At 57.0% G+C, this 70,917-nt stretch overlaps 1 long non-coding RNA gene across 1 annotated transcript; it reads left to right on the plus strand.

The window, feature by feature from the left end:
- Positions 1-24,858: 24,858 nt before the first annotated feature.
- On the plus strand, positions 24,859-37,724 carry LOC106005937. The gene is made up of 3 exons (XR_001179672.2): positions 24,859-25,787; positions 34,661-34,884; positions 35,179-37,724. It is a non-coding gene; the product is annotated as an uncharacterized LOC106005937 (long non-coding RNA).
- Positions 37,725-70,917: the final 33,193 nt, after the last annotated feature.

Here is a 70,917-nt window from a genome sequence, read left to right on the forward strand (position 1 = left end):
TCACCGCCATCAGCGACACTTGGGTGGGCATCTCGGTCCTTGTCCCGCGTAGACCTGTGTGAGGTCCAGGCTGGGTATGGCTGGCTCCTGGCGCACACACTTGGTTTGTCTCGTTAGGACTAATGAGAGCTTCACTCCCTTCCCTGCGCTCCCGCTGTAGGGGAGAAATGAGAAACGCACGTGCTGTCAGGTCCCAGCCTGTGGGAAGGTCCGTTGTTCCAGGCTGGGCACAGCACGATGTCGAGGTCCTCTGAGCGCGTCTAGGAAACCCCTGGTACCACCTCTGTTCAGCACGCTGTCGGCTTTCTTCACAAGCGCCGAAAACCAAACACGAAGACCCCCTCCGTGTGAGCAAATGCAGGAGAAGAGCCAGGAACTCCCAAAGGGTGGTCCAGGAACACGACCCCAGAGCTCGCTGGAGAGGCAGCACTCAGACCCCTCCCGGACCCAGAATCAGAGACTTCGAGGCGGGATATCTGTTTGAGAGACGTCCCCAGGGGATTCTCAGCAGCTTCAGGCTCAGGAACAAATGAAGATAAACCCGAGAGAACTCGAGGAAGCCAGAAAGGAGGGACAGATGTGTGCATGAGGGAGAAAGAGACAGAGAAAGCGGACAGTCAGACAAGCAGACAGAAAGACAGGCAGATAGACAGGCTGCCCCTGGCTTTGGCGAGTCCGAGCACAGAATCCTATAGGGCGTGAAGCTCCCTGCACAGAGCCTTTCGTGATGTTTATTAACTGGTGAGAGGACCCCAGAGCCCCAGAGGAGGGAGCAGGGGTGCTGAGCAGACAGGGCCAGGCTATTGCAGGTCTGCCCCAAACAGAGCCCAGTTTCCGGCCAATTGACGCGTGTCCCATCTTGGGAAGGTCTCCCTACAAAATAAGACCCAGGGATGAGACAAACCCGGAAAGTGCTGGCCGGTCCAGCCGTCCCTTACTTCACAGATGTGGAAGCTCAGAGATGTGGGGCACCTCCCCCAAAGCCACCCAGTGAGGCAGCGGCAGAGCCAGGCTTAGTTCCTCTTCATCTGGGACTTCCTGTGTGACACGCTGAGCCCCAAGCCTGGAAAAGAGAGTTCTGGAAGCATTCACGTAGCCGTCGGGGCACTTCCACGAGGGCCGGCCACGATTCTTAGCGGCACGACGTGGCCGATGGAGAGGTAGGTGAGCGGCCTCTCCCCAGGGTGTGGAGGGAGCCCACGGGGCCCTCTCAGAAACGCAAAAAGCCAAACCCGCACACAGCTGGCAACGGCAGCTTCCCGGCCAAGTTCGTTTTGACATTACAAGACAAAAAGCACAAACGTGTTCCAGTGGGACAGGCTGTTACCGCGGTGCCATTCATCGGGGTTTACGATTTTCCTGGAGCCTCTCGGCCGGGCGATGCCAGAGAACGAGCCAGAAAAAGAAAATTCTTAGGTGACGTAAATGCAGTCAAGACACTTGCGAGCGAGCGGCATGCACTTTTCCTGCCCCGGGAAGGGGTGGGGTGTGGGGAATGGAGCCATCTTAGAGCCAAATACAGAAAGAGAAACGAAAAAAGCCCGGCGCCTGTGAACTCCCTTCACTGCACGGCGTTGCTATACATCCGCGCCTTTGTGTTTGAACAGAGTGCCACCGGCTTGATAAACACTCGTGTGATTAACAAAGGACACCTAGTAAGTCATTAGAGTGGAGGTCCCCCAAGACGGCCCTGGACGGGCAAGACACAGACTGCATTATTTTATTTCCAGCTACAAGTTACTGGGTGGAACCAGACCTGCCAGAGAAGAAGATGACATCAGGTGTCCCCCCCTCCCCCCGCCCCACCGTGAACTGCCAGATAGCCAGTTAGGGGTTCGCGCCGCCGGGGCTCGGATCACAGTCCAGACACGGCCGGGCGCTGGGATTTGTTCTTGAGCCAGAGGAAAGCTTGAGACACCCAAAGCCCAGCCTGGGGGCTTGGGTACCCAGCTCATGCCCGTGGGCCCGGGACTGTGCAGGTTTTAGCACCCCAGGCCCCACATCTCAGGAGCCTCCTTAGAACCTGGAGAAGCCAGTTGGCCTTTGCACACTCTTGGGGGCATTAGGTAAAGTGGGTGCATTCGGATGAGAGAAAGAACCTGGTGCCCTTTCTCCCGCAGCACCAGCTGACGTGGTGCCCAGCCGTGGTCTCTCTCCCGGCAGCCACGCCAAACAGTCTTCCAGGCCACAGGAGAGGGAGGAAGAACGAGACGGCGTGAACAAGAGCCGCTCCCTGGGGACGCGCGTCTTGGTCGGGGGGTGGGGGTCAGTGAGTCCCTGCAGGAGGTGTCTGTAGCAGCTTCTCGCAGCAACCATGACCCCAGCGCTATTCGGGGGACGGACATCTAGAGAGCAACGTCATTCTCCCTCTGCTCCCCGTGCTTGTGCAACACCCGCCGGCATCGGAGGCCCTTTATTCCAAACACCTGGCCGTTAAGAGGCTGTGCCCCACGGCAACGTAGAAACCCAGATGGCCGGTGGTTTCTCCTTCGGGACCAGGGTGTTCCAGATGGGGACAGCCCCGGCGAGCCTCTGCCCCTCAACCATAAACGGTTCCTGTCTCGTCCCTCAAGGCGTCATGGGGAGGGTGGAACCCCCACGGTGTTTGGAAGACAGTCTAGCTCGTTGGGAACATTAAGAGGTGACACATGGGGAGGCCCCGTGTCCTGGGCTTTAATGGGCAACACACGGCCCCGTGGGCCACGACCTGGGGCTGCAGAGAGCGCGCCCACCAAGGCTCCAGGAGCTGTGACGACTGGATCGGGGCCGGGTGCACGTCAGGGGCCTGGTTCTAAGGCCTCGTGCTGTATAGGTCATCATGGGGCCATCTTTCTACTCAGAACCACTCTGGACATGGCCTGTTCTAGATAAATTACAGAAGGTAAGCCCCCCTTCCCCCTCATAAAGCAACCCGCAAGAATTTACGGGGAGCTGGTAATCATGATGGTAAGGGGCGTGCAAATACACAAGCGCTTGCTATTTGCCCACGGAACCCGCGTCGTCTGCGAGCACTGCGGCCTCTCGCCTTCACACCTAGTTCATGCCATTTTTCTTGTATTGTCACAAAGCATACATAACCTAAAATTTGCCATTTTAGCCATTTGTAAGTGTCAGTTCCGGGGCATGAAGTACATTCAAGCATCATCACCATCCACTTCCAGAACGTTCCTATCTGCCCTAACGGGATCCCCATCCCAGGACACACCAGCCCCCCCGCGCCCCCCCCCCCCCATGTACTTCCTGTCTCTGTGGATCTGACTCCTCCGGGGCCTCGTGTGAGCGGAACCGCAGTCAGTCCTGTCGCGACGGGCTTACCTCACTCCGCAGTGTCCTCAAGGTTCGTCCGAGCTATGGCAGCTGTCACAATGTCCTTCCTGTTTAGGGCTGAGTAATATTCCACTGTCTGTCTATGCCACATTCTGTCCGTCTGTCCATCTTCTTCTTACTTCTCGCTGCTCCTTACTCCCCGTTCTGTGAGGCTGAACTACAGAAAACCGTTCTCCACGGTTTTTGCTGCCACTGCTGTTCTCCACGCCAGTCCACCGCTCCTGGAAGCCAGGCCGATTTCTGACACCTCTGCATCTCGTTTGTACAGAAGACCTGCCATTTCTGGGGTTTAAGGCAGGAGGAACCTTCTGAGGCCACGGTGGGAGGTAGACCCCCAACCTGACCCCACTGTCCCCAGCCAACTGGAAGCTGAGAAGCGCACCACCGTCCCCACGCCAGCGCACCCCAGCAGCCGTGAAAAATGCTGGAATCAGCCCTTGTGGGCCCCAGCTGGATTCTTCTTGCAGGAATTCAACAGACCCCAAATCCTCTGGACCCAAGAAGGACCTGTCTGTCCCGCAGACCCTGTCTTGTCAACCCTCTTCTCTCCCTGTTCCGTGCTGGGAAGGCTTTGATGGGCTTTGCTCTCTTGACCATTCCCAGACTTTCGGCGTTCAGAAGTTTCTTCAAGATTTTTCATTCATAAACAATCAGCAGAAGCCCATCAAAAGCCAGGAACAATTTCTCCCTCGGCCCCCGCTCCTGTGCGCCGACATTACAACCCTCCTCCTCAGCATAAACAGAGCTGATCACTTTATACCCTTTGTATATTGTTTCTTAATATGAGGGAGGTGAGACAGCGGGCCGGTAGTCGTGCGAACGATTGCTTAACGTAAACTGACAGCTGGAGCGGCGGTGTTTAGCTTCAGGAACTGTGAAAATGGTCACAGTCTAGTAATTAACTCACATTTACTTAACCCTGACATGCGCTCTGTTATTATTGGTACTTTTAATCAAGGAAACAAGACTCACTCTGCAGGAGGACGGTTTGATCTGATCTGTGCCCATGGATTTTCAGCTGACCCAGCTCATGTCTCGGCCCCTGACGCCCCCCGACCGGCCCCCACCCCCTCGGCTGGGCTCTGGGGCCGTGGCGGACAGGGTTTGGGTTCGGTGGGGGGCGGGGGCACGCTTTCAGAAGAAACAGCGAGTTTTTACCTTTTTGCCAACAGTTCTGTAGGCAACATTTGTTTTTTATTTTCTTTCTTTTTTTTTTCATTAAATCACTTTTATAAACTCCTCAAAAGTTTCAGTTTATTCAGTGACAATTAGTTTATGGCATTTCTGAAGTGGATTTAGTTCGAGTGATAAAATTACAAGCCAAAATTGCAACCATAATGGAAAATCCTGGTTCATGTTTGGCCTTCGAGACCACAACTGAAAGATCGCTAGCTGATGCCAACGAGCAGGAAGAAGTAGCAATCACAGAACATTCCTGTCCGCATGCGGCGGGGTCCCGGGCTCTGCCGTCAGGACGCGCTGCACCCTGGGCTGGAGGCCGCCGCTTCCGGCCCTTAATGGTGGGGTGGGGGGAAGCGGATCTGCCCTTGCCTGACAGGTGGAAGGAGCAGGGGGTTGGGCGGGCAGATCTGCCTCCTTTTGCCCTGAAACATGTTCTCGCTTTCCTAAACTTCAGAGCCAGCACTTTCCTGAATTCCAGCCCGGCCGATTGCATCTCAGTTTCTTGGTGTTTAACGGAGACCTTCCTGAGCTATTTCCTGATAGCAGCTGGGAGCCTTTTGAACAGTCAGCAGCGGGATTCTGGAACAATCTAAACCCGTAATGGCAGTTCCAGGGGCAGGCCCGACTTTGAACTGGAGCAGGAAGCGCAACGTGCGGCCACTCACCCGCTTTCAAGCTTTTTCCTCTGCTCAGTTCAGACCCCAACAACCCCAGCCCGCCCCCACCTGCCCCTCCCCCCACCGGCCCTGTTGTCCACAGGGGCAGAGACCTCTGCTGGGAGCCAGGCTTTATTGAGCATCTACTGCGTCCCAGCACGGGGGGTGCCGCTGTGGAACTAGACAGGCCAGGTCTTCACCCTCCCTGGTGGACAGTGAGCACAGATAACACAGATAATAAAACAACCCAGAGACCAGAGGTTTCAGAGAGTGATTAGAGCTCTGAGGAAAATGAACAGGGTGTGTGACAGGGAGAGTAATTGCGGAAGACAGGGTGGCGAGGATGCGGCAGCCAGGGCAGGCAACTGAGAGAAAGTGGCAACTGAGCTCAGACTGAAGGGTGAGGGGGAGCCAGCCGAGTGAGAGCTGAGAGAGAGCATCCCATACAGAGGACCCAGCACGTGCAAAGGCCCTGAGGTAGTGTGGTCCTTAGAGGTCTTGAAGGCATGGAAAGGATCCTCAACCAGATGCGCTCTGAGTGAGGGAAGCACGTGACACTGTCCAGTGGCACGGCTGCAGCAGGCTGTCCCTGTCCTTCCAGCCCTTGTCCAGCCCGCTCAGTGCTCCGGACCCTGCTCCCCGACTCTCTTGCCCCAGTGCTCTGGCAGGCTCCTGGCCATCAACCCTCTCCTCGCTTCTCCTTTCCCACATCCTGCTGGATGACGCCGCTTCTCTCCTCCCTCAGCTACTGCTGGGGGGCGGGAAGGAACACCAGAAACGTACTTTCTGACCGACGGATCCCCGGCCTGAATCCACACTGGGGACAAGCCCTCTACCCGGGTGAACTGCTTGCTGAGAAGAGACAAGCAGTCCTGAGGGACAGACGGATACTGAGAGTACCACAGACGGATGATGCAGATGGATGGACAGACTGACAGAGACGGACAGGTAGGCAGGCACACATAGGCGTATACACACGTCGCATAATCCATGCACGTACAAGATGATGCAGAAGTGTCCTCACCCTCTACAGGCTGTTCTGGAACCGACCCCGCTACCTTCACTCAAGGCTAGCTGCGCGCTGCCAGCCCGTGCGTCTCCCTGCGGCATCGTGTGTGTGCGTGTGCGTGTGCGGACTCGCACCTGCCCCGGGCACCGCGCACGGACAGCAACAACGCAAACACGAGCGACGCTGAGGCGAGCGCCTCCGCCGCCGCCCCATCCCCGCTGCTGCCGGCTCGGCCGCGTGTGTGAGCGCCCGCGCACTCTTCCTGTTCAGGTAGAAACGTACCACATGCTACTGATTTGGACAGAAACAGCATCACACAGGCATGTTTCCCCCACAGCTTCCTTTTTCTCTTGCTGAATCCGGTGTGGACGCCTTTCCTGTCTGCCCTATGCATCCTCCCACCGGGACCCACCACACCCCCACACCCCCACACCCAAGGCTGTCTTTCTGGGGACAAGCTTGCCTATGCACAGGGCAAATCCAAGTGCTGCCGGGACCCCTCCCCTCCCCCCAGCAGCCCTCCACGGTGAGGGAGGGGGATCTCACGCATGAGCCGGTGGCAGAGCTCTGCAGCGGGGCTAACACTGCCTCCCAGGGTCCCAGGAGCACTGAGCCCCAGGAGTCACAGTGGCGACATTCTGGATAATGTCCCTTCCTTGTCCTACTGCCCCGGTTCCCACTTCTGCTCCTCGTGGTACCTCCCAAATAGACTCCCTATACTCGAATCCTTATATCAAGGTGTACTTCTGGGGGATCCTAAACCTAGACAGCCTCAAAACTTGGACTGGGGGACTCCCCCAGGGGGATAGTGGGTTGCTCTTATTCTATTACTTTTGGTGGTTTGCTAACAGCCTGTCATAACTTGCGCCAGCATGCTATGGCCTGTGGGACAAATGTGGCCCACCATCTGTTTTTGTAAATAAAGTTTTATTGGCACGCACCTGTTTGTTTACATACAGTCTATGGCTGGTTTTGCACAGCAACCAAGGAGTAGAATAGTCGCAATGGAAATTGTAGGCCCAAAAAGACTAGAGTATTTAGGATCTTATCCTTTACAGAAAATGTTTCCCAGCCTTTGGTCTAAATGATAAGCCAAACCCATATTTAACCACTCCTCTGTTTCAGGCATTCCTCGCTTACCTTAAAAATTGTTTTGTTGTTGTGACCTGTTCACGTCATTTGAGGGTGCCCAAACAAGGCCGTGCTCAGGGCCCCGCATGGAATGTCTGCACATGCATCTAATCCTCATCTTTGTACAAGCGTCTCCGACATGAGGATCAGAGCAAACAGGAGCCCGTATTTTTAGGTGTCGGATGCTCACAATCACATTTCTACCATGTGACCCTTGCACCAGAGGGTTTGAAAATACCCACCCAAGGGTCAGACATCTGTCATTTCCAAGGACCAGATCATTGGAGAGATCAAGCCGAGTCCAAAGGCCACACAGAAGCCGTGATGGTAAGGAGGGCAGGATTTTTGGACAGCTTCTATGAGACAGGAGTGGCGTTTGGTCTTTGCCTCCTGCAGCTCTGAGCCTCACCCCAGTCCTGCGAGGTGAGCACTGAGAGCACGAACCGATGGGGAAGGCGACTCAGTGTGCTTAAGTACCTTGCCCAGGAACACATAGCTTAGCGCCCGTGTTGGTCTCTTGGGGCTGCTGTCACATATGACCATGAACCAGATGGAGGAGAAGAGCGGAAACTCACGGTCTCACAGTCCTGCATGCCACAGGTCTGACACCAAGTGTCGGCCAGGTTGCACTCGCTCGGAAGGCTCTGGAAGACAGCACGGACTCATCTCTTCTTGGCTTCTGGTGTTGCTGCTGGTCCGCGGTATTCCTTGGCTAATAGACACATGACTCCCGTCTCTGCCCCTGTTGTCGCGTGGAGTCTCCCTGTGTGTCTGCCCCTCCTCTTCTCAGGAGGACACCAGACCTTGCATCCACCGTGACCTTATTTAACTTGGTCACGTCTGTAAAGACCCTATTTCCAAACAAGGTCACTGTCACAGGAACATGGGGTTGAGACGTCAACATGTCTTTTCGGGGAACAAATTCAACCCACAACAGTGTCTTCATCTGAGTGCTTCCAGAAGCTGGCAGGAATCCAAGTCCAAGTAGCTGACTTCAGGGAGGGGCGGGGCGTGAGACAGGGAAGTAGAGGCAGCGCCTCATGGGTGTCTCTTTTCAGCTGCCCCCACGGATGACTGCGACTCCCCGCCGTGGGGAGAAGCACCGACCCGAAGGCAGGGAGCTGGGGGTTGACGCCAACCCCTGGAGCCCCACACTGAGGGCTGCTCCTGGGCTGTCCGTCCCCGGCCCAGCTCACCTGCTGCACACAGCAGCCTCGCGTGGTCTGGGGGAAAGCCCCCCAGGACAGATACACAGACAGTAGAGACAGTGGTGGCTGGGAGTTACCCAGAGCCTGGGACTCACAGATACCTGGGGTAGAAATGCAGAGTATAAATGTGCATTTTAATAAGCTTTCCAGGAGGGAGGCACGCATGTGACAGTCTGAGCCCGCTGCAAAGGCTGAGGGGTGAGGACAGGGCCACCAGCACCTGCCACACTCGGGATGCAGGAGCTGGAAAAGCCTTCCGACAGGGCAACGTCGGAATGGCCTCTGCCCTCCAGGAAGGAAAACTCCATGATTTAAGGGTTCCCAGCTAAAGAGCAAAGAGCAGTCAGACCAGAGCACGTGAGGTGCCTCATCCAAACCAAGGCGGATTCAGGGGCTGCAGGAGGGCAGGCCAGTGCAGGCCCAAGGCGCCAGTGCACGGTGGTCGGGTTCGTGGGAACACAGTGGGACCACGGGCACAGAGGCAGCTGGCAGAGGTCAGGAGCCTTTAAGAGGCAGCGAGTCACTTAGGCAGTCACTACGTCTCCGCAGAGAGCTCCCGGCGCTGGTGAGACAGAAAGGCCTCGTCCCTGTTCTCAGGAAGCTCAGCGCCACACCAGACTGGGGCTAGCAAGCCAGCGGAGCCACGGAGAGCCCTCCTCATCTCTTCTCCTTCCGGGCACCCCCTCGGCCAGGCCTGCCTTTGTACATTCTGTGCACACGATCAGCCTGGCTACAGACACACGCCGCCAGGGAGCTGGGGAGCCATGGGAGGCTATTGAGTGGGAGAAGCGCCATGGGGAAAGTGCTCTAGGTTGCAAGAGTGGGCAGCCAGGATGTCTGGGAGAGGGAGAGGACAGCGTGGACACGAGCGGATTGTCTGGGGAAGAGCACTCCCCGAGCCCTAGCTCCAGAACGCGGGCAGGAGCGTTCCTTCCCAGCCATGTAAAATGCCAAACATCTCTTAGAGCTTCGTCAACCTTCTGCTGAGAAGCAAGCTGGCCTTTGATGACAGGGGAGCCCTGCCCACAGCCGAATGTCACAGCATCAGCTCAGAGTCTCACGTTACGATGCCATTTTACAAATATTAACGGTGTGCAGGTGCTGCCCTGGGGACACCAGACGAGACAGACACAGTCCCGCCCTACTGTCCAGTAGAGCTCCCGAGGGGAGGGGCCAGACGTGACCCAGCCACACCCCAGACAGGTAATGAATGAGGACAGGGAGCTGTGGGCACACACTGCTCGGGGGCCAGGGAGGCCATCTCCAGGCCGGGGAAGACCTGAGACATGGGCAGGAGTTGGCTCGGCCAAAGTAGAGGGGAGGAGTGTTGCAGCAAGAAGGGACAGCACATGCCAAGTCCCAGGATGCACAGAAGACAAGATGCGCCTTCTGGAGTGAGCGCAGACAGAAAAGCGTGGGGGCAGGATGCGGAGTTTTAAGGGGTAACGGGCGCCCGTAAGATGTGCGCGCAGTGTGGCCTCGCAGGCACGTTTGTGTGTACCCAGGGCGAAAGAGTGTTAGAAAAGATCCCTAAATGTTCCCAGAGACTATCTCTGGGTGGCAAAACTGCCAAGGACTTTGTCTTACTGACACTTCCCTGTATCTGTCATATTTTTCACAGGAAACACTGCAGGAGTTACCTGTGGCTCACAGGATGCTGTGTGACAAAGCATACAGCCTTAGCAGCTATAACCAGCGTCTGTTCAGCTCTCAAGGTCAGGGCCGGGCGAGAGCCAGCTGAGCAGGCAGCTGGTGTGGCTGCGCTGTATGTGGCCCTCATCCTCCTTCCGGGACAAGTGCGCCCGTGGCATGTGGGTGCTCACGGCCACAGCACAGGAGCAGGAGCCCAGCAAGGCTTGGGTTCAGAAGGGGCAGGTGGTCCCGTCTACCTCAGTCCATGTCCCAAGCACGACCTGTGGGATGAGCTCAAGGTCCAGAGGAGGGGAAACACACCCTTTTCCTTCCGTCGCTCGGGGAACTATAATGTCATGGGATGAAAACCGTGGGCGCGGGGAATGACGAGGCACTGGAGCCCAGGATGTGCTACCCAGGCTCACTGCAGGACTGTTATCTGAAGGGGAGGGAGCTGGGAGGGGGGGGGAGGAGGAGGACCGGGATGAGGAGCAGAACAAGAGGATGGGGGGGGATGGGGGGCGGGAGGGAGAAGCAGGCTGAAGGGCAAGGCAGTGTGTTGATTCAGATGCTCTCCCCAGCCAGGACTAAGAAGGCGGCCCCCCACCCAAACTGGAAGAGCTCGAGAGTGGTGGGAGGCGGAGGCAGCGAGCAAACCCAAATCCACTGTCTACTGGGGGACATGGACGCCCGCCCTCCGGCACCTCAATGTACTCATCTCTGAACGGGGTGGGAGAGTCCCCTGGGGACTGCTCCTGGGGGTCTCAGGGCAGCGCCTGGCCGTGTGGGTAGTTTGGAGGCTGACCACGAACTGCCCAGCTCCTCGGTTCTGGGCTGGTCCCGGCCGCAGAGGCGCGGCAACCCCCCGGCCGGCCGCTGGCTCCCCTCACGGCTCTTTACCTAGCATCCTGCACACAGCTCTGCTTCTTCCGCCGAGTAAATATATCACTTCCCTCCGGCGAGAGAGAAATAAAAGCAGTTCCTTAATGCACAAGGGGGAAGTATGGAAGAAATTCCAGCCTGATGGTCCACAGGTATGTCTGTCTGGACGGCGCACATAAATCAGTGCCTGGCTTACATCAGACGATCGCAGCAGAGCGGCTCTGGGCTGATTGCGTCTTTACAATCTGTTTACGAGGAGTGCTGCAGCGAGACATTCTGGAAGGGCTGCCGCATAAGCCTTTAAAAGTTTTCGTAATTGCTCAGCCCAGACCGTTCCGCACTGGGAAATGCATCCTCATGGGAGCGACGTGGTCTCGGGAACCAGACCTAGCTTCCCAGCAACCCCTGAGCCCTCAGTGCTGGCCCAGCACCACCCAGGGATGGCCCTGGGAACATTCTGACATCTTTCCTTCTGCCCTGGGTATACACAAACGTGCCTGTGAATTTACGGACGAGACCACACTGCAAGCACAACTTCTGTACGCTGATTACCCCTCCAGACTCAGCAGCCCCCGCCCAAGCATTTCCGACCCTGCTCCTTCCAAAAGGCATGGCCTTCCCCGCATCCTCAGGACCTTTGCATATGCTCTCTCTTCAGCCTAAGGCACTCTTCGCCTCTCCGCAACCCCCCCCCTTTTAAAAAAAAGATCTATGTGTTTATTTTAGAGGGAGAGTGGGAGCGGGGGAAGCAGGAATGGGAGACAGACGATCTCAAGCAGGCTCCACACCCAGCACAGAGTCTGGTGTGGGATGACCACGACCCTGAGATCACGGCATGAGCCGAAATCAAGAGTCCAATGCTCACTTGAGCCGGCCGGGCGCCCCGTTCCTCCCTCTCCTTTAGCCGAGCCGTCTCAGCCCACTTCGCAGGTCGAATGTTGCCTCCTTGAGTCTCCAATCTGGCCAGAGTGCTCGTGTGGGTTGGATTACGTCCACCCCCCATTCATATATTAATGATGCAAGCTTAAAGATTGTTGCACATGTAATCAGTTAGGTTAAGATGAGGTCATACTAGAATAAGTGGGTCCCTAATCCAAACACATCAGTGTCCTTATTAAGGGTGGAAATTTGGACACTGACACACACACACAGGGAGATCACCGTGTGGAGATGAAGGCAGATACCAGGCAATGCGTCCACAAGCCAACAGACACCAAGGTTAGCCTACAAGCCAGCAAGACCCGGGGAGAGGCCTGGCGCAGTCTCCCTCATGGCTTCAGAAGGAGCCAGTCCTGCCGGCCCCCTGATCTCAGACTTCCAGCCTCCAGACCACGGGACCCGTAAGGTCTGCTGTTGGAGCCCCTGGTCTGTGGTGTCTTGTTAAGCTGGTCAGCACACACCAGTGCGGGCCTCTGTGCTGCCCCTCCTGCCATTCCCTTTGTAGACAGCCATTGGCCCTGGCTCCCGAGTGGAGACCAGCAGAGGTGGCCGAGGACAACAGGTGGACAACAAGACGGGTCAAGACGTGGGGCCAGCGGAGGGGAGGGGGCCGGGGCTGCAGGAGGGAAGCGCACCGTGGGCTCGGGGGCAGCAACAGGGGTCGGTACGCATGTGTGCACATGAGGGGTGTTTTTCAGAGACTGTTCTGTAGACCAGGGGTCTTGAGCCCAGATCTCTACAGGGGCTGGGCCAGAGTAGTTTCCCTTTCGGGAATATGCATTCGATCGGGGTGGGGCTAATGAGAGCAGTTGTGTGTAAGTGGCTTGTACGATGTTTTCAAAGACTTCTATTATCTAGAACAGCATCTCAGGTCAGATGTTTGGGGCCAAGAGGTGACTACAGAGCAAGACAGAAAAGTCCAGAGTCGAAGGAAGTGCAATAGTTTGGAGAAACAATCGGCTTGAGGAAAGACGGTTTTCCCTCAGTGAGTCTCCATAGGGGCGGCCCCAGGGACACAGGGTGTCTGGGTGGGGGCGCCACGGCCCCTAGGCAACGGGGTGTCGCTCATGTTGGTTCCTGAAGCACGCTCCTCTTATTCCCGCCCTCTGACTGGGGAAAGCCTCAGTGGGTGCCGACACCTGCCGATCCCTGTATTTCAGTGAACGTCGAAGGGACTTAAACAAAACTACCAGGAGGGTCACTTGTGAGCCCAACCCATGACTCCCTGTGCCGCTGGGGAGGCACCCCTGAGGCGGGAGGAGCCCGGGGCTGGACGCTGTCTGCACGAGGACACCTGGGGACACGCAGGCACACTCATGGGGGCCTGCCTGGAAGTTCACGCTCCACGCTCCCCCAGCCCTTGCCGCCCACCTGCGCCCCTGGCAACAGCCCTGCCCTTCAATAACCCCTAACTGGAGCCAGCGGAGGGAGCTTTGCCCTAGAAAGAAAGCCCTGGAAAAAGCTACTCTTGGTGTTTTCATTTAGCTTGTTTTGTTTTTACATACCGTGTGCTTTCCTGCCCCAAGAAAAGATGTCATAGCACCACATCGGACACGCTCGGGGGTTTCCTAAAGACACACAAGTTTAGAAATCCTTACTCTGGGGGCACCTGGGTGGTGTGGTTGGTTAAGCAGCCGACTCTTGGTTTTGGCTCAGGTCATGATCTCAGTGTCCTGGGATATAGCCAGGTCCAGGCTCTGTGCTTAGCAGGAAGTCTGCTTGAGATCGTCTCTCTCTGCTCCTCTCCCCTGCATGGGTGCTCACTAAAAGTAAATAAATAAATCTTTAAAAAAAAAAAAAAAGAAAGAAAGAAATCCTTCCTCCACAGGTGAGTGCGATCGGGTGACACAATTTGGGCCAATGAGTTTCAAGCAGAGTCCCAGTGGAATTGGACGGAATCTGCCTGCCTTCATTTTCTCCTGTGTTCTGCCTGGAACACAGATGCAATGGTGAAGAAGGGGCAGCCATCCTGACACCATGAGACACCAATAAACAAAGTCAGAGAAAATCCGGAAAATCTCCGTTCCAACAGTCTCGTGCTGAACCAGTGCTTTCTGCCACCACCTTGAGACTTTTCAACACTTGAGGGAAATAATATAGCAAGTGTGTCGAAGCCACCATCGGGGGATTTCTGTTAGCAACTTCCAAATGCAAGTTCTGAATGATACACTCCATGGAGGGAGGGGGGATGCTGGTGGCCAACGCTCTAGGATGGACTCTGTTCAAGGCTTGTGCTGCCCCCTCAGAAACCTACTTTCGGAAATGCTGTTCCTCCTCTCGTCAGATAAGAACGCTCCAGTTTCCTAGAGGCCCACAAGATGCTGGATGGGCTCCATGTCCCTCTGTCATCGGCACGTTCCCCAAACCCTGCCTGGGAAGGCCTGAAATGACAGCCTGGGCTTGACCACATTCCCTGCCGACCACATCTCATCTCAGCAGGAGGACAAACACTGGCGTCACATGTGGCCTGTGAGCTCGGGGTAAAAGAAAAAGAATCTGCCTCTTGCTCAAATCCTGCATCTTGCTCAAACCCTCAAAAAACTAGCCCTTGATCACATTATTACGCCACACATGCACCCACGGGGGTGCTAGTCGGGTGAATATGACACAGCCATGTAACAGCGCCCCGCTCATCTCAGACGACGCCGGCAAATACACAACGCACCCCAAAAGGTTCGCGAGACGCCAAGTGGGGGCGGGGCTGTACACGGCCACGCAGAGCACGGACTGGACTTCGAGTGGACGCAGGACGCGACGACCCAGGGCCTGGAAGACAGCTTCCTCCCAAGCAGAGCAGGTTTTCTCCCGGAGCAGCGGGACGGGGAGCGCCGCCCTCTTGTACTGTTTGTCTCCACGTTTTCTTGCTTCAATAAAAGAAGCAGCGAGGACGGTGAAGAAGCCTGTCCTCAGCTCCACTCGCCGGGTCTGGTTTCAGCTGTAAAAGGGTCAGCTGAGTCCTTGGCAACTTTTATTTTCCACTATTATCTGAGAAGTACTGGCTAAATATACTTTTAAGAGCGGCATTCTTAGGGTGGCACATGCCTCACCTCCCTTCTGCTCTCTGGGGTTTTTTTTGAGAATCTGCTTTTACAGAGGCTTTTGGGCTGACGCGCTCCGTATAAACACACACGAGGTGGCCGCTCCGTGCTCGCCCACCTGGCTCCGCTCAAGCCGCCCAGCACAGAGGCTGTTACCCCTTCAGCTCGCACCATTAGGGAAGCATTTACAGAGTGCCACATGTTTGCCTTCCAGGGAAGGTCCCCAGAAGGTCCTTAGGAATCTCACCCTCTCCTCCTGGAGGAGAAAACGAACAGCCAGAGAGGAACCCAGAGAGCCGAGGGCAAAACCGAACGCTCGTCACAACCAGTAGGGTCCTTCTGGCAAGTTCCAGAACCATCTACAACAATGACGGTGCATCTCAAATAAATCAGACTCCCCTCTAGCAACACTGGCAGCCCTGTGCCTATTTTTAAAAGTTTACGACCCGGGATTTGCAAGTAAAACTAGGAGGGCACAGCCCAGAGCTGTGCAGGGCAAAGCATTTTTCAGCTTCCATCTCACTCCCGAGCGGCAATCCATCATGATAAGAAGCAGCAGGGAGGGAAGGAGCCAGGCTCCCCGCGGCCTCCCGGCCGGCGAAGCTACAAAAGTGGCAGGCACCGCGAGCCCAATCCATTAACCAAAAAAGGGCGCTGCAGCCAGAGCTATTTCTAGGTCGGGGCATGCCGGGCTCAGAGAGGCTGTGGATCCCATGCAGGAGGTCTCGCTGGCGACCCTCTGTGCAGACACCAAGATCTGGGACACCAAGATCTGGAACAAGCCGGCCCAGAGCAATACCACCAGGTATAATAACGGTCTCACTGGATCTGCTCCACATTCTCGTCCTGGGGCTGCCGTTACAGAGGACCACGAAGTGGCGGCTTCCAACGACAGAAATGTTCTCTCTCACTCCCAGAGGCCAGAATCTGAGATCAAGGTGCCATCAGGGGCCCCACGCTTCCTCCAAAGGCTCCAGGGGAGGGCCCTCCCTTGGCTCTCCCAGATCCTGGGGGTTTCAGGTGCCCCCTGGGCCTGGCCACATCCTCCAATCTCCACCTCTGTCCTCACCCTCCCCGTGTGTCTGTCCTTCGCGTGTCTCTTCTAAGGACAGTTATTGTGGATTCAGGGCCCACTTGGAGAAGCCTACCATCCAAATGGACAATCTCATTTTGAGGTCCTTAACTTAGTGACATCTGCAAGGACCCTTTTCCCCTAAGTCCACGTTCTCAGAACCTGGGGTCGCAACGTGGGCGTATCTCCTTGGGAGCTGTCAGTCAAGCCACCATGGCTGAGCAGGTAGTCACACCTTCCCCGGAAGGGCCCCAAGTCACGGCTCCAGGAACCTGGAACTCCCAAGTTCAGCCACCTGTCCACACCTGGCAGCCTTACCCAGGGGTCGACGGTGCGCCCCCTGCCCAGGGCCTGGCGCCCACCACTGTGCATCAGTCAGTAGGCCAGTTACACGCAAGGATGCTGATGTCAGCCTGGGGTCTGAATCCTGGTGCCACTGTATCTACTGGACAACTTTGGTCTCAGTGTCCTCATCCACCATGTGGGAGTAACCAGAGTTCCCGTCCCCAGGGCTGTTGGGAGAGTCAAGGGCAGCCCTTCCCAATGGACACAGCAGCACCTCCGCGATCCATGTATCCTCGGACCATGTTCCCCGGCGCCGTGTCTAGATTATCAGCCTGCTGACACGGATTCCATTTGAGAGGCTCAGCTTTGTTCCTTGCCAGGTCAAAGACGGATCGATGCGCCAGAGCAACACTTGTCAAAGGATTTAACACATGTAGTTTACACACTACCGAGCAGTGAACGCAACTGTCTACTGGGAGGCGGCATCACACCCCGCAGCGCGGGGCTCGGTCCCACAAGGCTGCGCCTCCCTGACTTCAGACACCAGCTGCATGTCCAGGCTGTCATCTGTGCTTCTGGCTGAATGGCCACAGGTAGGTCAGAGGTTCCGGTGACCCCCTCTGCAGGTTGGATTAATTTGTTAGAGCAGCTTGCAGAACTCAGAGAAGCATTTCTTACTCGATCACGGGTTCATTAGGGTAGGATATAGCGCAGCAACAGCCCAATGGGAGAGACGCACGGGCGAGATGCTGGGGGAGGAGACACGGTGCTTCCACTCCCCCTCCGGGGCAACACCCTCCGGGCACCCCCACTAGAAGCTCCCCGAGCCCCGCTAGAGAGAGCAAGACGGAGTCGGAGTCCCTCACACCCAGCAGTGACATCAGCAGGCAAGGGCGCCGCATTCTAGGCCAGATATCGCCCAAAGCAGCGCAGGCTGGAGGCACCCAGAGCTGATAACCAGCAAGGCCGAGAGAGCCTGGAAGAACCAAGAGCTGATAATCGCTGGAACCAGAGGAGGCCTGCAAAGGCCCAAGACTGATTAGACTCTTAAGAAGGAAGGACTTCTGCAGCAAACAGTCAGGCTCTCCAGATGCTGACCCACCCACTCGGAGCCCCTCAGGAAGACACCCCACGAAGGCTCTGCCGGGGTCGTCTCCGGACAGAGCAGACCCTCCGTGGCTCCAGCACGGCAAGCGGCACGGAAGCTGCCCCGGGCCCGACCGAGGCCTCCCCACTGCTGCGTACCCACAGACTGATGTCCCGTGCTCTTAGCCCGGTGGTGTCGTGTGCAGTCACTCTGGCTTGCGCTTTGCTCTGCGCGTCGTGTAGTGAAATGGCACTGAGTTTGGAATCCTAAACCTGCATTATGATTACGTCGGCCTCGCTTGTCGACAGAATAAAGCTGACTCTGTGGAAGGTACTGTCCTGACGTGTTGGCGACACCGTCCTTTGGGTATTCCTGAAGGTTGTGTCAGGTCAGCACGTGTGCTTCTGTCACTGCATTGGTGACTGAACTCCTGGACATCAGGGGCTGAGACTGAAGAGCCCCATCCTTCGGACCCCAGGGTTGGCTCCCCAGGCTACCGGCCCCATCCATAGGTGACCTCGGGTCTTTCCAGAAGTCACTTCAGCACAACCAAAGACACCTCGATCACTCCCCTCACTTGGGAAATTCCAGAAGGTCCGAGGAGCTCTGCTCCAGGAACAAATCCTCAGTTTCTTACTGTAAAGCACAGTGTCCCACGACTGGAAGCCACAGAGCCCCTTATTCACATGCATTTCTGGAAAACCCAACTTGGGGAGCAGAATGAAGCTGGTGCTGGAGGGGCGGAGGCCGGATTGAGCGGGCTGGACCAGGGAGAGGCCTCCATGGGGTCCTGTTCTGCCAATCAGCGGCAAGCATGTCTGCTTCCGTGCCCCACCGTCCCTCCAATACTCCAAGTCTGCATCTGAGGCCCCTGAGCTCACAACCAACAGGCAGAGTAGAACAAAGAGGGAGCTGGACAGAGATGGAGAATTTCACACATTAAAAAAAAAATGCATGTTTATTGTAGAAAAACTGGAAGACATACATACACAGGCACCTGAACTAAAATAAGAATCCCTCACAGAAGCGATCTTTCCACCAGCAAAGGCGGAGACGGTCGCGGCCAACACCTGCATCAGCATCTCTGTGTGTCTCCTTTGACTCAATCACCTCAACACAGTGACTGACCTGGAAGGTGTGACCTTTCACGACTCTCCACATCCGGGTCATACGGCCCTCCCTGAAGCCCGCACCAGCCCACAGTCTCACCAGCACGAGCGGTAAGGGTGCTTTTCTGAAGTCTCCTGATGATGTTGCAATTTTTTAAAAACCTCTTCGTGACAGGGGCAGGCCCAGGAGCCGGAGCATCTGCTGGGGTTCCCTTTGTTCCTGTGAGCCACGAGGGCACAAGCACATTTCCACGGGAGCCAGCCACTTGTTTCCCGCCCTGTGAACTGCTTGCAAATAACCATTGCCTTGTGCCTGCTGGGATAACTGCCTTGATCTTTCTGATTTACAAGTATCACCCACAAATTAAGAAATGTACCTCGTAGTGGTGCATTAGAACCAACCTCTTCTCCTAGAAGCCACTTACAAAGTCAGACTGTCTTTCGCAGACATCTCTCATATTTTCCCCAATGTGTTAGCTTCCTCGTTTTGTAATGGGTTAAAAAAGATTTTACAAGGTCAAATGCATTAATCCTTATGATTTCTTTCTCTCCCTATGAACTTAGAAAGGTGGGAGCTGTGATTTTCCTCCAACTCATGCGGGAAAAACGAGTAAATATTAACAGCGAGCAAAGCCTCCTTGATCTAGGAACGAGAGAACGGACCAAGATCACGTGGAAACCGTCTGTTCTAGACAAAGAAGGTTCGACTTGGCTTCTAGATCCCACCGGGTCGAGTATGTTTTGTTTTTCTAGCACATTTCTTTGCTTGGATAATGAGTACGTGTACATGATGCCTTCTCAGACGTGCCTGACCGGCAGCTGATGCTGTGGTTCCAGTGTAATCAGAGGGCTCTTTCCTTGCCCCATAATCAGGGCCTCTTTGTCCGCAGTCCACACAGAGGGTTCCAGAACTCAGTCCCAGAGGCCGATGAAAGAAACCAGCATTTAGCTGCTCAGACACAGAAAAGCGCATTCTCCGGACTGTGAGCCAGGGAGGAAGAGTGTTGGGGCCATGAGCCGTCCACACGCTGCCCGTGAGTGGGGTGCCCAGCTGCCTACCGCCAGGGGACCAGATGGCCTGATGACCCCATGCTGGGGGTCTGCATCTCACAGCACCCTGGTGCCTCCATCACTGGCAGGCACGGGTGTGAAAACCCCCTTTCTAGGCCAAAAGCTTTATTCTACAGCTGAGGGGGAAAAGCCAAAAGAGGGAGGAAAGGTTCAGAGCTAGAGCGGGGGACAAATCCAGCTTCTAATCCCAGACACAGGCCCCTCAGAGCCCCCAGACCCCTGCCAGCCTGTGAGCCCCAGGGCGGTCGCCTCCACACCCCCTGACCCTGCTACTCTGCTACGGAGCTCCTGGGTTCCCCAGTCTCCATCCTGGGGTGCAGCCAGAATCACAAGGGTGCCGGGGGGGGGGGGTCCAAGTTGCCTGTGTCACCACTAACTGGGGGGCGCAAGACCGTAGAAACATACGGGCTCACAGCTCTGGAGGCCAGACTCTGAAATCAAGGTGTCAGCAGGGCCCTGCTTTCTCCAAAGGCTCCAGGGAGACTCCTACCCTGGGCCGTCGCTGGCGACCCGCGGCGTGCGGCCCTTGCAGCTGCACCTGGCCCCAGGGCGCGTGCCTCTGTGTCACCTCTCACAGGGCGGCAGTCCTACCGGACCTGGGGCCGTCCCTATTCCAGGATGACCTCATTTTAACTTGATTACACCAGCAAGGACCCTCCTGCCAAATAACGTCCCACTGTGGGGTTGCGGGAGGGACATGAACTTTGTGGGCACACCGCCCGCCTTTGCACGTGGTCAGAGAAAAGCCCGACGGGGAAGAGGGTAGCCCGAGGAAGGCCCCTACATTGAGGGCCCTGTCAGAATCCCTGCAGGGGCCCTGGACGATGCCTGTACCTGCGCCCACCCAGGTCCCTGAGCTGGGGTCTCCGGGCGTGGGCCCGGCATGTGGGTTTTCAAAGTTCTTCCTTGGAGAGTCTGATGTTGAGTTGCAATCTTCCTTCTGTAAAGAGGACTTGTCACTGGGGACAGCTGCTGAGCCAGAAGTTACCTTTCTCAGGCCCCTGCATCTGAGGTGGCCCTGGCACACGTTCTCAGAGTGACACCGAAGTCACTTCCTAGTCCAAGTGGCTCAGAAGCGAGTGTGCCTTTTTCCCCAGGCACCGGGTGGACGAGGAGGGCCATACAGACAAGAGGGTGGCATGGCCACATGTTGAAGGATCCTGGGTCCCTGAACGACCTCACAGGGGCAAACAGTGACCCGGCCACACCCCCTGCAGGCCCAGAAATGACTTTGGCTGCCCTGTTGCATGGGGGAGGGGGCGGCTGTCACATAGCTGTCGCAGGGTCCCAGCTGAGAGCCACCGGTCTGCGGAGACAGAGGAGACAAGGAGCCGACCCTGCTTCTGGGCTCCTGCATCCTCTTCCTATCACCTTCAGATGACCTCAGATTTGAATATGTGACTAATGTTTTGTATTTTAACAAAATAGAAGTCAAAAGCATTTTCCACCAGCCTTAAATAGGGACCTACTCCTCACAGTTCTCCTCGAATTGAATAACAGGAAGACGCTGATGATCCTGAATAATTTCCATTTTCTCTCGGCTGCCAGGAAGTTCAGAGTAAAATTTTATGTTTAATTACAGCACCTAACTCATTCCAGATTCCTGGAAATCGGTCCTTCTGCTTCTACATGATTTCTGATTGGCCTTCACCTGTGCACTCTCGCTGTGTACGTGTCTCAGGATCGTATGTGAGCTCGAATCTCTTTTTACATTCGGAGGCTACTAAGTCACGGAGGCACACACATGCACCCGGGGGCAAACACGGGCTCACCGCGGTAGCACGAGCACCACGGGGCCCATAGGCTCACGTCAAACGTGGACGAGGCCGTAGTAAATGCAGCTCACTAATTCACGGAACAGGCAGGTTCTGACCTCCTGCCAAGGACCAGGCAGTGGGCCAGGCACCCAGGAAGAAGAAGCGGAGCTGCATGTGGGTTTTTGCCATCAGGGAACCTGTGGCCTCGTGAGGGCGGTGGGGCTGCTCATAAGTAATCATAGTATCAGGCCAAAATAATAACAAAAACTGCTTACCAAGGAAGGGTGAGTCCGTGGAGAAGAGAACCCGCCGTTTGGACGGGAGGGACCCGGGAAGGTGTCCCAGAGCCCCGGCGTCTCACCCGGCTGTCATGGGATTTACACAGAACACGGGCAGGTGGGGTGGGGGCCACTTAGAGCAGAAAGAGCAAGGAGCACCCCGGGCATGCGGAGGGATCCTCCCGTACTTCGTTCGTTGCTCTCCGGGTCCCTCCACCCCGCGCGGGGTTTTAACCACGGATCTCTATTGTAATTATTATTATTTGTTTTCTACCTAATGCGCAGAGTTACTTAAAATAGTCACCATGTCCTGGCATTACATTCTGAGTTTTTCCTAAGATGAAATCAAACTTTAGTAGTCTTGGAGGTTCCGACCTTCGGGGACTTGATGGAAGTCTGACATGTTTCCCTTGGCCGGGCCCGGCTGTCTTCCCGTGCCAACAATAAGAGAGTAAGATAATGTTGGTTTCAGATCTTGATTCTTGAGAAAACGCCTCTGGCGCTGCACTTTCTGAAACATAATGGAGCGAGGGGACAATTCCAAGAACTGCGTGCCGTGGCCTCGGGGACGCAGCGCCCGCTGGTAATCACCACGGAGGGGCATTCAAAGACCCCATTACTCAGCACCTAGCCCTCCCCGCACCCCCCAGGAAAACAAAACAGCACAGAACAAAACTGGCTAAGAAAAGCCCCTTTGGAAGAGTTGCTTCTGCCAGGAGAAATCACAAAGTTCAAGAGCACGCTTTCCCATGGGCACTCGCAGGGCTCACGGAGGACTGGACGGGCAACATGTGCACTTCCTGAGCTGCTGGCTTCAGAACTGGGGGTGGCCGTGGGGGGCAATTTAGGTCCAGCATGCACGGGCCTCCTCAAGCTTTTTCCACGCCGAGGCAGCTGCCGCTGAGAGGACCCGACACCAGGTTCACCAGCCGCCGTCCCGTCTCCTCATCCAATGCTGCCCACTGGGCAGCCGAGCCTCCCCCGTGGCCAGAGGTCCTCAGGATGGGGCTCCACCACCAGCACGGCCCTCCCTGGACCCAGCCCTCACCCTAGCTCCCTGAGTCTGGCAGCTGTCCCTTTCCAGCTGGATCCACTGCCATTTTTCTGTGTGTGGCCCGTCTGTCACCGTGCGGCTATGTTTCTGCCAGCGCTAGTGGAGTGTGACGCGCAGAGGGGCAGAGCGAAGAGGAGGACAAGCAAGGGGGGGCCGTGCTGCCTGTGCCCCCTCCCGGCCCCAGACAGGCTGGGGGCTTCTTTCTTTCATTCTTTGGCCAAGAGGCTCCTCCCTGGTGTTTCTGCTGTTCCAGAGGATGAACCTCTCTGGTCATGGCTGGGGCTTTCTTCCCTCTGTGCCCTGTCCAGCTTCGAGGCGGGGAGAGGATCAGCCACTCAGCATGAGTCATGGGGCTGCCCCACGGCTTGGGGAGGGCAGGACTCCATGATTGTACAGAACATTCCTCCCAAAGGCAAGTCGGAGTGCTCTGACCAAAGGAAGTGGGGTGAGGCAAATCACGGGCCCCACCTCCAGGCCACACAGCCCGTTCATGCGCTTGTGCGTATGTCTGTTCAACGACCATTTGCTGAGCACCCCTGCGGGGGCCTGGCACGTCTCCCCCTCCATAATGTCTCTGTGCTACTACGGGTTTGGGTTCTCGAGGGGTGCCGGACCCCGGGAGCTACGGGACATCCCCATTAGCCTTAAGGCACTCTGTCACTGAGGCAGTGACCCTGTGACCTCAGCGGGCATGCCCCCTCCCCACCCTCACTGACCCCATGACAAGTCGCACTAATTCCTCGAGCAGAGCCCCAGCATGCGGGGCCTGTGCAGCCGAGGAATCCCTGACAGACTCAACATCATCCTTATCTGACCTCTGGGGACCTTCCCGAGGCCATGACCCCAGCGATACCTGGCCCAAGGACAGGGTCTTGCGGAGATAGATGTATGGACCCCTCGCGGGGGGCCCATACATCATGTCAGAAAGAGCTGCCTCCTTTGTGTAATCTGTATCAACCCACGGGGGTCTGGGGCAGGATGCCGGTGGAAAACAGGGCCCTTTGGAAAAGCAGCGAAGGTAACGGAGCCAGACGGTTGGCTTTCCTGAACTCTCTCCTCAGTGAGGAGCACCCAGAACACGGCCAGCCTGCGGACACTGTGGGCCGGGCTGCGGGAGCCGCTCCCTTCGGCAGGGAGGGCTGTGCGGGCAGCACCAACCGTGCCGCCATGACAACCGGGACCTCAGGCAGCCCCACGGGGCGCACGGCATCCCTGCCATGAACCAAGCGTCCCAGGTCCCCTTTGGGGCTGCCCCGGATATCTCGCGAGGACCGGCTGCGTTAGGGAATTTGGAGTTCCTCGTCAGCGCAGAACGTGGGCTCCCATGGTTCAAGGGGCCGAGGCGTGGCCCCGTGGAGCCGGGATGAATGGATGGACAGGGAAAGCTTCCTTCCGGAATATTCCAGCGTGCCAAATACCTGCTGCAGTCTGGACCTGCCAGGGGGCCGTGGTCAGGAGGCGCTGGGGGGCTGCAAGAGCCGGGCAGCCGCGCAGTCAGGACGGTCCCGTCCGCCGCGGGCGCCTGGCGAAGCTCTCTGGCCTTCCTTCCTCATCTGTGCCAAACAGCAGTGCTTCCCGAAGTGCCCGAGGGGGACAGAGGCCAGGCACACGGCACACGTGCACCCCACGGGGGGAAGGAGCCCCGGGCCACGCTCACCTCGTCTGCAAGAGGGGCCCCAAGTCCCCACTCGCGGGGTGGCGTGCGGCCCGTCGGAGGCACTCTGCCCCACATACGGGAAGTACTTGAGAAATGGCAGTTTCCTCTTCCTCCTCGCCTTAATTGCCCGTAATTGCCCGTAATTGCCTTAATTCCCAGTGACCCTGCGTCGTGCGGCCATAAACACCAGGCGGCCAGCCAAGGCGGGCACAGGCCCTGGGTATCCCGGTCTTCAAAGCAGGAGGCGTCCTCCTTCCTTGAAGCCTTGACTCTCTAAAAGTGGGCTGGTTGGGTGAGTCTTGCCCCTTATGGGTACGGAGCCCCCGCTCTCAAGATCCGTCCTGTCCTTCTCCCCGCACCGTAGGACTCAGCAAAAGACCAGCATTCCCAGGCTCCCTTGCAGCTAGAGATGGTCATGTGACCGCACTCTGGCCAATGAGGTGTGAGCCGGAGGTCGTTGCTAGGAGACCGGCGCTGCCTGCATCCTGCCTCCTCCCCATCCGCTGCAGCGCAGAGGGCTGTGGCTCTGGTACCACGCAGCACGGCACCCCACAGCTCTCCACGCAGCACGGCACCCCACAGCTCTCCACGCAGCACTGCACCCCACAGCTCTCCTTCATTCGTTGCCTCTGGCCTCCTGAATCGGTTTCACTGACTTACAACAAAGCTAGAGTTGACCCTTGAACAACGAGGGGTTAGGGATGCCGACCACCCCCAAACAGCCGAAAACGCGTGTGTAACTTTTGGCTCCCCCTAAAACTTGGCCAACAGCCTGCTGCTGCCTGGAAGCCTTACCCATAACGTAAACAGGCGACTCACACATGTTTTGTGTGTTGTATGCGCTGTATACTGTATTCTTGCAACAAAGTAAGCTACAGAGAAGAAAACATTATTAAGAAAATTACAAGGAAGAGAAAACACATTTTCGGTACCGGATTGTATTTATGGGAAAAAATCCACATAGACCCACACCCATGCAGTTCAAGCTTTTGTTGTGCAAAGGTCGCCTGCATTTCATTTTTGACTTCAAATCATTCATAAACCATATTTTGCTGGATTTCTAAACGTATCCTCTTGTGACGACGGGCTACGTTTGAAACACAAACGTGGTCACATTTTGTCAATGACAGGAGGAACTGAGTTTCACACTTCTAAGCGAGGTCTAGCACACCTACCCAGACGTGCAGGAGTCACAGATGTGGAGCAGGACGGATTTTTACCAGCTGAACACACCCGGGGAACTCGACCACACCGAGAAACGTTCCTGGTCCCCAGAACTCCCCCACTCCGCAAACCCCCCCTTCCAGCAGCGGTAATCTCCCCTGACTTCAATGGCACAGTTTGCTCGGCCCGTGTTTATGCTTTCGTGCAAATGAAATCATATAGCGTGTGGCCGGGTTTGCTCAATGCCAGGTAGGTGGGATTCATCTGTGTCATTGCCCGTGGTTAGGGACTGTTCGTTCTGTGTCATTCTGACACATCAACACTCCACCAAGTTTTTGTTTCTAACAGCCGCCTGGCACTCTCAGCACATGCACACGCTGCGCTTTATCAAACTCATGCTCTTTCAGTTCTCATTGGGGGGGCTGTTTGGGGTGGTCACAAAACAAGGCTGCACTGACGCTCCTGAACTCACACCTTGGGGCACCACCTTTCCCCAGGGCATCCGTGGGCACATTCCTAGCTCATCTTTTCATGTATCTTCCTCTGAATCACTGGCCTTGTTAAAGAATCATATAGTCCTTTTATAATGACAAAATCCAATAAAATACATTCAAATTGCCAAAATGCCCCAAAGGCAGAGAGGGGCCACTCATCCCTCTGTCCCCAGCCTCCGTAAAGCATCTTCCTCCCCCCACCCCCGCCAAGGCTCCCAGCCCTTCTGCTGCTCGTCCCTCCTGTGTCTGGAAATGATTTGACAGCCTTGTGAATTTTACAGGCTCTCAGCATCCATTAGCTGACCTAATCATTTTCAGAGACCCGAGGTATCTGTGGTTCTGCCAAACCTTCACCCGTCAGAAATCGGAACAGGGACGGTTGGTCCACATGTCCAGAAAGAGTGGAAGAAAAGATGTGCTCAGATCCGTTTTTATCAGAGAAAGAGAATTCAGGAGGTACTGGCAGCGTGGGGGCGGGGGTTGGAGAGGGGCTGATTAAAAAAGGGTTAAATGAGAACAAGCAAGATTTAAGAGACGGGAGAGGGGCTGCGGGGCGGGGGGCGTTTATATGTACTTGAAAACAACACTAACCCCTCTTCCCAGCACTGAGGCCCCCTTGCACATGAAAGATGTTCTTCAAGGAGCATCAGACACCACAGCGAGACTGGGCATGAAGAGGGGCTGGACCTCAATTTTGCATGTGATTCTCTTCTGCACTCTTCCAATTTTCTAGCTGTGGGCTTTGCATTATATTTCTGTTACTGTGTAACAATTTAAACTTCTGTTACTGTGTAACAATTTACTACAAACTTAGTGGTTTAAAACAACACACACGTACGCAGTTTCTGAGGGTCGGGAATCTGGGCACAGCTTCACTGGGTCCTCTGCTCGAGGTGTCGCAAGGCTGAATCAGGGTGCCCTCAGGGTGGTGGTCTCATCAGAGCCTCAACTAAGAAGGATTTCCTTCTGAGCTCCCTCAGGTTTTTGGTAGAATTTTTTTTTTTTTTTCTCAGTTGTGGAGCCCATGACGGCTTGCAACTTCAAGGCCAGTAGGAGAGTCTTTGACATCAAAGAGTGTCTCAGTCTTTTATAAGCTCTCACCTGATTAATCTAGGCCCACCCAAGAGAATCGTCCTTTTGATCAAGTCAGAATCAGCTCAGTGTCAAGTTTAATTACATCTGCAAAATCTCTCACCTTTGCCATATGCTGTGGATCACAAGCAGGTCTCACCCTTGCCATATACTATAGGTCAGAAGCAGGACACAGGTTGTGTGCACAATCAAGAGGAGGGGAGCCCAGAGGTGTGGCTGTGGGGAGAGGTCAGGGAGCCACATGCATTCTGCCCACCACCCACATACACCACATTTACTTAGGGAGCATTAGTAGGAGTCATCCAAAGAAAGGGCGCATGGTTCACTGTTTGGTTTCTCCATATGTCTAAGGCCTGGTGATGCATTTCGTTAAAGGACTGTTTGGTAATGCTTTCCGCACTCCGCCTGCTTCGCTTCTGCTCCCCGTGTGTGAGCAGTGTGGCACACTGGCTGCCATGCCTGTCCTATGCTGACACAATCAAATACAACCATGTATGCCCAAATGGAGATTCCATCCCTGTCTTTTACCCAAGTGAGATGAAACCAAAACCATCACTGCTCATATCAGTTTATTTTTCTCCTCACAGAGTGGCCCCCCTAAAGTTCCCCCACTCCCGCCTCCTTCATCAGCTGCTGACGCCCCATAGCTCGGGTGGGCCGCGGTTCACCCCTCCCTACGGAGGGATATTCTGTTTGTGTCCAGGTTGCTTGGTCTGTTCGTCTGGTTTTTGGCTTCCACACCCTACGGTGCCGTAACAGATATCCTTATAAACGTATCCTTACAGACTGGCACTTTTCCTGCTACAGGAAGGATTTTCTGAGGAAAGATTTCTGGGCCACATCTGTGCACATGTGGCTATCTCCAAGACCACAGGGATGTGCACCCCCTGGGCTCTGATGAACACTCCCGTTTCCCCCCACTCTCCAGATTAAATTTGCCATACCGGAATTTAAATACTGGCTTCAACAGTTCCTCCTGCATTTGGGGGGATAAACTGCTCAGCATCTCTGGACCTCCCCATCTGCAAAAAGAGAATAAGGATGGTGCCTATGTCACAGGATGGCCTTGAGGGTCGGATGTGCCAACACAGATAGAAGCCCAACCTGGCCCAACGTGTGCCAAGATTCAGGATGTGGCTGCTACTTGGATGAGGAAAAGAGCAGAAATTAGCGTTCCGAGGTGACTCAAAGCAGCGCTCCTTGTCATGCCTCACCTTTCCTGAGATCATCTTCTTCAAGCCTGAAAGGAAATGGGCTGGAAATGCTGAGCCTGTGTTCTCTAGAAGCCAGGGCTTCCACACTGGTAGGGAGAGCAGAACTACGCTCTTGCTCTCGCCACCACCATCATCTGCATCATAATCACCCCCACTCTCTGAGCACTGACACTGGTCGGGGAAGTTTCCCTGTGGGAGGGACCCTCCTTAGACTATCAACCAGATAGGAGGTGCCTGGCTCCAAGAAGCTGAAACCCAGTCAAGGCAGTTTATACAATAAGGAAAAAATATATATTTTTTTCCTGTAGGAAACGAAATCGGGAGGCTGGAGATGGTTAACTGGGTGTCATCATCCAAAACACATGTTCTTCCCTCTTGCTGCTCTTCCGTCCTTCACATGTCAGCCTTTTCCTCAGTATCACAAAATGGTTGCCATTGTTCCAGCTATCTCTTGCAGCTGTCACAGTGTCCAGTGGAGGAAAACAAACAGTTTCTTCTTGTGTCCCCTTCTAAGAGCAAGCAAGCCTGGAGGGCAAGACCTGTACTTTCTACCCCGTGTCCGTCACTGGTCTAGAGCCAGACAGATGTGCTCCCGAGTTCATGAATCCTGCCGCCAACACTTACCGTGTGGCAGTGAGTAAACTGCTTCATCTCTCTGTAACCCAGGCTTCTGATCAATAACTTCTGATCTTCTGATCTATTTGTGATAAAATAGTATCTGTTTCACAAAGTGGCTCTGAGGATTAAATTAAATAGGAACTCTGGTGCTTTCAGGATCTTACTATTACTGTTGTCCTGGCTGCCGCGGTTATTATTGTTAGCCTGGGGCAGTGTCTGGCTTGGTAACTACTTGAGCTGCTGAGTGATTGACAGGCGGGAACTGTGGCCGCGGCGGACGGAGATGTGGGAGAAGCAGGAGCTGACAAGCGGCCAGCCCGGGACCACCCAGCATGCTGGTGCAGGCCCGGACACAGCGCTCAGGAGTGACTGATTCTCGTCCTGCATGAAGACCCCGAGCCCCAGAGGCCCACAGGCTGCCCCCAGACCATCCGGGCCTTCTGTGTTTATCTGGGCTGCCCCGCCGGCCCTCGGGCTGACACTCGGTGTCATTATTCTGCTTGAGCGGCTCAGGTACCAGCTCGTTTGTCAATCAGCACCGAGCACTGTGGTCATCAAAGACGCGAGATCTTTGTGCAGGCACAGCCGCCCTCGCAGCTGAGAAGGCCCCCAGCTGCTCTGCAGGGAGCCAGCAGACGCAGGAGCCGGCCCCGGGACAGGGCTGACATCGGGGCCAAGGACCAAGGCTCGAGGTTCACCACGAAGAGGCTCACGGAGGCAGACTAGGGCTGAGGCCTCAGGAACTGGGGCCACGGCCTCGATGTGCAAGGGATCCTCCGACCCCCAAGTAGCTGAGTGACTCTGGGCAAGTTCCTCCTCTCTCTGAGCTACAATGTCCTGATCTGAGAAAATGAAATTTGGACCAACCAGTGCTAAGTCTTTCCAGGCTTGGACTGTACAAGCAGCTCCTGGGGCACAGGGGCCGCCCTGGGAGGCGTGGCAGCAGGGCGCTCAGGAGGGGCAGAAGCGGGGGCCCAGCCGCAGCTCCGGCTGCGAGCTCTCGGGAGGCTACCTCGTGCGCCCGCGTGCAGTTCTCTCGATGGAATTAGAATCGGGTGGGGGGTCAGCCGCTCGCCCTGTGACACTGTGTCCCCTGCACCACAGGCCTACACCCTGCAGCAGGCTGCGACATCGGTGCTGCCGGCAGAATCCAGCATTTTGCGACACAAGTAACAGGGCATTGGCTAGAATGGAATGTGACGGGGAGCGGAAGAGTGAGGACCGCCTGAGAAGCTGCGTGCCGGTCCTCTGTGCGCGGGAACCAGTCATGGCGCCGCAGTCCCTCCCGGGGCCGTGCTGGAGAGCTGCCCACACCCCGCATGTTCCAGGACTGTCCTTTCCCTGGTAAATGTTCCCGGGGCTGGCTGTTAGGCGGTGCCGCAGCAGACGCAGCCTTGTCCTCGCAACAGATGCTCAGACACGACTGTTTCTTCTCGTTAGCCATGACTTCACCGACCAGACACCTGCGCTCAGGCCGGCCCATGCTAGCCAGCAGGGTGGCAGAGGTGGGACATTTCAAGGGGAGAAGGGGCACGCTGGACACAGGGCATGCTCCAGCCAGGTGGGGTGGGGAACGGCCGGCGGGGCAGGGAGAGGACTGGGTGGCGGCTCCAGGCAGAGCAGGAGAGACCCCATGAAACCACGCGGGTCCGGCTCCCCACGCTGTTGTTGTGCAGCTCTGAGACTCAGACAGGCAGAGCTAAAAGCCCCCGCCACGGCCCGGGGTCACTGCTACCATCTCTTGTCATGTGCCCCCCTTTGAGGGGATGGGGCTCAAACACTAGGTGGGTCCAGCTTGTCCCATGTCGGTGAGCTTAGTGAGATGGGACCTGGAGGGGAGTTCTTGGCACAGGGCTGGGCTTGGGTGGGCCCTGTACCCAGCATGAGCCCAGCACGAGCCCAGCCTGAGCCCAGCTTGAGCCCAGCTTGAGCCCAGAGGGAGGAGGCCAACCCCAGACCCCCACCCAGCCCTGCCTCACAGGCCACATCTCCCTCCACCCCCAGAACGAGCCCAGGATGTGTGTGGCGAGTTCTGCCACGTTGCCAGCTTCCTGTCATTGCCCCTTAAAACAGAGAAAATTCTCGTTGTTTTAGGATTAAGTACTCAGTGTGCCATGTGTTTCTCCAAACCACAGGGCAGGCCTGCTGAAGGGCCGCCTCGGCACGGGGACTGCAGCAGCCCCACGGCCAAGCCTGACTTGGATCCCAGGGAAGGTGCCGCTGACCCAGCGAGCCAGGCCCACCTTGCCAGCCCGGCTGGTGGCCGGAATCTGGCAGCGAGGGCCGGGAAGGGCCGGCCTTGGAGCCCCTGTGACAATCATCTCGCTTCTCTGGACTCGCTTCTCTCCTCCACAGAAGGTACAAGCAACAGCAGCAAGACAAGCGCCAAGCTCCTTGTCCACCAGACCTGCGCAGGGTGCCGAGCGGATTCCTGCCGTCCATCTTCACCGGCGGCAGCGGTGGGCAGGGCGCGGCTTCCGGCCCATGTGACCCGGAGGCAGCGGCTGGGGCTCCGAGAGGCTAAGGAGCCATTCACACGGTCAGCCTGAGAGCATGTCATCGGCTCAGAGAAAACCCTCTGCCCTCGCAGTCATTGCCACAAACCTTTCCATCTCCACACCCTTGCCGTTCGGAAAGAAGGGGCCGTCTCAGGAGGTGCTCAAACCCGGTGGGGTGGCCCCGGAGGATGCTGAGCTGGGGTGGGCAACATGTCCTGACCAGGGCTCCCTGCCCTTGCTTCTCCACGGCCCCTGGAAAGCTCTTCCCTGCCTCTCATCATCTGGGCCCCCCAAAGGGATCCCCCCAAGAGGGACGTCCCCTCTTCAGGGCTGTGCCACATTCTAGGCCACCTTCTGCCTATAGAAGGTTGGGGACCCAGCCTTTTGCTGGCAGGAAAACCCTCATGAGAAAGCCAAGAGGCTTCTCATCTATCTGATTGCTGTCAGCCTCGTGAGCCAATAAACATGCCCGCCTGCATTTGAAGACACGGTGCTCCCGAGGACACATTTCTCTGTTCCGTCGTCGTCTTCTCTTTCTGGAACTTGTTGGGCTTCTTTGGGAGGGTCTCGCCATTAATCTCTGCCATGAGTCACTCCACCCGACCGAAAGGATTTACGGAGTAGCGCACCACTCATCTGCACTTGGCCTCGAGAAAATATAATTAGCCAAAATCAGTTTACGAGGGCTTCCCGGATCTCTGTCTCTCCGAGCTCCTCCAGCTTTGCTCTTCGCGCTGCTGCGGCGAGCGGCGTCCAGCTCGTCAGTGCTGCACTGACTCCCTCTCATTTCCTGAGCTTGTCTCTTCTGTATCGTACTTTGCCAGGGGGGCCAGTCCCAGCGTACGTGCTTTGTGCTACGCCACAACCTCTTTCTCGAAAGACGCAGGTTCCTCAAGTTGGCCAAGTTCCTGCGGGTTTTACCAGACATCTGCGCCCGCAGATCACAGGTCCCACGTCTCCAGCGCCGGTGTAGCTCCTCGTCCGCTGACTGCTGAGCCAATGCTGCGTGTTCCAGGATGTTCTGATACCAACAGCCCCTTCTGGCATCAATTTCTCTGTTAGTCTAGATGGGCCAGATCATGCTTTAGGAACAAATTAATCCCCAGCGTCCCCGGCGCAACACAGCATCGGCTTCTTTCTTGATCACGATCACGTCCAGTGAGGGTCGGTCAGGGGGGCTGGGCGCCCGGTGCTCATGCGGGAACCCACGTTCTCGGCAACACCACCGCCTCGCAGCTGCAAGGCTTCCAAGCAGCTGAGAGACCAGCATGAGAAGTACCCCAGGGCCTCCTGCTGCCCGCCCCTGGCTGCGGTGTCACTCCGTGTGCTCCCTTGCCACTGGCCAGAACCAGTCATCCCTGGTGACTGAGGACCCGCTTTGCAGCTGCGGGTCGGGAAGCACGTGGGACCAAATGGCTGGTGGGGATGGTCCTCTCTGCCACAGGCCTCCGGTAAGGGACTGGCTACACATCTTGCGGCTTTCAGCCAGCAAGTATGCGAGGGGCAACTCCAACTTGGGAGAGAAGAACTGGAGGCATCACCACTCTGGACTTCAGGCTCTGTCACCGAGCTGCGGTGATCAATACCGTCTGGTACTGGCACAAAAAGGCACGCAAAGATCAATGGGACAGAAGAGAAAACTCAGAAATGAATCCGCAAGACACGCAGTGGGGAAAAGACAGTCTCTTCAACAGACAGTTTTGGGGAAAGTGAGCAGCCACTCGAGGAGGAAGGAGCCTGGACCATTTTCTTACACCGTACGCAAAACCAAATCCAAAACAGATAAAAGACCTAAATACGAGACCCGAAACCATAAAAATCCTAGGGGAGAGCACAGGCGGTAATTTCTCCGACATTGGCTGTAGCAAGGTTTCCTGGATGTGTTTCTGGAGGCGAGGAAACAGAAGCCAACATGAACTGTTGGGACATCAGAATAAAGAGTGTCTGCGCAGTGGAGGAAGCAGTCAGTGGAAGCATAAGGCAGCTTACAGAATGGGAGAGATACTTGCCAGTGACCTACCAGATGACAGGCTAGTATCCAAGATCTCTAAGGAACTTACAAAACTCAACACCTAACAAGCCAGTAATCCAGTTAGAAAATGGCCAGAAGACATGAACAGACACTTCTCCAACAGACGCATGAAAAGATGCTCCACATCGTTCGGCATCGGTGAAACACAAATCAAAACCACGATGAGGTACCTCCTACGTCAGTCAGAATGGGTAAAATTAACTCTGGGAACGACAGATGCTGGCAAGGATGCGGAGAAAGGGGAGCCCTCTTACATGTTGGTGGGAATGCAAAATAGTGCACCACTCTGGAATACAGTGTGGGGCTCCTCCCAAAGTTAAAACTAGAGCCCCCTCTGCCCCAGCAAGGGTACCACGACGTATTCACCTAAAGGACACAAAAATCCTGATTCGGATGCGTGCGCCCCAGTGTTTCCAGCAGCATTATCAGGGACAGCTAAGACACGGAAGCGGCCCAAGTGTCCCTCAGACTGATGGCCAGATAAAGACGATGGGTGTGTGGATACAGAGGAACACTACTCAGCCGTCAAAAAGAACAGTATCTTGCCATTTGCAACACCAGGAACTAGAGCATATAATGCAAGTGGTGTAAGTCAGAGAAAGACAAATACCATGACTTCATTTACATGGAATTTAAGAAAATAAACAAATGAGCAAAAGAGAAAGAGAGACACACACATACACAAACCAAGAAGCAGACCTAGAGAACAGGCTGCTGGTCACCAGAGGGGAGATGGGGGGTGGGGGGACCAGGGATGGGGACGAAGGGGTGTGCTTGTCGTGCTGAGAACCAGGTGTTGGACAGGAGTGTTGAGTCACGACGTCGGACACCTGAAACTCACTGCATTAAATTTACTATTTTTTTTAAAGATTTTTATTTATTTATTTGACAGAGAGAGAGAGAGAGAGAGAGACAGCGAGAGAGGGAACACAAGCAGGGGGAGTGGGAGAGGGAGAAGCAGGCTCCCTGCTGAGCAGAGAGCCTGAGGCAGGATTCGATCCCAGGACCCTGGGATCATGACCTGAGCTAAAGGCAGACGCTCAATGACTGAGCCACCCAGGCACCCCCATCCCCGGCAAAGACAATTTTTTTAATATTAAAAAAAAGCCTGAGCTATTTCCCAGATGTACTAAATGTGACCCGCTTCTAAGTGTACTGCCCTTGCCGTTTCTAGGGTCAGCCAGGAAAGTCTGGAACGCTGCACCTCACTAGCAAGCCTTGAGCCCATCCCACACGGCAGCTGTCTTCGGAAGGGGCCTGTGGCCTGTGCCCTTGCCCTGACCAAGGACGCCCTCTCCGCCTTTGCGGCATCTGACCACAGCTGGCCGCCGCGTCCCAAAGCGAAGAGCCGCGCAGCTTGCCGGCCAGCATGGCACAAGGCGTGGCGCCCACGCTCAGGTGAGGACCTGGGCAATCTCTGACCCTAGCCCCAGCCTCCGAGGACGAGGGCAGCTCTGCAGGGCCCCCCGAGGCCCAGGGCTCCCGCATCTCCGCTCACCCCTCTGTCTGCCCACCCCACGTCCTGCGCCACTGCCCCCACATGCTAACTCCAGGTGCACGCTTGCACACAAACCTCCATCCCAGAAAACACACCCGGGCCCTTTCCACGGGAGGACCCACATCCTCCTTTTCCCCATGTGTTCCTCCGGCAAATCCCGGCTTCCTGAGCCCAGGAAACCCCATTATTTACAGCTGCAAGAACCGAGCTCCCACCAAGGTCAAGAAGGGGATCTTTCCCCTGAGATGGAGACAGAGCCAAAAGGGACTTTCTAATTACGCAACTCAGAGAGTCAGCGCTTCAAAAACAAAACGCTCGGAGGAGCCGGAGTTTCTGTAATGAGGACGGACACCGCCACAGCGGTGCTTGGAGCCACGCCTGCTGGGGACGGCAGGTTCGGAGCCGACAGCCTTCACCGAAGACTCTGCCGGAGACCCCTGGACCTGTGAGCATGAGTCGCCAGGGCGTGTATAATCCAACTCCCACCCACCTGTCCCTCTCTCCCTGGCTCCCAGCTCTCCACGCCCTGCCGGTCTTCCCAGCCTTCGCACATGCCGTTCCCTCTGTCGGAAACGCCTTTCCTCGCTTGAGCTCCTCCTCCTGTATCAAGGCCCCATTGAAACTCCATCCCCAGTGACTTCACACCCAACGGTCCCCAGCCATGCTGTCCTCCCTGTCTTTCTGTGGGTCTAGGATCTCTCTCGTGTCCTTGTTCCGTAAATGCTGGAGGCTGCACACAGCCCCCCCTCCTCGCCCCAGGACCAAGAAGCCCCCCACATGAGCTGGGCATTCGCATCCGCAGCCTGCGTCCCCAGGGCCTCCCAAAAGCCCGGCAGGAAGCCCAGGCAGGCGGTGGGCTGCCTCTCCATCATTCTGAGCACGTCACGCTGGTGACCCGGGAGCTATTTTCATAATTTCACAAAACCTAATAGAAATCGCACACGCGTCAAAATCAGAGTGACAGGAAGGTCAAGTTTCACTGCTTTGGGAACCAGGCGTGCTGATTATCTCATGGTCTGATTGGCTGCCACGGTTCGAGTCATGGATAAGGAACGAGGAAGCTGTTATCATCTGGTAGCAAAAAAAGTTTCAAACTTGGGATCCGAGGGGGTGTCCTGTGGAGAGGGCCAAGGCTGAGAGCCTCTCCTCCAGGGAGCTGTGCCACAGATGGGAGAGCGGGCGCTCTGGGATTAAGAGCTTTTCAAGCAAGGCTGGCAAGTTTTAAAGTGACCCAAATACAGCAAAATATTGTAAAATGAACTTGCTAACTTCTGGGTAGTAGCGAGCACCATTTTGAAGGGACTCTAGCGTAGAATGGGCAGGACAGAGTTTCAGGCTACGGCCTCGGGCCCGCGTGGACGGTCCCCGTGGACATGCATGAAGGCGGCGCTGGAGAAGGCTGGAGCTCTGTGCATACCTGGGCTCAGCCACCAAGGGGGCTCGGCTCAGCGGCGTCTGACAATGTGAGAGAGTCTCTAGAAGGACAGGACCTCGAAGTCCTCAGGGCAGCACTCTTCTTTATGCCCGTGCCCACCTCTGTGCTTGAATGCTTCCCCCGATGGGGGGCTCATTACAGCGCTGGCAGGTATCAGACAGCCGGTTAGGATACGGATAAAAGGAGGGCAGGGAGGCCCATCCCTGTTCCCACTGCTCTCCGACGCCCGTCTCCCCTAGCCCCTCCAGCAGCTCTGTGGGGCTCTTCCAGTTAAACCCTTCGCAGACAGACATGGGGACTCACAGAAGTTTCTAAATGACTGCCAAGGTGGGTCTAACACCAACGCTGAGCCCCGCCAGTGATAGAGCGGAGTCTTCACCCGCCAGGAGCCTCATCCGCTTTAGGCCGGTGGACGTGTCTGGTCCAGGGAGGAGGGAAATAGGACGCGCCCCCCACCCCCCCCCACCACCCCGCATCCTCTCCTGGCCTGAACCCTTTGCCAGGCCGAAACACCAGCTGTAAGCAAACCATTCCCAGTCCAGTCGTGGCTGAGAGGTCCCGGGTTAGAGTCATTTTCATCAGAGGTGAGTTTGGATTTCGTTTATTTTGTTTTGTCTGAGGGCACTGGAGCAGGGGATCCTTTGGTGCCTGAGGGGGTAAATATCAATTTATCTAAAAACTATGCCAAGATGTCTCATTGCCCAGCAATGCTGCACACATTCAGCACACACGTGGGAAAACACCGAGGCGTCACTTCAGCCTGCTGTGTCGTGCTCGCCCTAACCTCAAGGCCAGGGCAGGGAGCAGACAAGACACCTGCGGGGCGGGCACTGCACGGGATCCCCGAGGAGCGGCTTCGCCTTCATCCTCATGACGCCGGTGAGCCCTGCACGGGCTCCATTTTTAAATGAGGAAACTGAGCACAGAAAGCGGAATTAACTAACGTTCCAAACTGGGGAAATCAGATGGGCTTCCCCCCAGGCCCCCGGGGCCCCACTCGTAAGAATCTGTCAGCCAAAAAAGAACAAATGACAAAGCCCGCGTGACAAAAAGACAGAGGAGGGAAGGGAACGGATTATAACCTGGAGTGCTGTCTCGCACTTCGCAATACACCATGTGGTTTCATGACTTTTTCAAGCGTGTTTTTGATCCTTATCAAAAAAGCACTAACGTGTCGGTGCGGGCACACACACACGCGCGCACGCGCACGCGCCCGCGCGCGCATACACAGAAGTCCCTGCTGGGCTCGCCGCGCTCTTGGCCGCACTCCTTGGCCTCGGGACATCTTTTCCGCCCCAGCGCTGACCCGGGAACTGAAACGGGACCCGGACCTCGTTAACAAGTTCGGACCTGCAGTGCCTCCACGGGAAAGAGATTTCTACTTATTAGGAGATGGCATTTCCTCAGGGGACACGAGCGACTGTCATGCTGGAGGCGTGGCTGGCTCCGAAGGAGAATCTGGGCCTCACCGTCCGCGGCCACGCCGCACTTGCTGACGGGGTCAGTGTCCGCAAACGGGGGGGCTTAAAAACCACACACGATTCTTCTCCGACAGTGCTGGAGGCGGGGGTCCACCATCAGGGTGTTGCAGGGCCACACTCCTTGTGAAGGCTCCAGGCTGCGGGGGTCCTTCCTGCCTCTTCCAGCCTCTGCTCATGGCCATGCTCCTCCACCCCTGCCTTTGTCCTCACGGGGCCTCCCCTGCGTCTGTGTGTCTCCTGTGTGTCTTGCAAGCACGTGTGTCCTGGGGCGCAGGGCACAGCCCAAATCCAGGCTGATCTCATCTCCAGGTCCCTTCCTTGTTTACATCTGTGAAGACCCAGTTGACGGGTTCTGGGAGCCGGGATGTGGACATACGTTCTGGGGGGATGCTGCAGTGACCGTGGCCAGATCGGACTTTGTCCCAAGGGGGACACCCAGGAGGGTGGCTGACACGGTTGTCCCCGCCCGCACCGCTTCAGGGTCACCCTGCTTGGAGAGGCTGCTGCAGGGTCTCCGGGGGAAAGCCCAGACGACCGAGCGGCTCTCCCAAGCTCCCAGGGCCGCGCACGGGCTCTCCAGCAGAGCCCCGGCTTTCGGGCGACTGCAGCCCGTGGCTCCGTGCCGTGCCCACGGTGAAGCGGCGAAAGCAGCACCCGTCTAGATAGAGTCCCCTGTGGGATTCGGCCACACGGAGGGACCTGCAGGGTCCCAGGGGGCACTGAGTGGAAAGGAAGCCTGGGCATCCCCCAGTCCAACCTCACTTGGCAGGTGACAAAACTGAAGCCAGGCAGGAGCAGGAGCTTGGTCAGGCCACCAGGTCAGCAGCAGGGCACAGCCAGGAGGGCTGGAGACTCGCCCACCTCCTCCCTCCTCCTCACCCTCTTCCTTCTCCCTCCCCTCCCCGGCCAGGGCAGCTCCCATGAACGCACCCTCCTGCCGCCCGGCATGGGGTTCAGCGTCTCACACGCACCATCGCCTCCGCCTCTCCGCAACGAGCTTGTACCCGCCGTCCTCATCTGCACTTTGCGGACGGCCCCACAGAGGCTCCAGAGAGGAAGCAGCTCCCCAGCATTCTCACTGTTCACGGTGAGTAGCAGAGCCAGGGCTTCAGCTCAACTCCTCTGACTCCTAAGCCAGTGCTCGGGGCCAGGGCCGGGCAAACCGTGGCTCGTGAGCCAGATCTGCCTGCCGCCTGCGACCGCGGCCAGAAGCGGGGGTGTTTTCACGGGAGCCACACCCGTTCCTTACCGTACGGTCCACGGGGGCTTTCCGGCGTGGACGGCCACGCTGAGTAAGCCGACAGAGACAGGACGAGGTGCAGAGCTGAACCAGGTCCTCCCTGCCCGTTACAAAAGTGTTTGCTGAGCCCTGCCCCGTCCCACCGTGACAGTGGTGTCCCTACAGTGCCGTACTACGTGAACTGCATCATCGTATCACACTGTCTTCACTGTAAATGCTGCCATTCCTATAAAGATTTAAGGGCTTTGCCATTATGACTTCTTGGGGTCCTTTTACATTTGATTCTCGACTGAAATCACCAACAATTAATTCACCAGGAACCAAGCAGTTCCTACAGTTCAGGCCTCCACCGTGAGATTTCGACTCCCACAGCTCCGTTTTCCGAATGGATGACCCCCAAAGCGGCCAGAGAAGGTGGAGAAGGAAGGGGAGGCGGGAGACAGACACGAGCCAGCCCAGCCATTGGACCGGCCCCGGTATCTGCTCAGAAGGTCCGTCCGTGCTCGTGTTCTCCGTGTGTCAGAAGCGTTGCGCCAACGAGTGACTCGTCCACATCAACAGCGCATCTCCCATCCCCGACGGGAAATGACATTACAAAAGCCGGAAAGGACATCAGACACGCAGGCTTGGCAGCCGCGTGTGCGTGTGGGATTACTGTCAGGGTTCAAAGGAAGGGCTGAGAGGTGGGGGCGCCCGAGGGCAGCATCACGGCGATGCCTTCACCTCGCGGGACAATGACAGCCCGCTCCCACCAGGCCGCTGGCTTCCTGGCGCCCACACCCTCCTGGCAGGAAGGCCCGAGGGGCCAGGATGGGAGGCTGCCCCTGGGACGCTTACCTACCCACCCCCGACGCGCCAGCCCAGCTCACCTGGCTGGTCTGCCAAGGAGCGTTTCCAGGCATGGTGCTGCGCACTGTGGACTGCTCCCGGGGTGGGCCTGCCCTCTGGGGCCGCCGCGTCCTGCGGCCTGGCGAGGGAGGAGCTCTCTTGGCTCCCATCTGTGAGTGAGGAACTGAGAAGCCGCAGGGTAACTTGGTGTGCCCGCTTCACCAAGTCAGGGGAGGAGCCACGGCCCCAACCCAGGGAGAAACTGTGCTTGACGCACCGTGGATCACTGGCACGGATCGCGAGGACGACGCTGCCCGCAGCCAGCCCTGACTGAGCGCACAGTAGGTGCGAGAGGGTCACCTATGTGCACTAGAGGCAACAATCCTCAAAATGCCCGGGAAGACTGACACGGTGATGATCCTCGGGGGCTAGGCGCCGAAGCCCGACCCAGCCTGCGACCCCGAGCGAGAACTTAGCTTCTCTGGCTCCAGGGTCCTCATCTGTAAAACAGGGCGAATGAGAGGAGCTACCCACGGGATGCTGGCACCAGCCTGGAGCAGCTCGTAAGCACGACTAAATTTTAATACAACTTAGAAAGTTTCTGTGACTAAAAATAAATCATGCACACTTAAGATTATTATGAAAAATAAAGGTAATGATACTCAAAACTCATCACTTCCAAATTCTTTTACTCTATTTTTATGATCGTCTCTGCTCTTCATGTATTTATTTATGACTCTCGAATCCCCGAAGTGGAAATACTAAGCCGTAGGGGGCTGCGGCCCACCTCTTCCCGCCTCCACACGCAGCGGCTCCCCCGGGTAGCCCGGTGCCAGCCACCGTGAGGGGGCCCGCACCACGGAGTCAGGGTCTCCCCCAGAGAGCAGGCTGTCAAGTGTTTCCCAGCACAGCGCGGTACCTCCCTTGCAGGACCCAGGCCGTGTGCCCCAGACGGTCTGCTAGTTCATGACGAACAAAGCACTGCCACGGAAGAACCTGCCCCAGGTACGCAAGACCCAGACACGCTCCCAGATGGGGCAGGTGAAGTGGCACGCCCTCGGGACACGCCACGGAGTTGGGGCCAATGCAGGCTTGTTGGATGAACAGACATAACATTAATCTCCAATGTGCTGGCTGCAGACCTGGCCCGGGGACTCTGCCAGCACACTCCACACGGAATCGCTGGGGCTGGGCTCCAGAATGCATGTGTTCAGCGCGTTCTAGAAGCTCCAATTCTAGACCGACACCGTCTCCACTGCCAGCCTCCCTCCCCAGCCTGTCCTGCCACCCTGCCTGGCAGTGAGGGGCGACCGCAGAGGGGGATGCATGTGGAGTGCAGGGACTCTGCTACCCTCTGCATGAGATGAGCACAGGCCGAACCAAGAGGATGTCTGAAGACGGTGCGTTGTTCACGGCCTCCTCCAGCAGGGGCGGAGATACCCGAGAGCCGGTGAGCGAGATTACCAGGGGGCCAAGAAGCCTGGCCAGGTGCACACACGAGTCGCCCACAAAGCAGGACATGGCCTGTGCACGGTGCTGGGAAGTTGACAAAATACAGCCACATCCCTTCTGCTCTAGTTTCACGAGGACCCTGAGGTCAGCAGAGGAAGCACCAAGTGACCCGCCATTTACAGCGCAGGAAGCGAGCTCAGAGAGGTTCTTGCCCAGGCTCGGTGCTGCTTAGACCCGGAGCCTCTGGTTCCCAGGCCACATGGGGGGCTGCAGCTGAGCCCCCACAGGTCCGAGCTGGTGCATGAGCTCGACTCTGCCACTCACCAGCTGTGTGAATTGGGCAAGTTTCATAATCTTTCTCTGCCCCAGGTTTGCTCCTGTGAGAAAGCAGGGAAGTGACCGGCCGCCCTCTCATATGCTTGTTGAAAGTTAGTAAAGATGCTTCTTAGAGCGCTGTACCAAGTGGGGTTCAGTGATGTGAGAAGGAGCAGCCACAGTAGCAGCTCTGGTGACTTAATCACCTCCATCGACTTCTTGGCCTGGCACAGCGGGCTCTCTTCTTCAAAAGGCAGCATACATTTGGGACAAAGAAGGGATGTGGAGGTGTCCTGGGCTGGCACACCTGCGGGTCCTGGCTTGGAAACAAGCTTCGACCCGTCCCCAGTATCCCTGGGGGTGTATATTACGTGCCAATGTCCCGAAGGTGTGAGTCTGGGACTCAGGGGCCACACGGGACAAAGGCAGACGGTGAGCGCCTGGGCCACACAGCTGCTGGGCTGGTGGTCTTAATCAAGTCCCTTATTCTAAGTCTGTCTTCCTTCTGTAATGGGGGGAACAAGAAAGTTGACCCCACAGAGGTTTGTGATGTGGAATTTAACATGAAATTTTGCCTATAAGGTGATTTAGCTTAGGGTGGGGGCGGCTCCTGACCTTAGTGATAGACTTTAGAATCATCCACAGAGGCTTCATCCCAGCCAGGCCGACTGAACTAGAATGGGAATGCTGATGCTGACGGTGACGGTGATGTCATGGTGCTGATGGTGATGATGGCAATGGCGGTGATGGTGTCGACGGTGGTGAGGATGACAGTACAGCAGTGGTATGGGTGATGGTGGTGTGTTGATGGTGGTGGTGTCAGTGATGATGAGGGTGATGGTGATGGTGGAGGGGACAGTGCTGGCAATGGTGATGGTGATGGTGGTGATGGTGATGGTGATGATGGTGATGATGGTGATGGTGATGATGGTGATGTGATGATGGTGATGATGGTGATGGTGATGATGGTGATGGTGGTGATGAAGAGGAGGAGGACTGTGGTGGTCACAATGGTGATGATGGTGATGATGATGATGGTGACAATGGTGATGATGATGGTGATGATGGTGATGGTGATGGTGACGATGATGATGGTGGTGGTGCAGATAGTGAAGATGATGATGGTGATGGTGGTGATGAAGAGGAGGAGGAGGACTGTGGGGGTCACAGTGGTGATGGTGACGACGGGGATGGTGGCAATGGTAATGATGGTGATGCCAACGACCGCCACTTCCCCCTTCCTTTCTGCCTGCTTCATGGCTCTTAATGGCTCCTTCACTCACTTCCCTTAGTTCCATACACCCGTCAGCGCCTCCTCCAAGGCCTTCCCCCACTACCCTGTACAAACTGGTGCCCCCATTCTTCAGCAGTCTCGACCCTGCTGCTTTTTCACCGTGTGTTTTTAGCTCATGTTATATCACGCTCCTGTATGTAACACACTTGCTGTGTGTCACACACTTGCTGACATGTACACACATTAGAGTACTACCGACGGTCTCTCTGCCACACTGCAAGCCCTTGTGAAATCACGGATCACCCTCAGAGTAACTCTGACAGGAGGAGCTCAGGCACTTGTGCCCCTGGGGACATCAGACCTCAGCATTCAGGGTCTGCCAGCACGTGGGGCACAGAAGGCTTGGGGACCAGAGGCAGCATCGGGCCAAGAGATCCAGGTGCTGGAGCTGTGAGGGTCAGGAGCTGGGAGCTGGCCCACACAATCTGCTCCAATCTCCCAGTGTCATTTCCCTCTCTGTAACGTGATACCTACACTACCTAACCCACGCCGTTCACTCACAACTACCACCAGGTCCCTCCCTTGGACTTCCAGCCCAGGCCTGGATGCCTAAAGGTGGCAGAGTCTATGCAGAGCTCAGATCTGGTAGGGGTGGAGAGCAAGCTGGGGTACACACCCAGCTCAGCCCTGGGCTGGGCCACCTGGACCAGGTAGCCAAGCTTACATGACCTCAGTTTCCTCTTTTGTAAAGTAGATAGAATTGACAGTGCCTGCACCCACAGGCATACACTGACACACGCACTGAGATATGCTCACAGATGCACACAGATTCACACGCACACATGTACTCTCACAGATGCACACAGATTCACACGCACACATGTACTCTCACATGCATAGACACACACCCACATGCTTGCTAACACACTCTGACACACACCCACACGTGCACACTCATGCACATGCATTCACACAGACACTGGTGCACACACTGACACACTCACTGGTGTGGACACACACTGACACACTGAGACATATGCATGCAGAGGTTGACATGCTGGCATACCCACTCACACATGGGTGTGCCCACTGACAGAGATGCGTGTGCACACTGACACGGGGACACAGACACACACAGATGTGCATGCTGACACACAAATTCACAACCGCCCGCGCTGACACAGAGGCACATGCACACTGACACACTGACACACACACACACACACACACACACACACACAGAGGCCACCAACAGGACCACAAGGTGGGGGTAGCCCCGAAGCCTTCCCTGTGACACCCAGTGGCAGCAGTGACGGATCCGTGAAGATCTCTAAGTTTCCACTGTTTTAATTAGAGACCCGGGTTCTGAGGCCTCACAGCTGGCGTCTCTGTGCTGCGTTCTATTGCCTGACAGAGAAAAATGTCTTCACTAACGTCAGCCAAGCTCTGAGCCTGACCTGAGCGAGCGAAACTTCTGGGATTCATAAACTTGTGGTTTCTGGGCAGGGTGTCGTTTGAACCAGGCCTGCCCCCCAGAACGGGGGTGAGGGCCACCATCATGGGACCAGGAGGTGGTCCTGGGACTGCGTGGGGGTCCTGAGCCTCATCCACAGGTACTGGGGCGTCCTGTGGTTTATGACGGAGCCCCACTCGCAGAGGCAGGCGCCCTGCTTCTCCGGGACGATGCCTTGGATTGCGGAGTGTGTGCTCGGGGTAACATAATTTACTGCTCGTCTTCTGCCAAGTGATCTTTTATGACGCTGCCTCCAGTGGATGCACGGCCGGGACGGAGGCTCTCTGCTCCTCTCCTGGCTCCCTGGAGGCTGTCTTCCTTCTGACTCACTTTGAAAAGGGGCAAGATGGGTGGTGAAGGAGAGACAGGGTCCTGGTGTCACACGCACTCCCGCCTCGCCTCTGCCCTGGCCCGCCCGCAGCCACCTCCTGGGACAAGGGTCCCGTCCCCGACCCTGCGTTCTCATCTGCAAGTGCCGATCCGGAGACTGGCTGTGTGGGGAAATCGTGGGGGGTGAACGAGATGATGAGTAGCGGAGAGGTAAGGAAGCTGCTATCACATGAGGGCAAACAGGCCCCTGTGGGATTCGAATGGGCTTCTGGAGGAAGACGCCTTGGCTACGCGATGAGCACTTCATGCCCAGCACTGAGAGACCACCCCAGAGCCACCTGGACCCCAACTTTCCGAGAGTGGACTGAAATTCTCTGTCTCTGCCCATTTGAAAGCAACTGTCAAGCCACGTCCTGCACAGCCTTGCAGCATTCTGTCTCACGGCGGGGACAACCCCCCGTGTACATCTCAGGGAAGAAATTAAGCCATACCCGCTTAGTAGGGGAGGTGGTTGCCGGGTCTGTGACAATATGTGGCACGTCACCCAGAGCGGGCAGGAGAAAGATGGCTATGATCTGGCTTACTCACTGACCATGAAAGACATCACGTCCAAATCATAAGTCGGCCAGTGCCCAAAAGACACCTGTCACAGGCCAATGTCTAGACCTAAAGCAATTTAGCTGAGAATCACATTGCAGAGGCTCAAAACAGGAGTTGGTGGCCAGTGTTCTTATTCACTAAAAATAAAAATCCGGGCCCAGGTTGTGTACGTCCAAGATGCCCAAACGCTGACTGCAATTGGTTACCTCTAACCACACACAAACTAAACGATCAAGCTGCCTAAGTAGCTTAGACGTGTCCTGGAAGGAAGCTGAAGAGCATTTACAGGAATTCAGCACCGTCTGTCACCCAGCAAGGTAAGATTCCCAGTTTCTGGCACCCAATCCAAAATTTTCCAGTATGCCATGAATCAGGAAAATATAATCCATAATGAGGAGGGAAAACAATCCGTCGAAAATAACAGAAATACCCCAGATGACAGCATGTTGACGGTTACCGTGACCTCACTAACTGTACCAGCGGCTCTGCCCAACCCCGGCCCCGCCAACAGGAGTGGTCCCGAGGGGAGGAGATGGGCCTCGTGGGGGTGCCACGTCAGTCCTCTGGTGAGCAGGGACAACGAGAAACGTTCTGGAAGGTCCAGAATGAGGGAGAGACAGAAAACTGTGCGGGACCCTGACAGCTCCCACCTTTCTCCTCAGCCTCATCCCCAGAAACCACATCACAAGACGAGCGCAGAAGGAAGACCCCAGCACTTTGTGTCAAGATGGATGTCTGTTACCTCCGGGGACCGTGGGCGGCCCTGGAGTGGAACCCCGAGCCGAAGGTGTGGTGAGGACTACACGCTTTTCCCTGTGGAGGACGCGGTCTGGGGCCCGACACGGGGGGTGCTCGGGGACCAGCGGCTGCTCTAGTCACCCACGACATGGTCCCACCGTCACTCCAGCTCCTCAAGGCCCAGCATCAACAGTGGCATCTTGCCAGGCCCTCTCCCCAGCTCAGTCCTGACCCCGGGTTCTGATGGTCCCGGTATTCTTGGGTGACGTTCAAAATATCCAACAGCACTCTGGGGCAGACCCCGGCCTCCCGGAAACGGTCCCTCTGCCAGGCATTGCGACCCAAACTCCAGGTCAAGATATCCAGGACGGTAAAGGGGAAGCACTCAGGAAACTCAGGGCAGCAGCTCTTTACCCAACAACGTGGAACCGTGTCAGTACTTCAGCGAGCCATCCCAATGGACTGAGGCACGGAGGCTGTCAGCCCCAGCGGCAGTGCCTTCCCCACGGCGAGCCTTCCCAGCTCTCAGGCCATGAGGGTGGATGAGGAGCCCCACCCCCAGCTCCCAGGTCACCATGTGAATTCACAGCAGCAGTGAATTCAGGGCACCCAGAGACAGTCAAATTTGAGATATGGGGGGGCCTGGAGGACCGCTGAGCTGGCAGGAAGACCAGCGTTGCCAGGCATCGCCTTCGCCAGGGCTTTGGAGGGAGGGTGTCCTGATGAACTCCTCCCAGAGGAAAGCAGTGATGGAGGAGGAGGAGAGGGGCCACTTGCTGATCACATGACAACACCTGGATCCAGCAGCACCTGAAGCTGACGTGCCCTGGACTTCTCAGGTAACTGAGCAAAGGTTGTTTTTCAACCCAGCCAGGTTGACTTGGGCTTCCTGCCACCTGCAACCAGCCAAGGCTTCGGTACAGTGACACTCCCTCCAGGTCCCCTGTGTGTTAACATAAAGCCCCTTCCGCCCAGTGGGAGCCTCTCGGACCGGGGTGCTGGAAGATCTGGTCCCATAAAAGCTGGGGCGGGGAGCCGGCAACTCCGACGTGCCCTCCTCCTTGCCCGTTCTCACCGCAGACATCTCTCTACAGCGTTCTGCGGGGCTCGTGGCGGAGCCGGCAGCTGCGTCTGTGGGGAAATGGGGAGCCTCGCCCCTTGCCAGCTAAATGCCCACCTAAACCTGAGGGTCAAAGTCCACCGACTTGACAACACGCACCACGTCCTGCTATCGGGTGGGGGCGTTCGTGCGGCCCCGAAGGCACCGGAAAGCACAGAACCCGCAGTCTGGGGGCGGGGGCTCCCACAGCGGCCATCGCCCCGGTGCTGGCCACACCCCACCCTGTATGCCCAGGGCTGAGCTCAAAGGCGCTCTCTGCGGCGGCACAGGCAGGGCACGCTCAGGGGAAGGGGACGGAACAAGCATGCAGCTGAGCCGGTCCACAGGGGCTGCTGCGGTCTCTGCAGACCCTCCCTCCCTCCCCTCCGCCTCTGTCTCCTCTTCTTTGTCCTATACCCTCCTGTCGACCCCTTTCCTAGAGTTCTTTGTCAATCTCCCCGTCTTCTCTCTCTGCCCTTCCCCCTATCTTGAACTTCTGGTCTTCTTACCGATATCGATGACCCGTGTGGGTCTGTCCATCTGTCCCGACCTCTTTGTCAATCTCTCTCCCTGCTGTCCTTTCCTGTCTGTCTGTCTCCGTGCCTCTGCCATGCTTCCTCTCCCGTCTCCGGCTCTCACGGGAATTCTGTCTTTCCTCGTACTCTCTGTGCCCTTGTCAGGCTCAGCGCCAGCCACGGGACATGCCAGGCGAGGCTGAAGACCCCACCCTGGGGCTTCTGCACGGAACCGGGTTGGGCCCCGGAACGATGCAGCAGGGGACGGGGAGCGCGGGCCACACCGTCCATCTTGGTAGACCCCTGGGGCCCGGAGAAGAGCTCTGGGCCGATTTTGGACAAAGCCCCAGTCCGAGAGTGACGGCAGAGGCTCCAGAGGACTCAGGAAACTGCTGCCTGCAAATATTTGGAGGAAGAACCCACTCCCAGCGGCTCTCAGGCTGCCCTTCCAGGCTCTTCCTGGGTCTTTGCCCTCTACCAGAGCCTTCAAGGCTTCAACCCTGGAGGCTAGACTGACCAGGGACAGAGTCTGGAATCACCAGATCCCATGTCACATGGTTTGGTGACCCTATCTGTTTCCCAGGGCTCAGAACTGCACAGCAACCACGGGGGCTGGAGACACGTGTGTCCGCTTGCCGTCTGCAGGCCAGGAGTCCGCAGTCAAGGTGTCGTAGGGGCACGCCCCCTCTGTGGGCTCTAGGGCAGAATTTGTCCCACACTCCCCGTTAGCTGCTGGCCATCCTGGCGTCCCTCGGCGTGCAGGCACGTCCCTCGGTCTCTGCCTCTGTCGTCACTTGGATGTTTTCCCTCTGTGTGTCTGTCTTTCTGTCTCTCCTCTTCTTATAAGGACACCAGTCATTGGATTAAGGGCCCGCGCACTCTGGAATGACTTCATCTTACCTAATCGCATCTGCAATGATCCTATTTCCAAATAAGGTCACGTCTCCGGGAAGGACAGGAGTTTGGGGGACACCATCCAACCCCGTCGAGTAACTACAGGCATGGAGGGCGGTGCAGTCTGGATGAGGGTTTGGACGCCGGTCTATGATGCTGGGAAGGTTACTTGGCATCTCTGAGCCCCGGCCCTTCTCCCTAGGGCAGGGATAACAGTGCGGCCGCACGGGGAGCTCGGGAGGCCGCTCCTTGGGCATGGTGCCCGCACACCGGGAGTGTACATGCAAAGCAGTTAGTATTGTACGTACACAGCACTTTGCAGAGGACCTAAGACATGCCGAGTGGTCTGTTTGGGCCCGGATGCCCTCAACAGCCCCTCCTTCAGCAGTCATATTCCTCCGTTTCCAAGTGTCTGGCTGCTACTGGGGAGAAGGTGCCTCGATAGTCACGGACACCCCTTCTCTGGCCCCAGATGTACATTCCCTGTGAGGACCCAGGAAACAGAACTCCATCCTAACAAGGTGGCCAAGAGGTAGAGGAGCCGGGGCCGCAGAGGCAGGGCAGGCAGGGACCTCCTGAGCTGGGGGCGTCCAGGCAGAGGTGCCCCCGCCCCGTCTCGGACTCAGCCTGCTGCGTTGGCTCCCAAGTCACGAGAGAGTTGAGGGAGGTCAGTGGGCCCTCTCCTGTGCCAACTCCCCTCTCTAATCCCCTGTGCGTGAGAGGGACACAGGCAGGACCCGGGCCCCCAGCCAGAGCAGCCTGGAGAGAGGGGCCAGACCGAGACCGAGGTGGAGAAGGGCTGGGTGCAGTGCTGGGGGGTCTCAGCCACAAGAAACACCCGGGAGAGCTCGAGAAGGGCGGGAACATGTTATGGGATGTGCTGCTCTTGAAGACAAAGTGGCATCCACGGGACAGACCCAAGCGGGAGCCAGCGAACTCCAGCCCAGTCCAGACTGCCGTCTGCTTCTAGAAGTCAGGTTTTACCGCAGCACTGCCCCATCTCTGGCCGCTCCGGTGCCACAAGGGCAGGATTCCGCAACACCCTCTGTGAGCCTGTGTGACCTGCAAACCCCAAAGTACTGACTGTCCACCCCCTTAAAGAAACAGTCAGCAGGCCCCTGAAATGAGAGTTAGAAATCCTTTTTCTGGATCATTCTGAGCAGCAGGACGCTGCTTCCCGGAACCTGCTTCCGGCAGAGCCGAGCCACCTGCAGCCCGCAGTGTAGCCGGCTGCGGTGCGGGAGCCACTGGCCTGCACGCCAGATGTGCTCCGCAGATATAAGCTGTCCGGAGACCTTCCCCACGGAAAACAATAGCCAGGACCAACGAGGGGGAGAGAAGGGGCAGGGATGGAAGCAGAGTCTCTACGAGAAGGTGAGGCTTGGGGAGGACCGGGCACGCCGTAGAGCAGGCAGAAGACGGGACACCGGGCTTCTCATCTGGGCCCCACCACGTTCGAGGTCCCCACGGTTCCTGGCACACCCGGGACTTCCCCTTAGTATGTGTTCGTCGCTTTAATCTAGGCGCCGGCCCTCCACTGACAAGGGGTGTAAAGATAGCTTGAGTCTGCCGTCCCCCTGTGGACCCCTTTAACCAGGCAGCTGAGAACTGGAGAGCTGCCACTCCTCCGGCCACAGAGTCCTTGGGGCATTTCACACGGATGCCCGCAGTATGGGAGGGGGAAGGGGTGGGGGGGTGCGGGATGGACAGGCAGCTACTCAAGAAAGTTCTAGAGGACTTCCTGGAGGAGGGGGCTTTTGATCTGGGCCTTGCAAACTGAGTAGCAGTTCAGGCAACCGGCTGAGCCCCTCCCCGACCCCGCGATGCTCTGACCAGGGAATGGGGGTTCAGGCAAGCCTGTGGAGGGGCAGGAACACTTGAGGCTATCTGAGTTCCTCTGGGAGAAGAAATTTAAACAAAGCAGACTCCTGAGGCTCTCTGACAGACACAGAAGGAGGAGACAGAACTGGAGGGGGAGAAAGTGGAGGAAAAAAGAAGAGAGGCCCAGATGCAGAGGGTTGGGGATCCCAGAGTATCAGCTTAGTTTAAGAGCATGGCTCAGGGTGCCTGGCATTTATGTATCTCCTACGGAACCCTCATAACTGTCAGGGGTGCCGTCACTGCCTGAGGCTCAGAAGGGACTAGTTCAAGGACACGCAGCTAGAAAACCGCAGAGCGGGATCTGAACGCAGGCGGTGTGGCTCCAGCGCCCTCCCTCTGACCCCCGGCCAGGCTCTCCTGCTTCACCTGTCATCACCAACAAGATTTTCTGACACTAAGAGGCAGGTGCCCATAGGGTGATGTCTGCTCATAGCCTCCCCCCAGGATCCCCACCACTGGGAATGGGGCTCAGAGGACAGGATAGCCTTGGCTGGAGTGGGAGTCCTGGCCAGGCTACACTTAGCTGGTCACCATCCAGCCATGGCATGGTCACCTCTGACAGCCCCTGTCCCCAAGGGCCTCCTGCCTTCCCGATCCCCGCACATCCTCCCACAGATGAGAGGGGACTCTCAAGTTCACTGCCTTTTCCCAGCCTGCACCACCACTGCTGAGCAGCTTCCTGGGGCCACCCATGCAGCCAGCAACTTGGCCAGACATGGAGGGGCTACATCGGGGGGAGGGCAGGGGGATGGCTCCAGCCCCGGGAGGACACCTGCCCTTTCCAGCCTCGGGGACCTTGTGCTCACAGACCCTGATGTCCGTGGCACCCTGGAAAACTGTCCACGCCCTTGGGGACCCACCCCTTCCACAAAGAGTGTACTGTCACTTCTGAACTTGTCAACCTGCTGTGTCCCCTACTGTTTATAGCTGGGCCGCTGCTTTATCCCCACCCCCAGGACACTGTCTGCCCCGGGCACCGAGTGGGTGGTCATTAACTGAGACCTTCTAACCCTCCCTGGGTACCATCCCCTCTACTCCACTCCCAGCCGGCCCACAAGGGACCAAGGGCTTGGACCCCACTTCTGGGAAGTCACCAGGTCCTGGCCCTGGACAAGGCTTGTTTGTGCCTTCGGGGAGCACGATATCATCTCTAAGAGAAGAGAGGCCACTCCTTCCCAGTCACCAGCCGCGGGCCCCACCGGCGAGTTTCCACTCTGCCTTCATTGTGGACTGAGACCTAAGTCCAACTCCAAGAGTTAAAATAATACACATTCTACGATGACTAATATGGGGGGAAATCCAGTGCTTCTCAGGAAATAATATTCCACAGGCTGTGTTACCTTTTGCTGGGAAACTCCCAGTTCCCACCAGAGAGATGAGAAGAACCATCCATTTCCAGGCAGCCGAGCTAGTGCAGGACCCAGGCCTCCAACCGTGGCACGTCGGCCGCACTCGGAACACCTGTCTTCCAGCAGGAACAGACCTCTTCCAAATAAACACACAGCCTTTGGGAATGAGGCCTGGCTGGGGAAGGGGTCTGTCCGCCCCACTCCGGATATCCTGGACAACAGTCAAAACGCTTCCTTCCACTGTCTTAGAGAAAAATGGCACCTCCGTCCAGCCAATTCTTTTTCCTTTCTAACTGGAGAACCATGCTGAGAATGCTTTCCAAAAAGCCAGAACAACCTGGAAACAGCTCCTGGACTTAGCAGAGTCTGTGGCTTTTTCCTTCATTTCTCTATGCTTTCATGCACTCATTCAACAGGTCCGTATTGAGCCTCTGCTCAAAAAACAATGCCCGGGGTGGGGTGCATTGTGTGGGATAGGGTCCCCTTCTCGGGGCTCCAGCTCTGTTATCATCAACCCCAGCCTAGCAAGGGCAGCTCCTTGTCCGCCAGCTGCCATGCTCGAGTGGCTGTCCAGCCAGGAGCCACACTTGCCATCCTACCGGGCAATCAGGTAGGCCCACAAGACCCCTCGGCCAGTCCTCATGGAGAGACTGAGCAGAAGGGGCGTAAGGACCCCACCGGTGAGCAAGCACAGGTCACCTCCCTCCCATCCACACACTGAATACAGAGCACCCCGGCCTCCTGGCGGGGGGGCAGAGCCACAAGGTGGCAGGAGCCTGGGCCCTTCTATGACTCCCGAGGAGTAGACAAACTAATAAACCCAGCACGGTGCCCACCCGCCAAGCCCCGTCCCCCGTTGCTGATGCAACACAGCTGAACCCCTTTCGAGGCTGTCCCAGGCAGGAGCCCGGGGAGCAGCCCTGAGATGCTGTGCGGCCCCACCAGCTGGACGGGCCCGGGAGTGGGGAGGAGAACTTGGGACGAGGCGGAGGGGAACCTGGGCGGGGAGACAGTCCCAACAAAGGCCTCAGCCACCACCACGGGGAGTCCGGGGCTGGGCTGGCCTCTCAGAGCTGTCCCATGCGGGGCTGGGGCCGGTGCGCATACCCGGCCGAGATCGGTCATTGAGGGCCGCTCCGCACAAAGCCAGGAGGCCACGTGGGTCGAGGCGCATTTCTACGGCTACAGCAACCCCAAGGAGAGCTGCAGCTACAAGGGCAGTGCGTCCTCCTTTCTCAAGGGGGATCTGGGCAGTGTGTCCCAGAGCCCACCTGCACCCAGTGATGGGCCCTGCTCCTTGGGGTCGCGAGCTCCCAACCTGAAGTCCAGCACAGACACGTCTGACCGACGGGGCCCAGCCTGTGTGTCCGCATCCCAGCTGCCGGGAGGCAGGGACATTCCATTGCCTGGAGTGTCTACTTCTGAGCTCTCTGTCCCCTACCCACTTCCCAAACACAGGCTGGGCGCCAGATGACCACGAAGAAGCATAAGAGGTTTCTGCGTCCATGGGCGAACTGGCGGGCGGTCAGGGGCACGGCAGGAGACAGCTGAGGAGAGTCTGATACAAGGAGACTCTAGGAAGTGCGTTCGGAAAGTCACAGGGTGGTGCAGGGCCCAGCCCCTGAAGGGGGCAAAGGCAGGGTTACTGGTAACTCAAGAGAATCATGTGTACAGGGGGTCACCCCAGTGATCCCGCAGGGCTCTCTCCTCCACCTGCCAAGGAAGGGAGACTCACCCACCTGACGGGCTCACATCTCTCAAAAATGCAGACGGGCTAGCGTGCACCGAGAGCTTTCGCTCAACGTCCAGCCGCCTGTCCACCCCTGGCACGTACCACTCATTTACTCTCATACTGACCCCGAGACCGGTCCTATCCCTCTCCGTTCACCGCAGACAGTCAGCGCTCTGCTCCTCCCCCTGTCCCCGGCCCGGCCCCTTCCGTGCACTTTGACCCGCCCCCAGAGCCAGCGGCTGCTGCCGTCACTGGAAGTCAGTGCTTCCCAGCTGGCAGGCCGGAGGGCCGGGCCGAGGGACGGACATCCTACAGCGACCGCTCCCACCAGAGTTGACGGGGACGAGGCTGTGAGTAGCACAGCATCTTCACCGCGCTGGCGGGCTTGGAGGTGTGTGTTCTCCTCTGGTTTCCGGAGTTTCCTCCATGGGGTGAAGCCCCAGGGACCCACGCCGGTACCCGGGTGCGGCTCCCTCCCTGTGGGTCTTACCCCACCCGCTGGTCCTGCAGGTGCTTCCTGCATCCGCCTCCGAACTGCTCGGCACTCCAATCCCGCCACAGGGGCTGCCTCAGCGAGAGCCAGATTGAGACGAAGAAGCGCGGAGAGCTCAAGCGACGCGCCCCGGGCCGCACCGCCTCGCTGGGCCGCACCGCTTCGCCGGGCGCAGGAGCCTGGGACAACACTGAAGACGCACATCTTGGAAATGATGGTCCCAAGTTCAGAGACTCCCCAAAATCTGAGGCACGTGCTGGTGATTGTCAGGGCTTCTGTCTACACACTTTGCTCTGCCAAGGAAAGATCCAGACGGAGCCTGGCATTGCCTTCTGGCTCATGGCCATCCCTGTTCCTCCCCGGCCACCTGGAGTGCAGGGCTCTGTCCCCTTCCGTTCCCCACGCCTGCAGCAGACGTGCGAGGCGGCTTGGCGCAGTGTCGGGGCAGTGAGCTTGAGTGCAAGGGGCCGGGACTCTGAGCGGGGCCCACACCAGGTGCTCTGCATCCAGTGCCGTGCTCTGCCCTCCCCTCAGCCCTGCGAGCAGCGGGTCACAGACCCCCTCGCACCTTCCCAGATGCAGTCCCGAGGGTGTTACTCTTTGGCCCAAACCCGGCCCAGATTCCCTGCTTAACGTCCTAAGTCCTTAACCGGACCAAACCTCCATGAGGCCTGGGCCCAACCCCCACATCTCTCTGGCCTCCTCGTCCTCCACCACGTGCTCCTGGGCTGCCCCCATCCCAGGCCGGAGGGAGGAGGGGACGTCCGAGCGGGGGTCACAGCGCACCTGTGAGCTGCCACACACGCACCAGGTCTCGCTGCCTCACCCTCTTCCCAGTGGGGAAACTGAGGCATGACAAACGTGATAGGACTCGCCCAAGTTAACATAGCCAACGATGAGCTGGGCCCAGACTCCGTGGTCGTTATGTAAGGCCACTTCTGCACAGGTCACCCCACGCGGGTGTTCAGACAGCATCGGTCAAGCAGCCTGGCCTGCACGGACCAGCAAAGACAAGGGGAGATGTTGACAAGCGATAAGAACGGGCAGAACGGGCGCTCTCGGGGGGCTTCCAGGAGGAGGCAGCCTCTGAGCGGGGCTGGGAAGGCAGAGAAAGATTTAAATAGGAAGGGACTCTGGAAGAGCAAGGACAGTGTCCACAGTGACACAGCCCGGCCCAAGCATGGATAGGACGATGGCCAGCGAATCGGCCATTCACCGGGAAAGCGTATACTCGGCCTGGTCGGTTGGGCTCCCGAAAAAAGACAAGAAACGTGGTTTTTCCAAGCTGCCTGATGGCGAGGCACAAGGAGCTGTTCATTGAGGGGCCCATCTGAGCACCCATTTTTCTTTTTGTTGCGAGTTCCTGGGGCATTCTGAGTAGAGTGTGAAATCACATTTACACAGAGAGGTGGGAACCTCTCTGAGCAGCCCTTCACCCCCCGGAATAGGTCTGCGAGTCTTGTGCGTGCCGAGCGCATGAACACTATTTCACACCGCCGCGGGCTTCTGCGTCGGCCCGGGAGAGGCTGCCTGGTGAGAGTGGGCCCGAGCCGGCTTCCCTCCTCTCTCTGCCCTCCGACGTCTGGTGCACGTCCACCACGGGCATGCCTGTGTTTAACTTGGCAGTGGGACGCTGGAAGGGGCTGGGAAGCCTTGGGGATATTTGGAACTGCTGAGGAACTGGTCATTGGCTTCTAACAAATCTGCATTCCTATACATCTACTCCTCTGGGCCTGCGCTTGAAAAGGCGGCTTATTCATCAGCCAGGGTGGAATTTGGTCCCTGGGGTTGCTGGCTTCCATCCCTCTCTGGGTCCATGTAATCCATCATGGAAATAGCAACTAATCTGCAAGGAACAATGGAGTCTGTCCCGCGTCTGTAGGGTCCTGGCATGGCTGTGGCTCTGTGGCAGTGGGAGTGGGTGAGGCTTGGACTCAGAAGCAGGAGAGTCATAGAGTCTCACCGCTACAGACTGAACTGTGCTCCCCCCAGCTCGCACGCTCACACCCTAACCCTCCTGTGGCGGTAGTTGGAGGTGGGACCTTCGGGAGGTGAAGGAGGTCACAGGGGTGTGACCCCCGCGGTGGGGCTAGCGGCTCTGTAAGAGGAGGAAGATGGAGTCCTTGTCTCTCCAGCACACCAGGACCAGGACCCAGGGAGGCAGCCTTCCTCAGGCCAGGAAGAGAGTCCTCAGCAGGAACTGACTCTGCCAGGGCTTTGATCTGGGACTTCCAGCCTCCGGAAGCGAGAGAAGACACCCCCCGGTCCGTGCTGGTTTGTTACAGGGACCCAGGCGGGCTCGCATACTGCAGAGGGTGGCACAGAGGCTGGCAGCCGTCTCGCCGGGCAGTAAGCCCGGAGGGACACCCTGGGCCGACAAGACATCAGCCCCCTCTTCCTTGGAGTGACAGCAGTCCTTCCCCATGTGTCCCAGGGAGCGCAGCCACCACTCCCCTGCCTCCCCGTCCGCACGGTGGGCTCCCACGACCATGTCCTCACCAAGGGGGCAGGCAATGCCGTGTCACGTCTCAGGGGACACTGTCTGCCCTCCATTCTGCTCCTCCTCATCCCGGCTGGAGCACGGCCGCGGTGCTGGCGGCTCAGCCTCGGGCCTGTGGGTGAGGACCTCACCCTCGGGGCGACAGGGCAGGAAGACGACCGAGGGGACCTGGACGTTGGCGCGAGCTCGTGGCACGCAGCCATCGCGCCAGCCCGGCTGCCCGTGGCAAAAGGAGAGACAGGCCTCTGGAGGCGTGAGCCGCTGTCCTGACGGCTCTTCCTTGTCGCGGCAACTGGGCCTGAACCTCGTGAACCCACGAGCGGAGTTAGGCATTCGCCCCCGAGGAACTGTCGTCCTCACCACGAAAGGATTTTGTTTTGTATCTTAGGAGGAAGTTTCTGTGCATCGATGCAAGTGAGATGACCTCGGTGCGGAGCTGAGGCCCTGCGGGTGTACGCTGGTGCCCGCAAGTCCCCTGAGACAGGCTTGTCCCCTTCGAGAAGCAAGGCACGGTGCTGTATGCTCATGGTAGGGGGACTGAGGGGCCCCGCGGAGACGCAGAAGCTGACTTCCGGGAGCCCAGTGCTCTGGAAGGCACAGGGTGCCGCGGAGTCCAGCCGATTCCAGCCGGCTGACTCCGACGGGTCTGCACTCCGGCCTCTACGCCCTTCACGCATCCACCTTTCCTCTTCTGTCCTGACTTCATTCCCGGACCGCTCCGCTTGGCTGAAGCCCCCGGCGTTTGACGGGTGCTGTTTGACACCCAGGTGACACGTTACAAACCCCAGGAGCCTCCGTCAGGAAGGCCAGACGGCAGCGTGAGCTGGCTCCCTGAGGTCGCGGGGTTTATGCCTGAGCCCGCCCCTCCCATGAGCTGAGCTTTTATGACTTGGAAAGAAGACAACAAGTTGTGCACATTTCCAAGAATTCTTGAGGCAAGTTCCATAGAGTACAGGACTCATTAAGCATGTACCTAAGTCCCAGTTTGGGACGCAGAGACTGTCAAAGCCCCACAGAGAGCTGGGCGGGCGCCCCAGGAGCAGATCCGGGGTCTGCTCCGTGGTGGTCTGGCATCAAGCCCGGCTGGAGGACACGGGCTCTCGGGCCAGGGGGCCGGAGTCCGGCCATGGCTCGGCCACTCACAGCCTGGCTCCTCGCCCCCTGAGCGTCTTGGGTTTCCCTCTGCAGAATGGCACACAATGGTACCTTGCCCACTTCCGCGGGGCACCGTGGGGGAACAGCAGTGAACCTGAGACAAGAATTCATGGCCCTCGACGGGCACAAAGCAAAAGCTCGACCGTTCTGCTATTTTTCAGATTATTACTATTCCCAGTTTGGATCCAGACCAGCTCCGCCTTCCCTCCTAGAGGCCCTTCCCGTCCATCCAACGTTCTCAGCCACTGGGCCTGGCGCTCTGGAGCCCAGATCCCCTGTGTGGCAGGTCACGAAGATCCACTGAGAAAGGGTTGTCAGAGGGCTGGCGCTGCTTGAGTATCGGAGGACCCGTGGCTCGTGTCATAAATCGACCTCATTTACACAAGACCCATCCCTTCTGGAGATGAGACCCGATTTGCTGGGACTCGGGCCGGCAAATCCCTTGCAGATCCCTAGCAACGCCCCAACCCGCGGGACCACTGCTGGCAGGCGGCTGCGTATCTTCCCGCAGACCCACGTGGGACCCACGTGGGAGCATCTCTGTTCCTGAGACACGGCTTTTGTGGTCCTCCTGTGAATTCTGGAATCATCCAGGTAACATCCTGGGGTTCAGAACTTCTGGAGGATTTTTCACCACCAAGCAGCTCACACGGCCTGGAAATGGTGGGGGCACCTGAGGTCGAGGTTCCGGGAAACAAAGCTGAGTGGGAACCCCTGAGAAAGTGCTTTGCAGGGAGGGTGCTCTCGGTGGGAGAGGACGGGGAAGGGCCGAGCCAGGAGGGGCTCTCAGTAGAGTATGGAGTGAGGGCAGCATCACAGATGGGGCCCGGTCTCGGGTGTGAGTGGGTACCCGGCTCCCCAGCGAGGTAGCTCCCCTTAAGCCATGGGCACGCCCGCCCAGGAGAGACGCTGAGAGCTGCTGGCAGCCAGTTGTCACGGTCTCCGGGGCTGTGGGCACAGCCAATAAAGGGATCTGGGCAGGGTCCCCTACACCAGGCCACCTGACACCTAGACTGGTCATTCTTTTTCTGTTCAGCTTTGTCCTGCTCCCAGCTCAGCTCAAGCTCCGGGACAGAGATGCCCCCAGGGTCCCTATTCTTGAGGTCGGATGGATCCTCTTGGCCTCTCCAGGTCCATCCCCTCTGCCTTGCCCTAGGCCCCGGGGTGGCTGCATAGGAGCCAATGAACTCCTTGGGCTCTGGCTTCCAGCTGAGTTCAGCCCATGGCAGGCTTGGCATAGGAGCTGAAGGTGGGGAGAGCGTGAAGTCTGAGGGTCTCTTTCCCGTCCCCTTCCTGCAGGGTCCCCACGTCCCTCCCGAGGCTTTGGCATCCTAGAGGCCACCTTCCCTCCCTGGGAGTCCCCCTCTCCATTCCCAACTCTATCTTCCTGTCTTCCTGTCCCCTTGGCACAGCCAGGTTTCCACGGACCCTGCCCAGGCCTTTGTAAACGGTCCCTTGATCGCCCTTTCCTGGGTACCCAGCCAGGGCCTGAGCGGCACGAGGGCTGGTGGTCCAGTGAGAAGGTTGTTGGATCCAGAAACAGGAGTCTTGAGGGACCCTGGAACGCCCAGCCACAGAGCAACCAGAGCAACCCAAGGATTCCCGGGGTCCTGCTCACAAGGACGCCGGGGTCACGGAAGGGAGAGACACCCCTCAGGGGGAAGAACCAGGAGCCCCGTGCCACCATACGATGGGAGACATGTCATTCAGCACACGTTCAGGGAGGGCTTCTCTGAAGCAGGGCTGCCGCGGGACACAGGCAGGCGCGCCCTCCGCTGACCTGGCGCTCTGCTCAGCCGTCAAGGTAGTCAGAGGGTAAAGCAACAAGTCAACAAGATCACGCCAGACCACGACAGCTGCCCGAACGGGGGGACAAAGAGAGTGGCTGGCACCTGCGGTCAGCGCCGGCTTGAGTATGGGCCAGGTCCCCCAGGGGACGTTAAGTAGCACCCAGTCACTGCACCGGACCATTCACCCCACATGCTGAAAAACACATTTCCTCCCCAAGACAGAGGCCTCTCGCAGCCCTGCAGATCGAGTCTTTGTTCAGTGCTCACAGGCCCTGACACCTCTCTAACTTTGGGCCATCCCTGGCCCTCAGGCCGCTTCCCAGCACAGACAGTAGGGCAGGGCCACCAGCAGCCCAGGCTCCAGGCACTGGTCTTGCCTCCAGGGTTTACTCTCTGTTTCTGTGCCAGGACACTGATTTTCTGTTTACAGTGGAGATAGGGACCTGGCTTTGAAAATAAATGCATCTAAAAAAGCAAATGCGGGGCACCTGGGTGGCTCAGTGGGTTAAAGTCTCCCAGGATCCTGGGATCCTGGGATCGAGTCCCATGTTGGGCTCTGCTCAGCAGAGATCCTGCTTCCTCCTCTCTCTGCCTGCCTCTCTGCCTACTTGTAATCTCTGTCAAATAAATAAATAAAATCTTTTTTAAAAAAATAAAAATAAAAAAAATAAAAAAGCAAATGCAGTGTCTAGTTAAGGATACGAAATGATGAGGAGTTCAGATAAGGCACGGCCAGACGGTGAAGGAGCCCTGCCCTGGCTGCACGAGTCCGAGCCAGTGGGTCTCGAAGAGGGGTGTCCGGGCCAGCAGCCTCGGCCAAGTCTCAGACCCCAGGACAGCCCTGCGGATTCAGAAGCTCCGGAGTGCGGCCCAGGCGACCGCGTGTACCAAGGCCTCCAGGGGACCCTCTGACGCTCACCCAAACGTGAGACCCCCCATCCACGGCCTTGGACCACAGGTGGTGCTGGCCCTGCTCAGAGGGAACAGAAACTATTTAGAAGCAGAAATTGTACGAGGGCCCGGGGGTGGGAGGCTGGGCAGAGGCCTCGGGCACGCTGCTCAGAGGCCCCACACCAGATGCACGTTGGGGACATGCCAACCGACTCACGGACGCACGCCAGCCACAGTCACCCCTGAGACCACAACCTGCGCCGAAATCAAGAGTCAGATGCTCAACCGACTCAGGTGCCCCAAGACGCACATCTCATATCCTACAGAGACCCCAACCCCGAGGCTCACGAGACGACTCTGAACCTCACCGAGAGCCTCAGCTCGATCATTTTTCCCCTAGTTCATTTTTTAAATGCTGGTCTCGAGCCCTGAATAAATGCAGGTCAGGGATCGCACACTTTTCCTCCGAGGGCCGGATGGTGAGTATTTTAGGCTTCGAGGTCACAGGGGATCTGCTGCAGCTTCTTGAGGCCGCACTTGCAGCGCGCTCCAGGAAACTGCGGGAAGTCTGGCGGCACGCAGCGGTTTGCAGCCTGCTGTGTGATGTGCACCCTGGTCCACTTTGGGAGTCCCGGGCCCTCCCCCAGCCGCAGATGGGCCACCCTGGAGTTCCTCCGCACGGCCTGCCCACCACGGCTCCGCCCGCCAAGGGAGGACACGTGGGTCTCTCTCAAGGCCCCGAGAGTCCAGAAACGTGGACCAGGCAGAAGGAACGCATGTGGCTGTGCCTCCCGCCTGGCAGAGCTGCACGGCACTGTCGCCGCGTAGGAAGGCGGTTGCGGCTTCACCAGCTGTACACCAGCAGAGACCCAGAAATCGCGGGAGCAGTCACGGACAGGGAGGGTCTGTAGGCAAAGGACCCATAACCCGAGGTGCCTTCCAGACAGTGCGACGCTCAGCAATTCAAACTAAGCAAGCAAAGCAAAGCCCCTCTCGGAGCCGGCAACAAGGCAGACGGGCCTCCGGAGCATATGCTGCCCTGAAGGAGCCAGCCCACTGAGCGCAGGCCGTCGGACTTCACTGGAAGTTCTGTTCTAGAACAGGTGAAGCCTGTCACGGCGACAGAAGGCTGCAGGGCTGGGGCGCAGGGTGTAGGCTGATGGCCGGGAATGCGGGAAGCTCTGGTAGGGAAGGAAGCCATTCGTCCTGGTGGTGCTCCCGGAACTGCACACACGGCCAAGCCCGCCAAGCTGCACTCCCAGAGTCCTTCAAGAGAGCTGGGGAGTCGTGAACACGAGCGGGTGATCTCTGGTGGGGGGGCTGTGGTGGGCGTTTTCTATTTCTTTATTTGATTTTCTGCATTTTCAGAGCTTTTTGTTGTGTTTAAAGAGCCAGCCAGACATTTACCTAAGGGTGGTGTGACAGTTTCTAAACTGTAAGGTCTCTGATGCTCCTCCTTTAGGAGATGGAAGCCAACTCCTCTCCCCTTGAGTGTAAGCCAGACTCAGGGACTCCCTTAAAACAAACGGAATAAATGGAATGAGAGAAAGTGACGGTGTGACCTCAGAGGCATGGTGGCCAAAGGTGTCATGGCTTCCGTTGGTGCCCAATCACTCACCCTGGGGGAGGCCAGCCACCACAATGTGAGGACGTTCAAGGGCTCCCCCGTGGGGGAGACGCTGAGGCCTCCTGTCGATGGCCATGGAGGAACCTCTGTGGAAACAGCTCCTCCAGCCCCAGCCAAGCCTTTGGATGAGACCACAGCCCCTGCTGAGGTTCCAAGTGGACCCCTGCATCCCCACAAACACTCTGAGTCCTGGCACCACCTAGCTAAGCTGATTCTGGTCTCTTGACCATCAGATACCGTGAGAGAATGAGTATGTGTTGGTCTAAGCCACCAGGTTTGAGGTCATTTGTTACAAATACGGCCAGAAATACTGTTCTCCTCACTGCTGGCCTGCCAGCAACCAGAACAGCACCTGGCACACCACAGGCATTCAGATTAACAGTTTGTAAAATAAATGAACACGTGAGTTAAACGATACTGAAAACTATCTTGAACTACGGGAAGCCACCCATACGGGAAAGAAGACCATTTGCTGTGGGCCTACCACACGCAGACATTGACCACACTGGCTCATCTGTCCTCACCCACAAGCCCTGAGATCAGTGGCTACTGTCAGACTAGTTCACAGACGTGGAGCCTGAGGCCTCCACCCGCAGCTCCTAGGCCGGCAGGGGCGCCCCTGCCAGCTGGTAGATGGGGCCTCAGGCACGGACCTCACTCACCTCCGGAGTGCTCCTCCCTGAAACATGTCTACTGCACGGTGGAGTCCTAGCTGATGCTTGCTCGGCTGAATCTGAAGACAGAATTGTGATAGAAGGGAAGAACGGAGCCAGGGATGGGGAGGTCAGCCTTCCAGAGGACACTGGGCACGGCGGCCGCATGGCTCGGGCACAAACCATGGGAGGGCCGTGACCAGAGCAGACTGAGCTCAGGGATGAGACACAGGTGGCCCTCCCTGACGGGCTCTCCCTGTTTGTGATCACCACTGTCTAAATTTGCTTTGCTTTTTAAACTGATGGTGATGTAATAATGGTTTTTGTTTTAAAAGTTTAGAAACTACGAAAGACCCCCAAATTCCACATCACCAGCCTTTCCCCTTATCCCAGAAGAAAGCAGCTATATATTTTGGTGTATGTTCTTCTGATCACACAGGACAGAGAACATTTTTATTCAACAGGAATGGGAATTACAGGAGGCATTTTATGCAGCAGGGCTGCTGGGCCGCGGCCACACCGGCGTGTGGACCGACCCTCGGTGAGCGGCTGCCCTCCACCCACGCACGCCAGCAGCACACAAGCAAAGACGTGTCCCGATGTGGCCGAACGTCCTGACATCCCGCCCCAGCCGAGAACTCCTGCCGCTTACTCATGCGCACCGAACGTGGTTTGAAGCCACCGGCTTTTCTTCTGAAATAAGACTTTGCAATGGGTGGCTGGATCGCATCTCCTCGACGGTCAGTGACCACGCTCCCGCCCAGTGACCACGCCTCCCGCCCAGTGACCACGCCTCCCGCTCAGCGCCCACCCAGTGTCCGGTTTGACTCAGTTTGCTTTCAAAGCCGGAGCATCACTGGCACATCTACCTCCGGGGTGGGTAGTGACCTCAGTGCCGTCTTTGGTCCCAAAAATATTTGCTTTCTTTGTACTGCAGACAGTGCTGCGGGAAGTCGGGTGGGCTGTGGCTTCTGTGAGGAACTGGCCGGCAGGAGGAACTGCTTTCAAAGACTTGGCAAGCGCGGCCTTCACCTTGCTGTGCGTTTCCTGCGGCGAGCGGGGGCCCTGAGACACTAAACAATGGGCCCTGCTAATGGGCCTCGGTGGCATGACCTCTTCCCTCCCTGCTGGAAATCACTACAAAAAAGCTCAACTCGGCGTTCTCAACCAAACTGTTCAGAACTAATTTAAAACTTCCGACGAAGCCAGTGTGTTAACATGGCAGCCTTGGGTTGCTCCGACTTCCTCTGGATGACCACAGAGCAGCGGGCAGAGCTGGCCAGGATGCTGGACGAAACGCCTCTGGCAGGGCTCCGCGGGGGTGCGGGGGAGCGGGGCCTGGGCTGCGGGGCAGAAAACCTGGTTTCTGGTCTTGCTGTGTGGATCTGAAACACTCACAGGAGCGGCACGCACCTCGGGCCCTGCGTCTGTGGCGTGGGAAGGATGGTACCTCCATGGCCCGGCTCACGGGGACACTGCGAGGGTGCACAGAACGCTGCTGGGAGGTGCCGCGGAGCTCCGCCACCTTACGGGTCCACACGCAAGCTGGGCCTGACGGGGCTCGAAGCTCGAGCCTCGGTTAGACACCATCTCACCGCCCCCCAGGGCAGGAAAGAGAATTCCCTCTTCAAGGTCAGACAGTAACAGGTGTCGGTGACGCTGTGGGGAGGCTGGCGCCCCTCGCTTGCCACCGGCAGGAGGGTGAACGAGGCAGCTGCTGGGGGACTGGCCGGCCGTTCCCCAAACAACTGAATGCGGGGTCACCACAGGGCCCAGCAACTGCACGCTGGAGCGCATGCCCGAGAGAACGGAGGACAAACACCCACATAAAAACCCGAACCTTCGCGACGGCCTTTTTCATGAGAGCCAAAATGTGGAGACAAGTCACATGTCGACCAGCGGAGCTCAGGATGAGCAAAACGCAGTCTGTCCACACGACGGCGTGTCACCCAGCCATAAGGAGCCCGGACGCGGGCCACCACACGAGTCCTGCAGACACTGCGCTGAGAGAAAGGGCCGGACGCCCAAGGCCGCGAGCGGTGTGATTCCATCACATGAAACACCAGGACAGGGGAGTCCGTGGAGATCGGAAGCAGATCAGTGGTGGCCAGGGGCTGGGCAGACGGGGAAGTAGGACAAGGATCACTACGGGGCCAGGACCTCTTGCCGAGGTGATGAAATGTTCTAAAATGGGCTGAGATGATGGTGGCACGTATCTTAAAAAGCAGCGATGTCAAAGAACCGTGTGTGTTGTGATGTGCAAAATAAGGTATTTTTATTTTTGACTTTTGGGTAAAACGGGGATGACAACAGGGTGTGTCTATGAGTCACCTGCTCCCTGGCTCCTAGCACAGTGGGCAACTCACAGTCGATGCCCGAGAACTGAGGCTGTTACAGAGAGGAGGGGCAAGTGGACGGGGAGCGGAGGGAAATCTCGCGACATCCGGCTTAACGGTGACGCACGTATGTCAGCGAGAACGTGACACTCACACTCCCGGTCCCTTTCTTCCTGGAATCGGGTCCCATTTAGAAGCTCTGTCTCGCCCATTTTTAGCTCACTAAGCTACCCACAAGCCAATGATAAAATAACTACGTTTATTTATGTTTTTACCTATTTCGTTTGTTCCCGCGCAGAGCCCTTGCCGCACACTAGAGCACGTCACCTGTGCTGAGACGTGCGATCCACGCCCAGCGATCTCTCCAGGCAGGATCCGCGACTGTTCCCATTTTATAGATGGAGAAACGCGGCGCTGAGCTTGCTCTAGGACGTAACTGCGTGAGTCTGAAGGGACATGCATGCGAGGGGACTCGCCCGTCGCAGCCCCGTCGGTGGCAGCAAGACATCAGAGCTACATGTCCAGGAAGTGGACACAATAGGCTTGGAGGGCAATATAATGTAGCTCTCACAAAGGAACGAGACAAACATCTGCATATGGACGTGGAAATCTTTCCATGATCTATTAGGTGCAAAGACGATTGAGACTGAGAACAGCATACGTTGTGTGCTTTTCTGTGTTTCCTTGTGCAGGGTTTGGTTCTATCCGGAAGGATACCCAAGAAAATGGTAAACATGGGTGTCTTCTAGAATAGGACCTGGAGGCAGGGAGCATCTGTCAGGGGAGGCTGCGGTAACAAACAGCCTCCACGTCCCAGTGGCCGAAGCAACAGGTTTATCGCTCACGCTAGAGCATCATGGGACAACAGGGGTTCTCTGCTCACGTGTCACTCAGGACTGGGGCTGGTGGAGCTTTCATTGTCTCCAACATCGCTGGCCACCGGGCCCAAGAGAGCTCTGGAGGTCTTGAGCTGACGATGAGCTAGTCCCATCTGGAAATAACGTACAGCACTTCTGCTCACAAGCCCTTGGTCAGCACCTTTCACACGATTCCCTCCAGCACAGGGTGGGCCAGGAAATGTTCATTGCTGGGTGTCCCTGAGGTAGAGAGCTGCTGAGCAGCGTTAATGACAACTGTCCCGCGGACAGACACTGGGGGGAGAATTATTTTCATCCAGAGATGCTTTGAGACATGGGACTATTTTGTCATGGTGTAAGTTCCAGGTAGAGACTGCGGACCCCACCACGTTAGAGGAGGGAGAATCGCTGTGGTCTGTGGGGAATGGGGAAAGCAGTGGCCCTCTGACTTTCAACATGCATTTAAGGAGCACCTACTGTGTGCTGAGGTGTGCTCTGCAGTGGGAGTGTGCACACTCGACCAGAGGAAAGAGAAGTCGGCTGCAAGTCAGACGCGTGGATCCCAATCCTGTCTCTTCCCGGGTACGCACAGTTGCCTCACCTGTAGCATGGGCCTCCATGGTAGGTTACGGAGAGCATTCTCCACCCCAGTGCGACCAACAATCTGAAGAGATGTGCATGGAATCGGACTCTGCCGACCTGTGAGATGCCTCCCTCAGAGAGACGTGGTGCTTGCCCCCCCGGCCCCGACCTGTTCACAGTGTGACGAGGAGGTGCAGTCTGGGTTAGAATGCAATCTTACACTTCTCCTTCTGTTTATTTCATTCCTTCTGCCATGGACCGGCTCCCTGGGGTCACCAGGCCACACCTCACTGTGCTCCGTGGCATCGTTCTGGGTGTCCCCACTCAGTAAACCCACAGAAACCATACCAGTAGGTGTTTGTGGGGTGTGATCTGCTCAGTATCTCATCAAAACATCGAAAGCTTAATTCGGTTTGGAGGGGAGCATTGGAGGGCTGCAAAGGGGCTGGGGGGGAATGTCAGAGTCCGGGGATTATCAGGATTTGGATTAGCAGGCAATTTCCTGAGTTCCCCGACTTCATCCGTGAGGTCAGAGAGGTCCGTTCCGAATGGAGCCCATTAATCTCCCTGTTGTGAGCGAGGAAACGTTGGAAGGCGCAGGTGCTAACAGTCTCGGTGTTATTTTTGGGAGAATGTGAGTTGAACACTCACAGGAAGTGTACTATTCCCTTTGCCAGCATCCTGGAGTATTATTTTAGGCAGCAGAACTGAGGCTTGTGAGCAGAAGTCAGCTTTCAACACACCTTTAAGGCAAGAAGGGTCCTTCAGAGGCAAGAATTCTGGTACAAAGTTTGGGAAAATTAAAACAAGCCATGTACTCTGCAACAATGCTCCAGAAGGCCACCACAGGCCCCTCAGGAGAGAAACGCCAAAGGCCTCAGCCCGGAGCCCCACCTGACCCTGTGAAATTCAGAGACCGACCCCAGGCCCACGGAACGTGCGGGCTGGTATGGAAACCACCAGCCAACGGACACGGACCATGGTGAGCTCAGCACGGACACGCTTGCCTGTGAGGGCCACTTGCCCGTGACTGGAGGAGTTGACTCTTCGCACGCAGGTAAGAAGCTCTCAATTACACGGGCGCGAAGTCCGAGTGTGCTCGGCCGTCCAGAAACGGCTCTTCTGGGAGGAGATGGAATGTTCTCTTTGGGCCTCTCTCACTGCACAGCAGTCCAAAGTCAACGTGAAAAGCAAAAACCTTTATGCCACACCGTCGGGCTCTATAACATCCTAGTTAGGGTGCTCCTGGCGGGTTTCTTAACCTCTCCGGGCCTCAGTCTCCCCATCTGCAAAGGGAGGGTGGGCACAGCTGTAACGATGGTGTCTGCCCAGTACGGTCGTTGCTCTGAGTTGATGCAAGTTAAGGCCTCTGCTCCCTGTGTCCTCACACAACAGAAGAGGCAGGGGCCTCTTTTATAAGGGCACTAATCCCGTTCTGAGGGCTTCGCCCTTAAACCTCGTCACCTCCCATAGGCCTACCTCCATCACACCAGAGACTAGGTTACAACACCTGCACTGGTGGGGGCGGGGGACACACTCGCTGTGCAGCAGTGCTGGTGCTGAGGCTGAGGGCCCTACGTGTGTGTGTGTGTCTGACACGCACCAGCACTGGAGTCTAGGAATACAGCCCGCGGACGGGTATTCATGACGTAGGTGTGTGTATGAACCCAGGCTACCAGTTGCACATCACTTGTGGTTATCTGCCAACCAGGAAGCCCCACTGAACAGATGAAAATCTCTCTCTCGAGGCTTGATGAGGATCTGGGAGTACTTAGTGAAATAGAATCTGTGGTCCTTTCTAAGGACATGGGACCCCAGGCCCTTCACGAGAGCAAGGACTCCACAGGTGTATTTTTCTGGGCAAGTGAGATCTGCAGCGAGTTTCCCAGGGAAAGAATCCACTGTGCATCAGAAGACGGTCCACGCGGGGGGTACGGGAGGAGAAGCAAAGAGAAAGAGTGTGGGCAAAGCTGTCTGCTCTCCCAGCGACCAGTGAGACACGCGTGGGTGTCCCCGTGTTTCCAAGAGGAAGAAACCACATTCTAGAAAGGCTAAGTGGCTTCGCTGGGGCCACGCGGGTGTCAGTGGCAGGGTGAGAGTTTGGACCCGTCTATGCAAACCTCACCCTGAGGCCCGCGAAGTGGAGTTCAACCCCACCAAGGGACGCAGGTGTTAGTTTCACTGGGTGTCGTGACCGCCAGCCACAGAGTCCGAACTCCTAATCCCCCTGCCAGGCAGAGGTTATAACCTCTGCCCATAAGACGTTTCTCTAGCAGATCATAAAATGCACATTCCTGGGCCCTGGCCTCTCAGATGTGGTGACCCTGAAGGTCTGGGTGCAGCCTGGACTCTGCGTTGCACCAAGCACCCAGGGCAGTGACCACAGCACCCTTGCCCCTGAGAAACACAGGCCTCCGGTCCGTGGCCTTCGGTCAGCCGTGGTTTAGAGCTTCCAGAACAGCAGGCAAACAGAACCAAGTCTTCAACGTGGCTTTTTTGAGACATTTAATGTCTAAACAGCACAAAGATAGAGGAAGGGAGGGCTCAGGACTCAGGAGATGGAACGTAAGGCGGACTGCACCGCATCCTAGCCAAAACCTCACTTCCGGCCTCAGTCCCCTCATCTGCGAGATGGGTGCCATGTGTCCCGAGTGGTCAGGATCCAGGAAGAGGATGCCATGGGCCCACCACCAGCAATCCTCACTCCTGAGACCTACAGTGGGCCCGAGAAAACCCTCCCCAGGCGTGTGTTTGGTGTTCTCGGGGTGGGGGGGCTAACTCAGCAGGCGGAGGACCTTGTTGGCTACGCCCGAGCCCATTGGAACACGCAACTGACCCCACGGCGGAGGCTCTAATTACCATGCACAAGGAGGCAAACGCAAGATAAAATTACCAGCAACTCCAGTCATAAATACTAACTTTCTCTTTTAACATTTTTACGATACTCCCTCTTTTCAGATGCAATAATTTAGCCTAATGTTTTCCTCCCACCGTGTTTTCTACTCATCTGACATCTGTTTAAATGTTGGGGCAGCAGCACGAGAGTAAATCACGTTATGCTGCTTACGCGTGTTTCATCCTACTGTGCACTGCTGAGCGCACATCAGCCTCGCGTGCCGGCGCGATGGCCACAACCACGAAGCTCTGCTCTTCGCATCATCTTGACGAACAGGATGTACATCGTGATTCCCACAAAGTGGAAAAGTCCCAAAATGCCATCGAGTTGGTCTGGCTGTTTTTTGAGGAACTGGAATGGGACATATCTGTCTCATCCCGTTCAGCCGGAGGGCCATGAATCAGGGTCTAGTGGACCTGCCACTGAACACTTAACAGGAGAACTTTGGGAGGCCACAGGAAGAGAAACGCTACTTGTTTTCCGAGATCACGCTGTATGGGAAAGTTTCCCAGACGGAATGCTGTTGAAGTCTGAACGCATTTAAAGAGCTAGAAAATGTTTCCATCGGAATTAGGTTCCACTAAATAGGACAAAACAAAAATAATCAATGGGAGGTGGCTTAAACACACAATATTTTATTCTTTTGCATAAAAGACAGAGCGGGTATTCCAGGGCTGTGTGGTGCCTGCGAAGTTGACAGTGTTCCAGGCTCCTTTCAGCCTCCCTACACCGTGGCCCTCCCCCTTATGGCCCAAGACGGCTGCAAGAGCTCCAGCCATCACACCCAAGTTTCTGACAGCAGGATGGAAGAAGGAGAGAAGAAAGGCCATGCCTTTCCCTTTTAAAAATAGATCTTATTTTTTCGATCCTGGGTAGGGAGATTATCTAATCTCCTTTTCCTGTCCTAGGCTCCCCAGCCACGATCCCACATGACAGCCGGTCGTCATCTCCCCTCAGTCTCCTCTCAGATTTGAAGACTGTTCATGCCCTCTCTGTAAAGGAGACTTCCCAGAGACATGACACGACACTTCCTGTGACTTCTCGGTGCCCTGAACTTGGTCCCAGGGCTGCATATAGCGGCAAGAGAGGCCAGGAGAGTACCGCCGCTAACCTCCGCCCAGCTGAACACAAAGGAAGAGCTGGAGAACGGGCACTGGGGATAAGTAATGGTCCTTGCTGCAGAAGAGTCTCAGGAGACCACCCTGGCCGGCCTCCACTTCGGCTGCTATGGTCCTGATCGCCCCGGGTGTCGGGGGCAGCTGTTGTCCAAGGTCACACAGCCAGTCCCCGCTTCACCAGGCTCCTCCCATGACCGCTCCTCCTCTTTGAGATTATTTCTGAGCCAGTTCCAGCTGGCATCCTACACAGAGCTTCAGTTCAGAGGGTCCTCCAAGAGGGTGTCCGTCATCCCTGGGCTGGGGCCACACCCCTACCCCATGACCACAGGCTGGATCAGAGGAGCCGCAGATAAGCTCCCCTGGGAGCTTTGGCCGAGGGCTTATAGTACAGTAGGTGTT

Source organism: Mustela putorius, unplaced genomic scaffold (assembly GCF_011764305.1).
Source record: "Mustela putorius furo isolate JIRA1106 unplaced genomic scaffold, ASM1176430v1.1 tig00000174_pilon_pilon_pilon, whole genome shotgun sequence".
Taxonomy (NCBI): Eukaryota; Metazoa; Chordata; class Mammalia; order Carnivora; family Mustelidae; genus Mustela; species Mustela putorius.